The sequence below is a fragment of the Mustela putorius genome, unplaced genomic scaffold (assembly GCF_011764305.1).
Source record: "Mustela putorius furo isolate JIRA1106 unplaced genomic scaffold, ASM1176430v1.1 tig00003853_pilon_pilon_pilon, whole genome shotgun sequence".
Lineage (NCBI taxonomy): Eukaryota > Metazoa > Chordata > Mammalia > Carnivora > Mustelidae > Mustela > Mustela putorius.
The window spans coordinates 84,412,334-84,473,281 of NW_025422005.1; the positions used below are offsets into that span (position 1 = coordinate 84,412,334).

Consider the following 60,948-nt stretch of genomic DNA (forward strand, 5'->3'; position numbering starts at 1 on the left):
ATGAAGAAAATCTCAGAAATAAACAATTTACCAAAGCTCTGTGTAGTTCTGCCTGTTCAATATATTCTGTAAAATTAAAATGTCTGGGGGCAGAACTTGAACTAACCCCACCGAGAAGCCATCTAAACATGTGACTGTGACTACAGACTAAACTAATGAATATTTTACTCTCGCCAGCTGCTTCGCAATCCTTCCCCTGCCTAAAAGCCATGCGATCACAAAATCCAATCTCACCTTCTCTGGGGTTTTGTACCCCTGAATACACAAGAGCCAAAATGCCCTGCTATTTTACTTACAAAACAAAAGGCAGTAAAAGTGACTGTCATTGAAGTGACTGCTGCCAAGTCATTTGCTTTTCTGCTACATCAGACAGTTCGTTCAAAGCTGGATCTTCTCTGCTGTCCGCCCCGGTGCTGCAATAGCTCTTCGGACCAAGGATCTAAGTGGCCACAGATATAAAAATAGGTAATGCTAGGAAGCAACATCCCCTCACACTCGTTTTTCTTTTTTTTAAATATGCATTAAAAGATACATATATATATATATATATATATATATATAGTAATAATATTAGATAACAGGTATTGATTATATGATGGATCTTTTAATACATCATCCCACCTTATCTTCACAAGTGTATGAAGTAGATATTATTTCCATTTTACAGATGAGAAAAGTGAGAAAGAGCAGAAAATTGCAATGAAAATCACAGTATGCATACTGAAAAATCACATTAGGTAGTTAGCCCAGGCTTACTTGGTTCCAGATATCACAATTTTGACCACTACAACAAAATGGACTTCGTAGCCCTGATGTAGCTGTCTCTGTCCACAAACTAATCCTTGTTCAAAATGAATCAGATTTCTCTGTTAGCCATTATTGCCAAGCTTCTTTAAAATCTAGGAATTATCTCTATCTAAGGGACTGTCTTTAAGGTATTCAGTAATGTGCTCAGCAAATATTTGTTGACTGAATGAATACCACAGTACTTAGAGAAATTGCCAGTTATTTTAAACCACAAATCCTCTTCCTTTAACAAACAACTACCAACATTATCTTCAAGCCAGTGACTTAAATTTGCAGTTCGTCACAGATGAATTGTCACTAGCAGTAATTACAGAAACACTGTCTATAAATTATTTACGTTTTTTTAGAATGTGAAGATAGAAGGCAGTCCACCAGTAACCCTTACTTCTGACAATTACAAACTCATGGGTCCTTAAGACCATACTTAGTTTGAATAATTCACTAGAAAAACTCAGAACTCACTGGAAGCCCTTATCCTCATGGTTTAAGATATAGACTAGTTTTGGGATGCCTGGGTGGCTCGGTCGGTTAAGTGTCTGCCTTTGGCTCAGGTCGTGATCCCAGGGTCCTGGGATCGAGTCCCGCATCAGGCTCCCTGCTTAGTGGGGAATCTGCTTCTCCCTCTGCTTGCTACTCCCCCTGCTTCTGCTCTCTGTCTCTCTCTTTCTCTCTCTCTCTCACACACACACACACACACACATACAAATAAATAAATAAAATCTTAAAAAAAAATTAAAAGATAGAGATTAGGTTACATTACAAGATACAGATCAAAGTCAGCCAAGAGAAGTACATGGGGCAAAATCCAGGAAAGTTTCTAACACAAGGCTTCATGTTGTCCTCTCCACACTGAGCCATACGCAGCATTACTTTTCCAGCAGCAACATATGCTGACATGTATGGAAAATCGCCAACCAGGGGAGCTCGCCCAAGCCTTGGCATCCAGAGTCTTGAATCAGGTTCTGTGGTTGACTGGCCATGTGGCTGACCTCAGTTTCCAGGTAGTCTGGGATCCAGCTGACGCTGTGTGACTCAAAGTTCCTACAGTGAATAACATTATTAGTCTATCCAGACATTCTGTCAGAGTATCTGGAAGTTTTGGGGCTGTGAAACCTCTGATATCCCATAACCTCCAGTCCCACAAGACTCCTCTCAGGCATGGCATTGTAAGGGTGTAGAGATTACGTCCCAGAAGCTGAGGGCAGACACTTAACACTTACGTCCCAAAGCACGTCATAGGTGCTTTGAAGTATGTCATCTTCTAAAGAGCATTAAGTTTTTATCTGGCAGACAAGTAAGTCTCTAGAGGATCACCCTCATCCTGCCATTTGATGTTAGTCTATGTTGGGGTGGGTCTATTTCACTTTTGACCTTTCTCCTGGAGTCCAGCCCTTAATCCTACCATACTACTAATACTACATACTACATGCCTTTCTCTTGGGAAAGGGTTATTCTTCACTACAGAGAGAGTTCAAAGAAAATCCAAGGGTTTTGTTTGTTTGTTTGTTTGTTCATTTGTTTAAGAATACTAGTTTCACTTGCACTGATATATTTTTCCAGAAAAACCAGAGACCGAGTGATAGCTACAGGACCGGGATGTGGATGTGAACATCACCTTCCACGCATGTCGTTACTTCAGAAAATATGATTTACAAAGGAAATGGAGCTGAGGGGCCTGGGGGGCTCAGTCTGTTGAGCATCCCACTCTAGGTTTTGTCACAGGCATGATTTCAGGATGATAGGACTGAGTCCCACCTCGAGCCCCCGACCGGTCTCCATACTCAGTAAGAGAAGTCAGCTTGAGATTTTATCTCTCCCTCTCCCTTTGCCCTCCCCTCTGTCTCTCTGTCTACCTCTCTATCTCTCAGATAAATAACCTTTAAATTTCTCAGATAAATAACCTTAAAAAAAAAAAGGAAATAGAGCTGACTTACACGGCAGCTGAGAACTACCCGTATAAGCATCAATAGCATCAAATTACAATAGAAACCAACATGCAATAGTAATGCTTCCATGTGACATTAGAGAATCTACATATGGAGGTAGATCTTAGAGTGTCCTTAGTTTGGAATCCATTCCAATAACTAGACTCTGAAGTTAGGCCTCTCCTACATGATTGTAGGAGAAAAATCAATCTTCTTAATTCCACCCTTCTTTTCCTCCAGCTCATTTCAGATTCCTTGTTCTTCCTTCTTTTGCCTGCCAAGGAAACAGGTGGTTTGTCCATCTGGAACTCCAAGTTTTGCTCCATTCTGATCATTTCCATGTGTGCTGAAGTCTCAAAGGCTTATATCTTGTTCCAATTATTTCAATTATTGGGTTTTTAGGTTGAAAGCAACAGAAACTTAATGACAATTTGGGCAAAAATTTTGGACCTAGACACACACACCCAGGGAAAATGCCATGTGACTTCTGTTGCATAAGCCACCTCATGTGTGTTGCAGCAGCCTCAACAAACTAACGAACAGACTAAATATGTATTTCTGGTCATTTGAACATCATGTTTTATAGTTGCCTCATATCATTGGTCAAAATCTAGCACAGTTCACAAAAAAATTTTCTCCTTTGCCTGTGCAACCCCAGTCCCTTAGATTTCATTACCATTAATCAGCCTACACTTATTGGTTTCTCTATTCACAGATTTTAATCTATGTGGCAGATAAATGCAATTGCCTTGAGAATTTAGACTAATTAGTCATATGTCAGGCATTAAGACCTTAATTTCAAATACTGCACTGTGCAGATCCAGACATCTATCAGATTCTTTTAATAGATTCCAAATGTCTATTGAAATATTCCATCTTTGTATTAATTTTGACCATCTTTTTCTTTATTTTTCAACACCTTAATCATGGTTGTTTTGAACTCCTTGAAAATTATATTCCATATTTATATCTTATCTAGGTCTTTTTCCCCCGTCTTGTCTCTTATTTATTAGTCACTTTTCCTGCTTCTTTGCATGCCTAATACTTTTATATGATATGCTGGATGTTCTAAGTGATACGTCATAGGTGCTTTGAAGTATGTCATCTTCTAAAGAGCATTAAGTTTTTATCTGGCAGACAAGTAAGTCTCTAGAGGATCACCCTCATCCTGCCATTTGATGTTAGTCTATGTTGGGGTGGTTCTATTTCACTTTTGACCTTTCTCCTGGAGTCCAGCCCTTAATCCTACCATACTACTAATACTACATACTACATTCTCCTAACTTCTAGGATGTGGTGTTTCAATGACAACAGTAAGCCCAGGGCATTCACTAGCTGGACCCAAACATTAATGTCTCCTCAGAGTTGTGAAAACTAAAATTCCTGATTATATCTAAGCCTCCCTGCATTTTTTCTCTTGAAAATTTCCAGCTCTTGAAATTTCATTCTGTGCATGCATAGCTTTATGAGTGAGCCAAAGAGCCAATGTGAATTTTTGTGTAGATTTTTGAGGGTCCTCTGTAGCTCTCTTCTAAGACCCTACCCCTCAAATCCCAGTCACCATGGTAACTCCAAACACCAGCCTGTTTCCTCTGATAGCAACACTGCTGTTTTCAGCTTGGGCTCTATGCCCCCACAGAGGGGTTTAGAAATTGCACTTGGGGAGAAATCAGGGTGAATACAGGATGTAACTCATGTGTTTTCCTTAGCTCAGAGACCTTAACCTTGCATTGGTTGCTGCCCATTTCCTTCAAATCATTGTTTTATATATTTTTCCACATTGATATACATTTTGGTGGGAGGAAAACTCTGATACAGACTAATTAATCATGCCAAAACTTAAAGGCATAAAGTTCTTACATACAGAGTTAGATCCTCATGATTAATTTCAGTATTCTTTTATAGCCCCTTCTCTCCTCTCTTTCTATATCTTACTAATGATAATATAATAAAAGCATATTTCCAGGGGGACCTCGGTGCCTCAGTTGATTAAGCATCTGACTCTTGATTTCTGCTCAGTTCATGATCTCAGGCTCCTGGGATCAATTTCCACATCAGGCTCCATGTTCAGCAGGTATCTGCTTTTCTCCCTCTCTCTCTCTACCCTACCCTCCCTCAAATGAATAAAGTAAATTTTTTTTTAAAGGCATAATCAGAGGAAGCAAGATAGTGGAGGATTAGCAGACTGAAACAGCATTAGGTCCCAGGAATTCAGCTAGATAGTTATCATCTCATTCCAAACACCTACAGAATCAACAGGAGATAGAAGAGAAGAAGAGCAGCAATTCTAGGAACAGAAAATCGACTACTTTCTGGAAGGTCTCTTCTGATTTGAATAGTGTATATTTTTCTGGGGTCTTTGCTACCCTCTTATTATTTTATTCTCTCATTCATATATTCACATCTGAATAAAATGACAAGGTGGAAGAACTCGCCCCTCAAAAAAGAACAAGAGGCAGTAAGTACCAACATCTAGGGACATAATCCATATGGACATTGGCAATATGTCAGAACTAGAGTTCAGAATGACAATTATCAAGGTACTAACTGGCCTCAAAAAAAGGCCTGGAAGATATTAGAGAATCCCTTTCTGGAGAAATAAAATCCCTTTCTGGAGAAATAAAAGAACTAAAATCTAACCAAGTTGAAATATAAAAGCTTTTGATGAGGTGCAATAAAAAATGGAGGCTCTTACTGCTAGGATAAATGAGGCAGAAGAAAGAATTAGTGATATAGAAGACCAAATGACAGAGAATAAAGAAACTGAGCAAGAGAGACAAACAACTACTGAACCATGAAGGGAGAATGTGAGAGATAAGTGATACCATAAGACAAAACAATATTAGAATAATTGGAATCCCAGAAGAAGAGGAAAGAGGAGAGGGGCAGAAAGTATATTGGAGTAAATTATACTAGAGAATTTTCCTAATATGGAAAAGGGAACAAGCTTCAAAATCCAGGAGGCACAGGGAAGCCCCCTCAAAATCAATAAAAATGGGTCCACACCCCATCATCAAGTAGTAAAACTTACAAGTCTTAGCGACAAAGAAAAGATTCTGAAAGCAGCTCTGGACAAGAAGTCTGCAACATACAATGGTAGAAGTATTAGACTGGCAGCAGACTTAGCCACAGAGACCTGGCAGGCCAGAAAGAACTAGCATGATATACTCAGAGCACTAAGCGAGAAAAATATGCATCCAAGAATACTCTATCTAGCTAGGCTGTCACTGAAAAAAGGAGAGATAAAAAGCTTCCAGGACAAACAAAAATTAAAAGAATTTGCAAACACTAAACCAACCTGACAGGAAATACTGAAAGGGTCCTCTAGTAAAGAGAGAGACTAAAAGTAACACACCAGAAAGGAACAGAAACAATATACAGTAATAGTCATCTTACAGGCAATACAATGGCACTAAATTCATATCTTTCAATAGTTACCCTGAATGTAAATGGGCTAAATGCCCCTATCAAAGACACAGGGTATCAGAATGGATAAAAAACAAAACCCATCAATATGCTGTCTACAAGAAACTCATTTTAGATCCAAAGACACCTTTAGATTTAAAGTGAGGGGTGGAAAACAATTTACCATGCTAATGGACATCAAAAGAAAGCTGGGCTGGCAATCCTTGTATCAGATAAATTAGATTTTAAGCCGAAGACTATACTAAGAGATGAGGAAGGATGCTATCTCATACATAAAGGGTCTGTCCAACAAGAAGATCTAACAATTTTAAATATCTATGCCCCTAACACGGGAGAAGCCACTTATATAAACCAGTTAATAACAAATCAAAGAAATACATCAACAATAATACAATAATAGTAGGAGACTTTAACACCTCCTTCACTGAAATGGACAGATCATCTAAACAAAAGATCAACAAGGAAATAAAGGCCTTAAATGACATATTGGACCAGATGGACATCACAGATATATTCAGAACATTCCATCCCAAAGCAACAGAATACACCTTCTTCTCTAGTGTACATGGAACATTCTCCAGAATAGATACACCCAGGAAAACAAGTCAGGTCTCAACCAGTACCAAAAGATTGGGATCATTCCCTGCATATTTTCAGACCACAACGCTCTGAAGCTAGAACTCAATCACAAGAGGAAAAATGGAAAGAACTCAAATACATGGAGGTTAAAGAATATCTGACTAAAGAATAAATGGGTCAACCAGGAAATTAAAGAAGAATTGAAAAAATTCATGGAAACAAATGAAAATGAAAACACAATTGTTCAAAATCTTTGGGACACAGCAAATCCAGTTCTAAGAGGAAAGTTTATGGCGATACAAACCTTTCTGAAGAAACAAGAAAGGTCTCAAGTATACAACCTAACCCTACACCTAAAGGAGCTATAGAAAGAAGATGAAAGAAAGCCTAAACCCAGCAAAAGAAGAGAAATAATAAAGATCAGACCAGAAATCAATGAAATAGAAACCAAAAGAACAGTAGAACACATCAGTGAAACTAGGAGCTGGTTCTTTGGAAGAATTAATAAGATTGATAAACCTCTGGCCAGATTCATCAAAAAGAAAAGAGAAAGGACCCAAACAAATAAAATCATGAATGGAAGAGGAGATATCACAACCAACACCAAAGAAATATGAACAATTATAAGAACGTATTATGAACAACTATATGCCAGCAAATCTGACAATCTGGAAAAAATGAATGCATTCCTAGAGACTTATAAATTACCAAAACTGAACCAGGAATAAATAGAAAACCTGAACAGACCCACAACCAATAAGGAGACTGAAGTGGTCATCAAAAATCTCCCAACAGGGCGCCTGGGTGGCTCAGTGGGTTAAGCCGCTGCCTTTGGCTCAGGTCATGATCTCAGGGTCCTGGGATCGAGTCCCGCGTCGGGCTCTCTGCTCAGCGGGGAGTCTGCTTCCTCCTCTCTTTCTCTCTGCCTGCCTCTCTGCCTACTTGTGATCTCTGTCTGTCAAATAAACAAATAAAATCTTTAAAAAAATAAAATAAAATAAAATAAAAAATAAAAATAAAAAAAATCTCCCAACAAACAAGATCCCAGGGCCAGACGGGATCCCAGGGGAATCCTACCAAACATTAAAAGAAGAATTAATACCTATTCTCCTGAAACTATTCCAAAACTTAGAAATGGAAGGAAAACTTCCAAACTCATTTTATGAGGGCAGCATTACCTTGATCCCAAAACCAGACAAAGACCCCATCAAAAGGGATAATTACAACCCAATATCCTTGATGAACCCGGATGCAAAAATTCTCACCAAAATAGATTAAAAGGATTATCCACCATGACCAAGTGGGATTTATTCCAGCTGCAAGATTGGTTCAACATCCACAAATCAATCAATGTGATACAATACATTGATAAAAGAAAGAACAAGAACCATATGATACTCTCAATAGATGCTGAAAAAGCATTTGACAAAGTATAGCATCTTTCTTGATTCAAGATCAAACACAAATTTGATCAAAACTCTTCAAAGTGTAGGGATAGAGGATACATACCTCAATATCATCAAACCCATCTATGAAAAACCCACAGTGAATATCATTCTCAAAGGGGAAAAACTGAGAGCTTTTCCCCTAAGGTCAGGAACATGGCAGGGATGTCCACTATCACCACTGTTATTCAACATAGTACTAGATGTCCTAGCCTTGGCAATCAGACAAGAAAAAGAAATAAAAGTCATCTGAATCGGCATCTGGTTTCATTTACTTGTGGAGCATAAGAAATAACATGGAGGACATTGGGAGATGGAGAGGAGAAGTGAGATGGGGGAAATTGGAGGGGAAGATAAACCATGAGAGACTGTAGACTCTGAGAAACAAGCTAAGGGTTTTGGAGGGGAAGAGGGTGAGGAGATGGGTGAGCCTGGTGGTGGGTATTATGGAGGGCACGTATTGCATGGAGCACTAGGTGTGGTACATAAATAATGAATTTTGGAGCGCCAAAAAGAAATAAAATTAAATTTAAAAAAGAAAGAATAAAAAGGCATCTGAATTGGCAAAGAAGAAGTCAAACTCTCACTCTTTGCAGATGATATGATACTTTATGTGGAAAACCCAAAAGACTCCACTCAAAAACAGCTAGAACTCATACAGGAATCCAGCAAAGTGTCAGGATATAAAATCAATGCACAGAAATAAGTTGCTTTTCTATACACCAACAGCAAGACAGAAGAAAGAAAAATTAAACTGTTGATCCCATTTACAATTGCTCCCAAAACCATAAGATACCTAGGAATAAACCTAACCAAAGAGGGAAAGAATCTGTACTCAGAAAATCATAAAGTACTCATGAAAGAAATTGAGGAAGACACAAAGAAATGGAAAAACATGCCATGCTCACACATCGTAGAAACAAATATTGTGAAAATGTCCATGCTCCTTAAGAAATCTACACATTTAATGCAATCCCTATCAAAATACCATCAACTTTTTTCAAAGAAATGGAACAAATAATCCTAAAATTTATATGGAACAAGAAAAAACCCTGAATAGCAAGAGGAATGTTGAAAAATAAAGCCAAAGTTGGTAGCATCACAATTCCAGACTTCAAGCTCTATTACAAAGCTTTAATCATTAAGACAGTATAGTAATGGCACAAAAACAGACACATAGATCAGTGGAACAGAAGAGAGAGCCCAGAAATAGACCCGCAACTCTGGTCACCTAATCTTCGACGAAGCAAGAAAGAATGTCCTATGGAAAAAAGACAGTATCTTCAACAAATGGTGTTGGGAAAACTGGACAGCCACATGCAGAGGAATGAAACTGGACCGTTTCCTTACACCACAAACAAAAATAAACTCAAAATGCATGAAAGACCTCAGTGTGAGACCAGAATCCATCAAAATCTTTGAGAACGTAAGCCACAACCTCTTTGACTCAGCCACAGCAACTTCTTCCTAGAAACATCACCAAAAGCAAGGGAAGCAAGGGCAAAAATGAACTATTGGGACTTCATCAAGATCAAAAGCTTTTGCACAGCAAAGGAAACAGTCAACAAAACCAAAGACAACTGACAGAATGGGAGAAGATATTCGCAAATGACATACCAAAAAAAGGGCTAGTATTCAAAATCTATAAAGAACTTATCAAACTCAACACCAAAAGAACAAATAATCCAATCAAGAACTGGGCAGAGGACATGAACAGACATTTCTGCAAAGAAGACATCCAGATGCCCAAAAGACAATGAAAAAGTTCTCAACATCACTCAGCATCAGGGAAATACAAATAAAAACCACAATGAGATACCACCTCATACCAGCCAGAATGGCTAAAATTAACCAGTCAGGAAATGACAGGTGTTGGCAAGGATGTGGAGATAGGGGAACCCTCCCACACTGTTGGTGGGATTGCGAGTCAGTGAAGCCACTCTGGAAAACAGTGTGGAGGCTCCTCAAAAAGTTGAAAATAGAGCTACCCTGTGACCCAGCAATCACACTACTGGGTATTTACCCTAAAGATACAAATGTAGTGATCCAAAGGGTCATGTGCATCCAAATGTTTATAGCAGCAATGTCCGTAATAGCCAAACTATGGAAAGAACCTAGATGTCCATCAACAGATGAATGGATAAAGAAGATGTGTCACACACACACACACACACATACACACACACACACACAGGAATACTATGCAGTCATCAAAAGAAATGAAATTTTGACATTTGCAAAGATGTGGATGGAACTAGAGGGTATTATGCTCTCTCTGATCAAATCATATGATCAGATCATATGTTCTCTCTGATTTGAAAGGGAGGGGTTAGGAGATAAGGAAAGAAAAAAAATGAAACAAGATGGGAGCAGGAGGGAGACAAACCATAAGAAACACTTAATCTCACAAAACAAATGACAGTTGCCGGGGGGAGGAGGGTATGGAGAGGGTGGTTGGGTTATGGACATTGGGGAGGGTATGTGCTATGGTGACCACTGTGAAGTATGAAAGCCTGATGGTTCACAGACCTGTACCCCTGGGGCTAATAATATATATTAATAAAAATAATTTTTAAAAAGGCCTATTTCTAGTAGATAATTCTACACATAGCTATAATCCTACTGTAGGAAGAATCAAATGCTATTATTCTAGAGAAGAAAATCAACAATGCAAGGACAGTAGGAATTCAATTAATGAACAAATTGGTATCCAGACTTCTGTGAAGACTTATAGGAGAAACATGTACTCAAAATAGCTCTCATAATTGCCTACTTACTTAAATGCAACTTTATGGAAATAACCAGGCAAGGTCTCAAGATGAACACTACAAACAACACATAGTGGAGGCACAAAGCAGGCTTCTTAGGTTTAGGTACAGGTATGGGGCTAGCAGAATTCATGCAGTTTTCCAGACTTTTATATACCCCATGAAGAGGCACACTTTGGCCAGGCACAGTCAGGCATTCTTCAGCTTTGTTCCAGGAAAAGTACTCTGATTTCAGATCCCCCTCCCCCCATGTTTAGAAGGGTTGGGAGTAGGGACAAAACATACAAACTGCGAAGAAAAAATCCTGGTCTTTGCAATTGAAGTGACGGTCCTTTCATCCTCAGGCGCAATGGCCAGAGGAGCTTGCAAATCCACATGCTTACAGCCAGAGACCTTGAGTGTCTCCCGGACAATCCAGCTTGCAGACCTGATAGGGAAAATCTGATTCTCTCTTCACAGACAGTAAGTAATATCTTTGAGTTATTATTGCAAGGTTGTATCATGTAGGCTTTTTCCTAGCAGGACATATGGTTTTGGTTAAAATACAAAGGCAGCGAAGGGAGGTCTTACCAATTCATCAGCTATACCTCAGAATGATGCCTTTATAGACTCCTTTTCTGATAATGTGATTTTTCAAGTTTAGAAACAGCAGACCAGAGAGAGTCAATTATCATATGGTTTCGCTTATTTGTGGAGCATAAGGAATAACATGGAGGCCATGGGGAGAGGGAGAGAAGAAGGGAGTTGGGGGAAACTGGAGGGGGAGACGAACCATAAGAAACTATGGACTCTGGAAAATAATCTGAGTGTTTTGGAGGGGCGGGGGGGTGGGAGGTTGGGTGAGCCTGGTGGTAGGTATTGTGGAGGGCATGTATTGCATGGAGCACTGGGTGCGGTGCATAAGCAATGAATTCTGGAACACTGAAAAGAAATTTAAAAAAAATTAAAATTAAAAAAAGAAAACATTTTAAAACATCAAAAAAATGCAAAAGAAAGAAAGAAAGAAAGAAAGAATTCACATGACATGGCTGTGAAAGAAAGGCCAACAGAAAGATGAACAAAAGACTGCAGAATAAAGTTTGGAGGCTTGAGGACATCACCAGATTTAGCAGTCTGGGCTCCTACTGACATACCTTGGCTGCCCATATTGACATTTGCTATTGAGAGCATGACTGTTCATTAGTGCATGTGGTACTGTACATTTCATGGAACAAAAACAAATGGCTTTCAGTCTGGGGTTGAATGGAAGATCCCCTGGGGAAGTTTTAAAACTCTAGGTGTTCTAACCACACCCCAAACCAACTCCATTAGAGACTCTAGAGATGGAGCCCAGAAAAAAATTGTTTTTAAATCTCTGCAAGTGATGTCAATCGCAGTCAAGGTTGAGAATCACTGACTTGAATTCTCCAGGCTTCAGCTCTCTTCTGTAAAAATAAAACATCAGTTAGATGGTCCCTGAGCATCCTTGCCAGGCAAGTCCTCACCTCTGTAATTCTGCATGAGAGCATTTCCTTCAGCCCGTGTTCTCCTTTCACTGCTCCCAAAACAATGAGGAAAATCCAGGGAGGCCATTTCTGCCTCAGCTTTATGGCTTTGGTGAATACAAACGTCCTCCAAAGTTTACCTGGCTTCATAAGATGTTTGCCATCTCCACTGCCCTCATCATTCACCAGAGGAAAAGGAGAAACAACTGTGATCATCTGCAAAGAAACGCACAAGTCAAACATGAAAGATATCTTAAAAATAAACATTTTAGAAGTGGGATGAGCCTTTTTGCAAACACAAGGAAGCACCTGCTTGTTGACACCTTGCTATTGTGGAAATTACGTGCAAGTGTTTTCATAATTACAGATCCATATTCCCTGTATGTAGAGCAAAACTGTTTGCACGACCCATTTGCTGAAGACTTGGAAGCCTCTTGCTCGAGTCCTGACAGTGCTCAGGACCCTTCCTTCCTCTCTCCCATCCCCCCACCCCCACCACCTCGAGCAGATGTGGAATGAGAAATGTCATGATTGGCCACATGGGCTTTTTCAGGGAGGCTCTGGGAAGAAGGAAATTTGGAGCCAGGCCCATCTCCACAGCACAATCACCTGCTGTGGACCTTTCAGTTCATGTCAGGGATTTTTACCCAGAGCTCTTCCTACCTCACAGATGTGTCATAATAGAACGATGTAATGTGTAAGATGCTCCACGGTGCTATGAAGCAAAATAATAATAATAATAATAAATAAATATAGGATATTTGCTTTGCCAAAAACCAGCATCTCAGCATCCAAAAGGAAGGTGCCAAGCCGTCTGTTAAGGTCAAATGATTTGTGATCTGAAACACATTGCCTCTGTTCAAGATAAATGGTGTGACACCCGTGGCCCCCGCCAAAAAAACCTTCAGTATGGTCCCTTCATATTCTTCTTAAACCTATCTGCATATTTAGGCCTCCTCATCCTGGTTTATGCCTTTGCCTCACCGGCAAGGTCTTCTGCCTTTATTTTTCTGTCCTGTCTCTCCGATTTCCTCAATCCCAACCCCCACCACGGAATTACAACCTATCATTCAAGCTCCAATTCCGTTAATCACAGCTGCTTTTGTTCAGCACTTCCTGTGCAGCAGGAACTAAGCTGCATGCTTTACATACTTTGTTTTGTTGCATTTTTCCAACACATCTACAAAGTAAGTTTTATTCAGCCCCTTTAACAGAAAACAACCAGCATTCAGAGAAGTAAAATCACTTGCTCAAGATCACCATGTCAGAATTCAAACCCAAGCCTGTCTTGATCTAAAGTTGATGCTATTACTCACTGTGTTGCAGTCATTCTTACCAACTCTCTATCCAGATTTCCTTGGTGACTCCACAAGAAAGCAATTTCTCCCAATCGAAACTAAGCTCCCCTCCAGAACATATTTTGACATGTTTTATACTCCTTTGATTATTGTTTGGTTTATATTGCTATTTAAGTTTAGATTAGTACGTTTAGTTCCCTTCCCTAAGTATACTGTAAACCTAGGGAAGTCCCAGAACTGTTCAAAATGCTTAACCTGGGATGCCTGGGTGGTTCAGTTGGTTAAGTGGCTGCCTTCAGCTCAGGTCATGATCCCAGCGTCCTGGGATCGAGTCCCACATCGGGCTCCTTGCTCGGCAGGGAGCCTGCTTCTCCCTCTGCCTCTGCCTGCCTCTGCCTGCTTCTCTGTCTGCCTGTGCTCGCTCGCTCTCTCTCCCTCTATCCCTGACAAATAAACAAATAAATAAATAAATAAAGCTTAACTACTAATCTTACTTTATAGTCCCGAGTATGTTTTTGTTGCCCTTTTATCATCTACCATATTTTTATATACAGCACTCTAACCACATGAATAATTTGTTCTTAATTGTCAAGAGTCCAAATACAGGGGATTAAATGAGATGATATGAGATTGAGAGGGCCAGGGAAGATGTAACCAGAGATGAACATACTTCCTTCTGGGGCATTAGGTTATAATTTCTAAGTTGATAAGACCTATCATAACTTAAAAAAAAAAAAAAAAAAAGAACTAACAAAGCATTCCTTTTTGTAATGGTAAGAATATTTGCCAAAATTGGGTGCCTGGGTGGCTCAGTGGGTTAAGCCGCTGCCTTCAGCTCAGGTCATGATCTCAGGGTCCTGGGATCAAGTCCCGCATCGGGCTCTCTGCTCAGCAGGGAGCCTGCTTCCTCCTCTCTCTCTCTCTGCCTGCCTCTCCGCCTACTTGTGATCTCTGTCTGTCAAATAAATAAATAAAATCTTTAAAAAAAAAAAAGAATATTTGCCAAAATATACTGATATTAGGTACTATTCTAAATAGGTATGAGTCATAATATTTCCAAATCAACTATTAATAGTTACTAGTGTCTTCTTTGTGGAGAATGCTTTTCAATACGCCATAAGACAAAGGGTAGAATCAATAATATAGAATATAAAATAATATAGAATCAATAATAATATATTTTAGGAATAATGAACACTAGGTCTATCTAGGCAAAGTGATTTGATGGATTAAGAAAAATATTTAGAAAATTCAGAAGGCAAAGCACTCTAGCCAGACAAACAGAAAACTGAGAGAAGACTTAGAATTTGAATGAAATGGATAATTCTCTAAGAGGAAGGAACAACTTATACAAATGAGTACTTACTGATGAAATGAAATAAAAACATGATAAAACAAGATAAAAATAATTGGCACCCAGGAGATACCCCACAGGGACTTCCTGTACCAGCCATAGCATAGTTTTTTTGTTTTTTTTCAAACGAAGGAGGAGTAAAGGTTAAATGCTGTGGCTTTATGATAAGCATACAGTTATTCTAATGCTCATTTTTTTTTAAATTCCAGAATTCTTGGCTAAGAATGTTCAAGTTTTTATTTGAGAACACAAAATGGAATGCGAAGGGGAAAAAGCTAAAGTAGAAAGGTATGCATCTCAGGGAGCAGTACATTTGCTCATGCTCACCTATGAACAAGACTACCCTGTTTAGGGGGTAAGAATATGATCACACTTCATCACGCAGAAGCTGAGAATGTGAAATTTACCTTGCTTTTATTTACTGTGTGTGTGTGTGTGTGTGTGTGTGTGTGTGGTGCATTCTTCCCTTCTCTGAGTCTGTCTCCTTTTGTGTTGACCAAGATAATACCCATCTACCTTCCCTCAAAAGTCTCAGGGATGACTCATGAAAAAGGATCTTCAATTTAGCCAGTGTGCAAAGATATTGTGAATAATCAATAATTTCCGTTAACACTCCAGAAACTTTCATTTGCATTTACTACTTAGAATCTCAATCGACCTTTCCTATGTATTAGCAGCTGTGAAACTTTCAAGAATTATAACTAACTATAGGTTTTCACCATTTCCTGGCCTCCCTTTGGCTATAGATTTTCTAGCCACATGATCTTAAAGGGTCAATTTAGTTTAGTGAAATGAAAGTGGCTCCAGATATGGCATCAAATGACCCATGTTCAAATTTCAGCTCTGCCTTTTGACCTTGATTAAACCAAGCACCTCCCTAAGCCTCAGCACCTTTCTCTATGAAAGGGGAAAATAATACCTTCCTGCACTTACCCACAGGATTATAGTGAGGCTCAAGTTGAAAAGTATGCAAAAATGCTGCCTAAATCACATCTCTGTAATAGGTCTGTTCACATTATTTTTTCTTTTAGCCCCATCATTTCTATCAAACAGGAATAACATGCAGTTAAGGTTTTCATTTATTTCCTTCCAGTCTTTTTCTACACTAGACATATACGCATTTGTGTATATGGGTAGGCTTACTTTTTTAAATGTAGACAGTATTTTATTGTGATGTAATTATGTATTATCACGCTTACTTATATGATACTTACTTACTTACTTGTATGATAATACATAATTACATCACAATGAAATACTTATTTGTACGATAATACATACTTGTATATTATGAGATATGTATGTATATATCTCTAGGTTAGTAAAATTTCTTTCCAAATGTGGTTAATAACAGCTTGATATGTCTATGATATGTAATATGTGTAATATGCATGCATATATGTATATATATGTATTTTCTTATTATTAAAAATTATTTCCAAATAGGCTAATAATGGATACACTAAAAATAATTGGGGCTCCTGGGTGGCTCAATCCATTAAGCATCAGACTCTTGATTTCAGCTCAGGTCATGATCTCAGGGTCATAAGATCAAGCCCCAAGTGGGGGTCTGCGCTCAACAGGGAGTCTGCTTGAGATTTTCTCTCTCCCACTCCGTCTTCCCTTCCCTCTCAACATGGGCCTTCTTCTTTTTCTCTCTCTCCCAAATAAATAAATAAATCTTAAAAAAAAAAGTCTCTATTAAAAAAAAATACGGTGGGTAGTGCTCACTTTGGCAGTACATATACTAAAACTGGAACAATAGAGAGATGAACATGACCCCTGCATAAGGATGACACAGGGATTTGTGAAGTTTCCATATTTTTGCCCAGGTAGAAAGAAAGAGAAACACAAATACCATGTGACTTCACTCATATGTGGAATTTAATAAATAAAGCAAAAGAGCCAAGAAGTTAAAAGAAAAAAGAGAGAGAGAAAAAGAGAGAGGCAAACCAGGAAACACTGTTAACTCTAGAGAACAAACTGATGGTTACCAGAGGGGAGGAGGATGGGGGGATGCGTGAAACAGGGGTCTTTAGAAAGACCACTCAGATATGTCCTGCATATGGCTTTTAGCCTATGGTAAGCATCCAGAAATTCCAACACTTGGATGCGTGAAACAGGGGGTGGCGTTAAGGAGGGCACTTGTGATGAGCACTGGGTGATGTATGGAAGTTTTGAATTACTAAATTGCACACCTGAAATTAAGTCTACACTAGCTTGAATTTAAATAAAAACTTTAAAAATATAGGGTGGGTAATAATGCTGCCATATGAGTGAAACATAATTTGTGGAATCATTCTCCACCTTCAACTCATCAAAAATCCTCATTTTCAGGTTCTTTTGTTTTTGTTTTGTTCTGCTCCTTTGTAGTTGATGATGTTACTAGGTTTATTTCGAATCGTAACCAAAACTATATTAAACATCTTTGTACAAAAATCTTTTTATGAATCCCTAATTCTGTGCAGAAGATTTTGAGAACTGAAATCACTGGATCAAGGGTATGGATTCTTCTCAGGCCTTCGGTTAGCCCTAACATATTGTCAGCTTCTGTTCCTGCAGTATTGTACTATTTAGACAACACAAGAGACAATTTTTATGTTAGCTTTGTCCTAATTACCTATTTTAATCATTAATCGTTACCAATTTCACAGACAAAAAAGAGAATCCTTTTATTATTTCATGTTTATATGATCACTAGTGAAGTTGAAAATTTATCGTGTTTATTGATTTTAATTATTTCTGCCACAAGTCTCTTATGCTTGCTCCATTTCCAGTATTTTCCTTATTGATTTGTTGGCATTATTTGTACCTTAAGGAAATTCATTTCTCAGTGGTCATAACTCCTAAGGTTTTCCAAATTTGTCATTTACACTTTAATATTGCTTGTGATTTTTGACATTGCAAGGGTTTTTTTAAGTTCTTTTTTCTCCAACCTTATCAGTGTATAATTGACACATAGAACTGTGTAAGTTTCACTTAAGGCCTACAATACCGATGGTTAGATACATTTATATGTTGCAAAAGGATAACCACCATAGCATTAGCTTATACCTCCACCCACTGCATAATCATCATTTCTTTTCTGTGGTAATTTTTTAACTTTGGAAAAATCAAATTTACCAAGCAGTGTCTTCCATTGCTTCACTTTTTTATATTATATGAAGTAGAGGGAATCCCTACTTAATCCGTATAGCAATTCATGGTTTTAATAAAAACCAGACCCTAAGTTCAAAGACTTAGCAATCTAGAGTAAAGTTAGAGTGTGATGATACTGAGATTGCTCTTCTACTAAGAAGTTAGTTTGAAAGTACCTGCAAGTAGATTAATAAGAACCTGCAAGAAGAATTGGCGCCAACTCAAACACAGCTCTATTTTAGACCACTCAGATATGTCCTGCATATGGCTTTTAGCCTATGGTGAGCATCCAGAAATTCCAACACTTGGAAAGCAAAAGCTCTGTGCTGGCACATCTATAGGTCAGCTGGGGTCAGGCATAGGGCCTGGGAGAGAGCGGGGAACAGGCAACAGACGAGGCCAAAATCAGTTCTGCTCAAGAAGAGGGTTTGCGAATGTCTGAGATGCGGAAGCTGTAATTAACAAGGTGATTGTAAAAGGAACTGGACTTACCTCTTAGTTTTAAGTGTCTGTCTCACTGTTCTCTGGCTATATTTGCCTCAGTGCTTAGTAAGAACAAATTCCTTGCTTGCCTTACATTTAAATTCGATACTTCTGTCTTTAGAAAGGCCCAGGAGGAGGAACACTTGCCACCTTAGCAGCGTGAATAGTAATCATGGCTAATAAAATTAATAAAAATTAACATTAATTAGGCTCTTACTTTGGATCAGACTCTGTTCTGAGCCCTTTATATTTATATTTATATAAATGTATTTATTTTATATTTATATTTATAGAGGCCTTCAAAACACTTTTAACTGGTAGAAACATAATTTTCTCCATTTTGTAGTTGAAGGAGGAGAATCATCGAGAAGGTAGACAACTTATCCAGGGTCACACAGCCCACACGAAGTTGAGCCAGGATTTGAAACCAGACTACTGGCTCCAGAATTGGCACCTTTTCAATATTCTATGATATTCTGTATTTATTATTAGAAACTTTGAGAGCCAGTATTAATTTCAAGTTATATATGTGGAAAGATGTATGCATATATATTTATACATATGGAAAGATCTATAAATATTATATCTTAAATATCTGTCTTTATTGGTTATTGTCAATGGAAGGGGGGATTAGGAATTAATTAAAGAATTTTTGGCTTATCTCTTTTTCTCACCTTCTGATACTTCTACCAGAAAACAAAGAACAGAACAAAGGCATAACACAAGTATGACAATTTTTCTATAAGTTTGATCTATGTTACTTCTCCTGGGGATTGGTTTAAAGAGAAGCCAGACTGAATGTAGTGACCAAAGTAAGATCAAGTTTGTACACCCACATATTATATTCCTAGTTTCTCCAGGGCTTCGCTGGGTACCAGCTTAGTGTAGGACAGTGGAAAGGGTAGAATGTGTGTGGATCCCCAGGAACAAGACAACTTAGGCTGTCTCTGAGTGAGGCTTGCCACATAACTGATGGGCTCATGACCCAACCATCCCTTTCTCTTCGCACCCTAGTACCCATGCAGACCCGGGGGTCTCCCATTGCTGCAGTTTCAGGACTACTCATGGCCTAAGGTCTCAGATGGCAACTAGGAGAGAGATTACCCCACTGCCAACAATTTTGTCTCTTGTCTCATTCCCTCCACTCCATCCTCCACAACGCTGCTAAACAAATTATAGTTTTAGTATAGTTTTAGTCTCTTCCTTCTCCTTAAAAATTTTCCCTGGATTCCCACCTCCTATGGGATAAAATCTGACCTCTCTAACATGGTATCCAAGACCTTTGATGATATAGTCCTTCTTCTGTCTCCAGCTTATACTGTGAGCTCTGTACAGGAAAGGAACCCTACTCTTCACCCTTGTGAATGTCATTTAATAAATATTTAATGGATGAATGGCTAGGTGGATGAATGAATGGGTGGCTCAATAAAAGAATGGATGAATAAGTCTTTTACACAGTGATAATTTTTTATTTATACCATTCTTTACAATTAGCAGAGAACCCCCAAATCTCTCATTTTGTATTTCATTTAGATGTGACCACAAATCTCTGAGATAGATATTGCCAACAATTTACACATGAGGGTAGGTTCCCAGACCTCACAGCTTGGCCACACCAAAACCTGTAGCCTTTCTAATGCCACAGCTCTTTCTCATAATGCATGAGGTGATTTAAATGTAGTTATTCGATGGTGCAGAAATTTATAGTTTTATTGCCAGGAGGCTCCCCTAGTCAACCTTTTTAATTGGAAACATAAAAAACTGAGACCCAGAGATATAAAATTGCTTGAATTTGCACCACTCATTAGCAACAAACTGAAAATAGCTTCCTGGCTCCTAATTCCAACTTTCCAGGTTCTTAAATCCATCCTCTGCCACTCTCTGCACAACTGTATAACTTTATCCTTTCTGTGCCTCAGTTTCCTATACAGATAAATCAGGGTAATGATAGTACCTACAGCATAGAGTCATTTTAAGGATTTAAAAGAGATAATACACGGGAAAATCTTACAAGAGAAAGTACTTTTAAAATATTAGCTATTAACCACCATCATTTCACTTGGATGGGTTCTTTCTCACAAATCAATAACATTGAATACATGCTAGTGTGGTGGTAACAGTCACACTCAAATAATACAAGCTCAAAGACAGAAAAGAAATATGATACATGTTCAAATGGAAATATTGATTTATAGGACTGGAGGATACTATGAGTGAATGATAGAAACCCTCTACCTCAAGGTCACAGGCAAGCAAATTGTTAGGCTTTTTATCCCTGAAATCGCCTACTTTCTGAGAGGAGGTAACTTGTATTGCAATGGGTGGTTAAAAAATAATTCAGTAATAAGCAGTTTTTATTACTTATTTCCCCCATAAAATAATTAATTTTATTCCTCTCTCTCCTAACTGAAATAGATACATGCACAAACAGGCACATAAAACAAAACCAGTAGTGAATACACTGTCCTACCTACAGAAGGACCATTCAAACCATAATCATTGACTCTCCTATTGAGTTCCAGCCACTGGTTTTCTCTAGAGGGAAGGATTCTCCAACTTCTCACTAATCAGCCCCATGAGAATTTGCATTTACTCATTGATATCTTACTATCCTAGCTTTCAGTAGCAGTCAGATTAGGCAGAGCTATGCCATAGTCACCAACAAAATTGCATTAGCTTACAGAAGCAGAGTTCCATTTCTCACTCCTGGTTCATGTTATAATGCACTGACCACAGCTCTGAACCACTTCTCACTGTGGGACTAGGAGTAGTGAAGGAGTAGTCAATGTCTGTGGACATTGTGAACACTGTGACATTAGAACACTGTGGACATTACAGCAAAGAAACAGTTTGACGAAATATGAATTTCTCTCAAAGCTTCTACCTGAGTGTGACACATATCACTTCCATTCATCTTCACAAACCAAAGCAAGTCACCTGGCCAAGCCAATCTTCAGTAAGGTGGGGAAGTGGATACTGAACAATAGCAATGTAATCTATCACACATTCCTATTGCAACCACTATTAATTCTTTTTTGTTTTCCTCCTGAATTAGAGCAAATTCTGGCTTTCTAAGGTTCAGGTAAATTGTCTTTATCATCTTTCCTCCTTATTTCCATGTGACTCCTGATTAGTTTTGTGACGTTTAGTACTGGACACGTATTATTATTATTCCAAAGAAGACACACATTATAAAAAGGCTAAAGGGTTTATTTATTTATTTATTTATTTACCAAAGTTGGGTCATCAGATATCTACATGAATTGATTCTAACATAAATTCTCATGAGTTTCTATATTGTTTCTCCAACTCTCTATTTGACCAGTAAATGTGGCTTCTCATCTTCTAAGCCTTTTGCCCCTGGGGGGCCTGGCACATATAATAATTATACATTTTATGTTTTCATAAATACTTGCTAATAAAATGATTAGAATAGACTGACAGCATCTCCTAGGATAAATATAATAACTTTCAATCTTAGACCTACCACCAAACTGGTCTGCAATCTGACAAAGGGCAGGTCTACGTCTTTGAGTTCGGAAAGTGATGATGTCACTCTTAATGGAATTGGTGAGACTGAAGAATGTTCATTATTTAATAACTGTAATGGGCTCTGAAAGCATCCTGCAATTCATGTGCTTTATAATGCCAAGTCACTGAAATCCAGGAGAAGGGTAAAATTACTTTGGAAGTCATTCTTTCCATGAGTCAGGGAAAAAACAACTTTTGCATAATTTACCTCGCTTATAGTTTCCAAAATCACATTAACCAATTTGAGTTTGTAGAGTAACTTTACCCAAATTATCTACATTCACCTTAATTCAATGTCCTGTCCCCATCAAATGGATCAGAACCAGAACTCAGGTAAGGCAAGTTACTCTCTTCTGGGAGCTTCATTCACTGTTTTGCCAAAAATCTATCCACAGCAGTGTTTCTCAACTTAGGGAGCCTTCTTGGATAATCTTTTTCTAATCACCACACACAATTTAATACCACAGATATACTGTATGCCTGATTATTTATTATATGTATATCTGTACTTTGTACGTTAAAAAGTAAGAGCTAGGGCAACTGGGTGGAACAGTCTGTTTAGTGTTAGACTCTTGACTTCAGCTCAGGTTATGATCTCAAGGTCATGAAATCAAGCTCTATGTTGGGCTCCATGCTCTGTGCAGAGTCTGCTTAAGATTCTTTCTCCCTCTCCTTCTGCCCCTCCCCCACATGTGTGTGCGCTCTCTATCTCTCTCTCTCTCAAATAAATAAATAAATCTTAAAAAAATAAGAACCATTTTTTTTTCCTCCCTTGGAAATAATACTGCCCCACATGATCTTTAGGACAGATGCTTTCCTCGGCCACATACTTTCACCTCTTTTATGCTTACATTGGAATTTTCTGCTCTTCTCAACCTTGCCCTTCTGCATTTTCTTATCTCAGGATCTTTGCTCATGGGATACCTTCTTTCTGGAATAATCTCTTCATTTCCGTGGAGTCCATCTATTTTTCAAAAACCAGATCAAGCTCTAATCCCTCCAAGCAGTTTTCCAAAATACTAAATCAACCTCCCTCCCCCTAGAACATTTGCCTGTAATAGAAGACATTTCTTCTGCCATAATAAAATATCTCAGTCTACTTTAGACTAACATTATTTAAGTCCATGACCCCCTCCTAGATTATAAGCTTATAGATGGCAAGGACTATATATCTATGGATCTTCCATTGTTCAGAAAGAGTGCTCAATAAATATTTGTTGTATTGAGTTTATTAATTTATGACTTAATTTTTTCCAGGTAGTGCTTCATAGTAAAATGACTTCAGCTGCCTAAGAGTTCATGTTGTTACTTAGATGGGTATATAGACATAGATGGGCATATACACAAGTGTCATCTAGCTGGAAAAATGGGTTATTCCTTCAACTATTCATCCTCTGCACATCAAAAGTTGAAAAGTTCCCTGGATCTATCAACAGCATCACTGTTCTTTATATTGCACACGCTCAAAATTTCAGAGATATTTTAATGCCTCCCTCTCCTTCATCCCCTGTATCTAGGTGGTTGCCCAAACTTGTTGATTCTTAATTTTTCATGAATCTTTGATTTTTTGCTTTTCTCCAGGATCCCACTGCCAGCACCTTATTCTAAATCTATGACATCTTATTTATAGTCAGCTTCTCTATCCATAGCTCATATCTATCCACATCACTAGTCATAACAATTCTTCAATCCTTCTTTCTCCGGATTATCCTCCTGAAACATAGACTTTGATCTTACTCTGTTGCTCAGTGGCTTAAAAGTAAGTCCAAACAACTCAACATAAATGCCACAGACTGAGTTACATCCTGCCAAAATGCCTTTATTGAAGTCCTAACCCCCAATGTGATGCTATTTGGAGATGGAACCTTTGCAAGGTAATTAGGTTCAGATGAGGTCATAAGGATGGGACCTTTATGATGAGATTAGTTCCCTTGTAAGAGGAGACACCAAAGAGCTTGCTCTGCTCTGCTCTGTGAGGATATTGCAAGAAGGTGCCATCCGCAAACCAGAAAGAGCTCTCACTGGAATCCAACCAAGCCAACGTCCTGATCTTGGACTTCTGGCCTGCACAACTGTGATAAAATACACTTCTCTTGTTTAAGTCATCCTGCCTATGGTATTCTGTTATGGCAGCCTGAACAGACCAATACAATCTTTGTAATCCTGCTTCAACTGGCCTTATCTAATCAGCCCCAGCAGGTGAGGCTCCCCACAAGGAACATTCAGATCCAGCAGGCCTACATCCTTTCACACACATGCTAATACGAAATTATCTCTACTTAAATTAGTTAAAATGTTTTTCAGATTAATTGGTTACAATAAAGACTGTTATTGTTTAGATAAACGTTCTAAGGAATGTTTTTGCTAAAGTGGTCTATAAGGCTCAACAATTGTAAAATGAATAGATTGCAGGGTCTGCCCTAAACTAAAAGAAGCACATTCGTATTTAAATTCAAAATACTTTAGCTTCTTATACCAAAAGTAACATAAAGAGGGAGAAATTTGATCGCTCATATTTATGCATTTAACAAATATTATAGTTCATCTCTGATCAGCCAGACCCTAAGCTAGATGTTATCAATATGATAGTCAAAATGGACAGTTTGGACCTTCCTGAAAACTGCAGTGTAGTCTGATGGATGAACCCAGCTCTTTTCTATAAACTAGTGTGGAAAATTACTTCATTTGCTTGAGAATAGATCTGCATGTGGTTTCACACTGGGGCCACAGAGAAGCTGTTAAGTGGTTTGCTCTGAGGGCCTCCCTTTTATTTCCATTCTCTGAGGCTGCCTATCCTCTTTCTCTCTGATTCCTTCACTACCTTCTTATGTAGAGATAAATGGAAAAGTTCTCCCCTCACTGAATTTTTTCTTATTCACCTATAGAGGACAAGACTGAAGAGACATCTCTCCACTGTGCTTTCTCAAGAATATCCTGAGATGCTGTGGGCTTTCTGGGAAACTCATTAATAGAAACTATGACATTCTGCTAAAGGACATATTCATGCCTGAGGATTTACTCCCTATGGACCTTTTAAATAAACTAAGGAGAACAGTAGAGATTTAAGAAATTAAGCTTTGCTTCATGTTTTGTTTTGTTAAAGATTTTATTAATTTTTTTTAAATTTATTTGACAGACAGAGATCACAAGTAGGCAGAGAGGCAGGCAGAGAGAGAGGAAGGGAAGCAGGCTCCCCATGGAGCAGAGAGCCCAGGAATTCGGGACTCAATCCCAGGACCTGGGATCATGACCTGAGCTGAAGGCAGAGGTTTAACCCACTGAGCTGAAGGCAGAGGTTTAACCCAGGTGCCCCTGCCTCATGTTTTAGAGGATAATTTTTTCTTTCTGAAGTTAAAACCTGTGCCTACAAAAGACTTAAATTTAAAGAAAATAATTTTAAATTCAAATCTATGTTTCTTTTTGGGGTTCATGTAACCTCAGAGAGATGGAATGTGCTTTATTTCCTTTTGTGAGAATGAGTTTGCATATTTTACGTGTCCTCCAATGTCACAAAGCATTCCATTCATTTTGATGACATAATCTTCTACTTAGCCAATTTTTATCCAAAGATCAAATGCTAAACTATCTTAGCATCACCTACAGCCAAACCCAGCTCCATATAGAACCTCAGTGTCTAACACAGGCCTTTTTATTTTTACTCATAGCTGAAACAGGGTGTGTCGTTCACTAACTACCTTACTGTCTTTTAGGAATTTAAAGAATGTCTACCTCTGTGAGCTCCCCTTCGCACCCCATGCATGTCTTGTGCATGTTTGCAGAGCCCATTACCCTTCACCATTGTGCCTGTAGTCCCCAACATGGGAGGGGCCTCACTATGCAGCAGTCTTACCATTGTAAAATCACAGACTAGGTAGAAAATGCATGAATTACACAGGTCTTCTAGTGGTATGGAATTCAAGGTAAAAAACATTTTGGGGAGAAGAAACAAAAGGTTGAAATCTTGTTTTTCACACAAACAGAGAATGAACAGAGAGGCAAGAAATCTTGTTTCTAAAGACCAAATTCTTAGACAGTCTTATCAGGTTTCTGGCAGTTTTTTCACATCATTTTCTTCTTCTCTAAAATAGAAATAACAAAAGTTTCTCATTTCAAATGTCCTACAAAGAGCAAAACCTTGGTCTTTCCAGAAAGAAGCTCAAACTTGAATATTTTCAGTGTATTATATCTTAAAATATATTTAGTTCAAAAAAATAATAGCTATAAATTATTGAATGCTTCCTGAGTGTCACATATTTTGTTAAATTCTATTTCACCTTCCCTACAATCTTTAGTGGGTATCATTATTATCCTTATTTTACAGGTTAGAAAATTAAGGCTTATGCCTTTCTTATAATATGAAAGAGCACACACAGCTAAATATTGAAGCCATGACTTTAACCAATGTTCTTTATCCCACACAATATTGCACCTCTATAATTTCATTAGAAGCTTCATTACCGGGGCGCCTGGGTGGCCCAGTGGGTTAAAGCCTCTGCCTTCAGCTCAGGTCATGATCCCAGAGTCCTGGGATCCAGCCCCACATCGGGCTCTCTGCTCGGCAGGGAGCCCGCTTCCTCCTCTCTCTCTGCCTGCCTCTCTGCCTACTTGTGATCTCTGTCTGTCAAATAAATAAATAAACAAAATCTTAAAAAAAAAAAAAAAAGAAGCTTCATTACCATCACCAGCCCCAACTCCTACCACAGTACTAATGCACTAACTCAACAGCAGAAGCAGACAGAAGTTATTCAATACATCAGGCAGAACCAAGTAGATGAAGGAAGTTGCATACCATATTGGTTAAAAATAAGACTACCACATTTTTGGATGGCTCAGGTGGTTAAGTGTCTGACCCTTGATCATAGCTCAGGTCTTGATCTCGGAGTCATGAGTTCAAGCCCCATGGTGGGCTGCATGCTGGGTTTAGGAGCCTGCTTGGGGAAAAAAAAAAAAAAAAAATGAGACTTCCAGACCCATCCTACTCTTAGGGGAGCTGAACAATTTATTTAGCCTTCTTGTGTTTTGTTTTGTCATCTGTAAAATGGAAATGAGAATAACAACATCTAGCTCATGGTTGTTATAAGTATTAAATGACATAATTCCCCTAAAGCACTTAGTGACTGTATGTACATCAGTTATTGTGTTAATATATGAAGACTATATCCTTTTAAGTTTTGTATTCTCAGTGCCTACCTAATGCCTGACTTATAGTAGATTCTCAATAATTGGTAAGTTAATAAAAAATAAAATAGGTAAGGACACTTGGGTGGCTCAGTCAGGTAAGCATCTGCCTAAGGCTCAGGTCATGATCCCAGGGTCCTGGGATAGAGCCCCGCATCAGGTTCCCTGCTCAGCGGGGAGCCTGCTTCTCCCTCCCCCTCTGCCTGCCACTCTGCCTACTTGTGCTCCCTCTCTACCTCTCTGTCAAATAAATACATAAAAATATTTTTAGGGGTGCCTGGGTGGCTCAGTGGGTTGAAGCCTCTGCCTTCGGCTCAGGTCATGATCTCTTGGATCTCTTGGATCGAGCCCCACTTCGGGCTCTCTGCTCAGCGGGGAGCCTGCTTCCTCCTCTCTGCCTGCCTCTCTGCCTACTTGTCATCTCTGTCTGTCAAATAAATAAATAAAATCTTAAAAAATATATATTTTTAAAAAATAAAATAAGTCAAGATTCATCATCAAAGTAGTGAAAACTTACCCCAAAACCAGGTTTTATAGCAAATGTGAACTTGCAGAGATAGATGACCAAATTCAGAGCTTCAGTTAGTCAAAGGAAAGACAGCATTTACAAGCAGAGTAAACATGACCATTGGGACTAAGAGCAAGATCAAGGGCAAAGCTGGCAGAAGCTAAAGGGGGGAAAGCAGGGCATTGGCATATGGGTACATTTATCAGATTATAATAGGTGACTTGTCTGCCTTTCCTCTTTTTGTCTTCTGCAAACAAACATTTGCTAGGTACTTTTTTGTATCTAGAATCATATTAGACTCTGAGATTATAATTAATAAAACCATTAGAATTACTTAATTTGATTATTTCCTTGTCACGCTTATTTGAACTGCAAAGCAGGTCATTACTAACATAGTTAAAGGAGGACTACTCCTGACTTGATTTCTACTGAGCCATAAGTATGATCTGTATCAGATGCCAAACAGGGTGAGACAGCTCACCATATGCAGAGTTTCTCCCCATCGAGAAGTTACAGTAGTTTCCCAAGTTATAGATCCACCTCACTCACCTTGAAAATATAAAAAGGATAAAGGGAGAGAGAGAATGAAAGTGGGAAAATATTTGGAAGGAGACTTCTTCAGAGGAAGTTATGCTTTGAGCTTTCTCCCACCTATTCAGGATAGAGAAGTGTCTGCCTCATGTCTCTCCAGCAGAGTAAATGGACTTCCCATGGCACCTTCTTCACAACTAGATTTTCCCTTGCAATTGATAGGCACAGAAGACTGAAACTTGACTCAATCCTCAGACAGAATGACCTGTGGCAGGGTGGCCCTGCTGACGTGGAGCTCTTGTCTCAAACTTTTGTGGGATAAGGGATGTATGAATGTTTCTGGTGGATAAGAGTCAAGTCCCTTGGTAGACAGAGCTACCATGGCATCAGAGTGGGCCCAGCAAGGTAGGGACACCTGGACAAGAAAAGAAATTCCAGGAACAAGAAGCTAAAAGACACTTGAAGGGAGTTGAAGTGAACATGCACTGTAGAGATAGCTCTGAGAGGGTCAACAAATCTAAATGTGAGAGGTCTCCATGAATGAGAAGCTCAGAGGAACCCACAAAAATGCCCAGCAGAGAGAGAATCACATTTGAAAAGTACTCAGCCCAGAAGAGCCAGTTTATGATCTTTTCTGTCCTCTTCCACCTGCCTTCCCAAACCTTAATAGGGTCAAGAACAAGCTCAAAAACTGGAATGAGAAAAGTGTTAAAGAGGAGGAAAGCACAAAGCATAGGAAGAGAGAAGCCAACAATGTCTCTTCCATCATGTCTGTCAACTAGAAGAAAGCCTGAGTTGGAAAAGGGGGAAAACATCTGATATTGAATCAAGCTCATTGTGTATTAACATCTTAGACTTGGCAACTCTGATTTATTTACTGAGACTTGGTTTGTTTCTTAAGAGTTGGTAGGATATGTTAATAAGAGCAGAAAAGTTAATGGAACCTACCCAAGTTCTGATTCACCAGCAAGAGATAATTATGCTCATTGAATGTCTGAAATAAACCTGAGGGAGACAATAATGAAGTTGTGTTTTTGTTATGTGTCATGAGTCATGTTTCCCCACAAAGTCCTGAATCTCACAACTAATCTGTCTCAATCTCCTCCATCTTCTCTCTCTTTCCCCCACTCCACCTCCTCCTCCTCCTTCTTGTCTCTCGGTGTCTGCCCCCTCTAATCCTTCTCTCTCTCTTATCTGTGCGTCCATCTCTCTCTTTTTCTTTTTCAAGGATCTTTGGAATTATCATTAAAATAATGAGAAATAATTGACATGATAACATACCAAGATAGGTAAGTGACATTTCCAACACAATCCAGTTTGCATCCTCTGTTAGTCTGTGTTCTGTGGCAGACGGCAGAACATGCACATAAAGCGGTTACTCCGAATAGAGCCTTGCACATAATAAGCACTCAATGAAAAGTTATTTCTACTTTAAATACCACCTCTTGAGCTTACTAAGGGACAAATCGTCTTGAGAATCACTCACTTTTTCTTTTCAGATGCTGTTCTGCCAGCTTATAAAGAATGTGTTCTGCACTAATAAAGAAATGCATTGTATTATGCATTCTCTTTCAACTCATACCTTTTGTTTGCAGATACCAAGCCTCTTTCCAATCATTAGAAATAATAAATCATATTTGTACATTCCAACCTCTGAAGGAAGTTAAATATTTACAAAGTTCCGCATGGCAAATAAAGAACAATTCATTGAGACAGACTCTTAAGAATGATTCTTTATACATTTTTGGAAAACTCTATCAGAAATTTGGCCTGAACACTATAGTAATAATTCATCTGACCTTTAATGTTATCACTGCTTTTAACTTCCTCAGATCCATGCTAGAATAAGGTGCAGCAAGAGAAACAGAAGCTGCTAGTAAACTAGCGTTTTTCTATAGTGTAAACTTTTGATGGTGCCCCCTGCAATCACCTAAAAGATAGTAGGGCGAATCAGAATTTTTTTCCATTTTCCTTCTGCCTTTGCCTGCTCCAAAGTCAAATGGTATAAAGTGCTCAACTTTCCCGCCATCTAATTTTACGAGAAATTGCTAAATTTTCTGGATTTTTATGAAAGCATGCATCCTTAAAATAAAAAATCCAAGTAACTATAACAATTTTGTGAATCTTTGTGGCCTACAGAACACTTCCACTATTCATCATTCTTGCAATGCTCTCCCACGAGCTAGGCTTCATCATCTTACTTTATACATTAGGCAACTACAGGACAAAGCCAATCAGCCAGCAAGGGCTGGGTTATAACTCAACTAATTAGACTTCGGAACTTTGTTCATGTCAGTATTTCATGCTTTCTTAGCCTCTTCAAAAAAATAGTATCTGCTCTTTACTGAAAGTTGGTCACCGATAAGGAGAAGTGATTCCGCATTTAGGAGTTGTGAGGAGGACAGAGGAAACTCCAGTTCTTCTTTGACAGTTATTGAATGATCAGAAGATGCAGCAAATACTCTCTGGGCTTTAAGATTTCTTCCAGTGAAGTAGACATTCTCGCCGCCTTGCAGGGAGGCAATGAGAGCAGGAAGGGGACCAAGGAGGATGGGGAAGCGTATCACATGCTCGCTGATCTTAGAAGTAGAGCTGACTGCAACCTTTCCAAGTGTGCATTTTACCATAGACCTGGGCAGGTGGCAAGAGCAAATTCAGAGAGGCTATGAAAAAATGATGAGGGAGATCCCAACAGAACACCCAAAAGCACCTCCTGCTAGCTCCAAACCCAGCATTTGGCAGGGCTGGGCAGCTTCGTACACTGAGTCTGTCCGTCCACAACTTCCTTGTGAGCTGAGGAGGTGGAGATGCAGTGTGGGCTTGTCTGGAAGCATGAGAGATCTAAAGAAAGAGAGAAAGTGTCTGTGAAGTGTTGTGAGCTCTTTCAAGATAAACACTGTTACTCAAAATTGGATCATTCATGACTGGTTGTGGCAGTAGAAGGGAGATGTTAATTGTGTATTACAAGTGGGCTTGTTTTGCTTACACCTACAAGGATAGTCCCTGATAAACCTGACTCACCAGATAGACACAGTAATCTCACACTCCCTAGTACACAACAGAAAAGGTTTTGTCTTAACAGTGTTGTTTGCTCTCTTTCTTAAAGATTGCTCACCTTCATCAGGTGCATTGTGAGTTCTGCTTTTCCTTTTTCCCAAACACCTACAATGAAGAATTCTGCTTCCAGATAGGGTTTTACTTTCTTCCCCCGTTAGCCATCTTCTTATCTTTCTTTTACCTAATATTTCCTTCCCATCTACCCTCACTTCAAGAGGCAGATATGTCCAAATTTAAGTTTAAGAAATAGAAAAGACTTGAACTTACAAATATAGTAAGCATGAGTCTGAAATATTTAATTTACAAAATATTAACAGAGTCTTATAAATAAATATTTTCCAAAGTGCATTTAAAATGTATTTAATATATTTTTGAAGTACATTATCAAGTACTTTTCTAAATGCATAAAATGAGGTATCCACTTCTATTATCTTCTTTTACAGAATCATTAGGCAGCCAAATAAAGAAGTGAATAGAATCAAAATTCCTTCTCAATATTGCATTATCATATTCTTACAGCTTACTGGCTTCAGCAATGAAAGGGACAATACTACATCAACCAATGAATTTCATGAAAATTATAGCTAAATTTTAATTTGGGCTTCACTACAAAAATCACTTCAGTCCCTAATTACTTTTGGGCATGGGATAATTTTGTCATTCCTCAACATACTGATGAGCTTGGTGATCTATTAAACAGAGGGGCTGGACTATTTCAATTCTCCAGTCTACAAAAAGGTCACTCGACTGTAGTCATCTTTCAAAATTACAGATCGTTGTGAAAAATATACTGGTAAAAAGCTTTGAACAGTTATTTCCTAACTCTTTTCAAGGCGTAATTTCTTGCTCTTAGAATTCTTTCAACATACAAACTAAAAGCCAATTTTAAATTTGTCAAATCCCTTCTGTGTGCCTCTTTTCCTAAGCCCCATCCAGCCACAGAGATAAATTGCTATGCTCATGATAGCAGGTTTAAAATTCCAACCACAGGGACACTGTAGGTGAGTTCTATTGCAAGAATTAAGCTTGGAATATACATGAAAGTTAAATTCCCTATTAGGTTAGCAAAAGAGAAAGTTATCCTCCTTACAAAAAACAAAAACAGGGGCACGTGGGTGGCTCAGTCAGTTAAACACCTGACTCTTACTTTCAGCTCAGGTCATGATCTTGGGATCATGACACTGAGCCCTGCGTCTGGCTCCATGCTCAGTAGGGAGTCTGTCTGAGATTCTCTCTCCCTCTCCCTTTTCCCCTTCCCTGAACACAAATAAATCTTTTTTTTTTTTAAGGCAAAAACAAAGACAAAACCAGTTTTATATCTTCACTTTTCTTTCCCTAAAAGGCTTTAAAAATAATGATCAAGGTGTTTCAATAAATTGAGTGCCAGGTCACAATGAGGTCATAGTCTGCTAGGAAGGAGATACTTTGCAGTATTAGCATCACCTGGTCAAGAAAGTTACAAAGAAAAACTACACATTCTTCCAGTTTTCAGATCTGATAGATTTGTGGGAAAATAGGTAGGTGATTAGATAGATAGATAGATAGATAGATAGATGGATAGATGTATTAAAGAAATCCCTCTTAACCTGCTGAAAAGCTATAAAATTTTGTGTATGTTTACAGACCATAGCTGGACCCACTTCAAACATATAGTTTATTTCCTTAACATAAGACAAAAGAGGAGAGTATACAACAAGCTATACCCTTTTTTTCACTTCTATCTAGTTCTGACCCAGTATTTAAATGTCAAAAATTTATAGTTTTTTTTTCCATTTCTAGGTCACTCTGAGATTATTAAACATTCAGCAACACTCAATCTATTTCAGATAGTCTAGAAAAAGCTTGCTTGAGAGAAACCAGTCATCCTGTATTTCAATCTTCTGAAATCTACCCAAGTCAAAGAAATCTGTCACCACCAGCAGGCTTAGTACCACCCTCTTTAGTTGTAACCACAGTACTTACCATCTTTTGTTGTTGCTTGCCACCCACTAATTCAACATAGCCTAACAGACAGACTTAGGTCAAAACTACCTAGTATGTTAAGAAAAAAATTTGCTATTGAAGTTCTCTCCATTTGCTCTCTCCTGATCACATTAATCAACTTTTATTTTTCTTCCATGACTTCTCCAAATGTTCCAATAACAGTAGACAAGACCTTCCACACAGCATTTTTCTTTTTAGATAGCAGTAAACAGGGTAATTGCTGGCATCAGGATGGTAAAGGTCAAGCAGGCAAAAACAATGACTTGCTTATGATGCTTCTTCTAGAAATACATCACCAGCCTCATGTCTTTAGGAATATCGGTCCTGAATTAAAAGAAAGGAAAACACTTTAAATTACTCTCTGGAAAAGTCATCTTGGAAAATATCCTTCACTGAATCCTTATCCCCTTCCTATTGATCCTCAGTGTGAATCTCTTCCTATTGATCCTCAGTGTGAATCTCTTCTCTCTTTTCAAGTTCTATGGCAGCCACTTCCAACCTCATTGCTGAGTTGTTGCCAGAAATAGTAACAGGTTCATGAAAAGAGCATCAGCAGAAATCACTTGGAAATATTTCCTTTCAAGGAATGCTCTGACCTTCAAATAACCTTCAATCTCTGTTCTCACCAGTGTCCTGCAATGAATGTAACATCACTCTTAGAATTGTGTTCTGAAGACCTAGAACAGACATCATGATTATTTACTCCACAGAATCCTGGAACCACCCCAAAAGCAAAGGCAGGGCAAATCTGCACCTGCTGTAACCAGGACACACACACACACACACACACACTAAACACAATGTCACATCCAATTTAGCTGTGGTTTTTTGGGTTTGTTTGTTTTTCTAATTTTGACTTTCTATGTAAGTTTCCCTTGGGAAAAAAAGGATTATACTGTGAGGAAAAATTTTGACTCGAGTTTATTCTCTATATTTTATAAATGAGAAAACTGAAGAGAGTAAGTGATTTTCCCAAGGTGACATAAATAATGAGTAACCAAGCAAGTTCTTGAATCCAGAGTCTACGAATCTCTATCTAGCCTCTTTTTAGCACTTTGTTATTTTTCTTCATGTCAAAAAGTCAAAAGTTTACCAAATATGTCCACTTCTGTGACATACATTAGTTTATCCAATACAAGGCAAATTGACGATCAAATTATTAATGCCACCAATTATGTAGACTGAATAAATAAAAATCAATAAAACCAAACTTTCTTCTCTCACAAATTTTTTAAAATATTCCTATCCCTTGGCAGAAACTTCCTTCAAGTATTTATTCTGATAAATATCAATAAAATCAAGAAAGGGTCCATGTATAGATTCTGTACATCTGCTGAGGCAAGGTAATTATGTGGTCAAAGAATGACACAGACCCAAAATGGATTTTTAAGGTTTCATCATAAGTTTCTTGAGGAGGAGGGATGTGGAATAATATGACTAAGGCTTAAGAAGATACAATTTGATTTTTAGTTCATCAACATTGTCTATAAATACAAACTGATCATGGAAGAGAACGGAACCCAGAGAAGAAATCCCTGCATTCAAGGCCACTTTTTCTGAAGACTTCTGCTTCTTTTAGAAAAGACACTGAGATGCTGAACTGACATTCTGGAAACTTTATATGATAGGGGAACAAACTTTCTCTGGTGAAACACTCTATACTTTGGGTTATAATCCCAAAGGGTTGAGTCTAGGAAGAAGGATAAACCAGAAATAGTTCAACCTTTGCAGGGACTAAAACACAACTTCATATCATATTAATTTCTATAATTAGAATGAGTTGTTCTGGGATAGCTAATGCTCCTACACTCTTGACAAGAAAAAAAAAATACAGTTAGTAAGGCCAGAGATAACACTCCCATATGCTTCAAATTAATTTTATAGTTTTCATAATACATTGTTCAGCACATCAAAAGTAACAAGACAATGTAATTAAAAACCAAAAGAAATAAGAGAAAACAGATTTGGGAGATTCAGATGATGAAAATTGATACACAGACTTTAAGCCTTTATTAATATGTCAAAAAAGACAAAAAATATGAAGAAATATGACAAAAAATATAGGCTATAAAATAAAATCAAATGGAAATTCTGGACATGAAGAATACAACTGATATTAGAAAGTCAATGGATGACTCTAAAATTAAATTATGCACAGCTGAGGACAGAAATAGTGAACTAAAAGCAAAATTTGAATAAAATCATCAAAGTGAAGCATGGAGAGATAAAAGTAAAGAAAATACAGAAAAGGTGGTAAGTAGTATAGGAGATATTATAGTGAGAAAGTCTTAACTACTTTTAACTGAAATCCCAAAAGAACAGAGTGCTAATGAGGCAGAAAATAGGAATTCCAAAGTTTCTGAGAAAGTGTCTTTCAAAACAGTTAAAATCAGGTAGTTTCAGCAGTACTTTTTGCAACAGTGAATGCTAAAATAAAATGATAGAATTGTCAGTCAAGGCCTAAAATTTTTATGACTAGCCTATTGTTTCTCTAAAATCAGAAGTCAACTGTGAAAGTTATTCTCCTTACTTATTTTAACTGAAATAAATAGGTATTGAGGTATATGACAATTATATTAATGTCTTACCTTTTTAGTGATAAAAATGTTTTAATGTATTTATTTTTTATATATTTTTCTGTTTTAGTGCTTATAAATCTGATGCTTACAAGCCTACAAAAATCCAAAGCAAAAAGTATCTTACAATTATTTTAATTATTTTAATATAACCTAAGTTTTAAGGAACAAGGCATGGCAAATATTTGGTACACTCCTCAGTTAAATATTCTTATCAAACTAAATGTGACCAAGAGGTAACTGAACTCTGGGGAATTTTTGCCTAGTGATGTAGCACCAAGTAATCAATTGGGAATAAAAAGTCTGTCCCTGGGGAAATCTGTAGTTGTAAAAGCAGACTCTTAATATTAAAATGTGTTCCAATTTCACAACATTCCTCTCTTAAGAGTGGCTGATAAAAATTTCTCAATTCTGAGTCATTATAGAAAGGTATCTCCTGTGGAAGCCAACTGACTGAAGGCTAACTTGGATTCTATTCAATATTGCATGAAATGAGCTTGATCGGACAGTTATCTAGCACTTGCAACTTTTGAAGTTGAGGGAAATCTGATCATAAATTGCCTAACTCATGTAAGAGTGAACATCTCTGGCATACTGTTTGGTGCTGAAGTTACCTGAAAGGATCCATTTGCTTCTAAAAGCTGAGTCCCTTACTACCCACTCACTAGTCAGATGATGTCAATATTGGTAAATTTTTTACAGTTTCGTCTTAGTAATATTCATTTTCCAGACTTAACTGAGAGAAAGGAAAATTGATTTGAGGAAAGGAAATCCACAGTGCTTCTGCATATTTGTACTTTATTTTATCAACCTTGATGAACTGTGCTCAATAAAATAACACAAAAATAAAAGTTCGTTACAATTATGACACATTGTAAAAGGTCACAAGATTCCACAACAATACTGGGTTGACCAGATGACAATAACAAGGGGCCCCTTTACATCATGTGGTAATTCTACTGTTGTACAGAGAATGAAATTTAATGCCAAAATAATTATAGAGGCAACTCCATGATAACAGTGATTTTAAAAAGGGTTCTCTTTGGAAAGTTGAAAAGAAATTTTCAAGGCCCATCAGAGATTGAAGAGGAAAGAAAGTATAATTCTAAACAGAGACAAAGCAAATATTTAAACCTAGCCACAGAGCATAGTTCATGTCAGGGCCAGCAGATGAGAGGTCAACAACACTAGAATCCAAAACAGGGTTCACAAGTCAGAACAAAAGTCAAACTAAGAAAGATAAGGAGCCCAGTGCAGTTTCTTTCTATAAATAAATGATATTGGGCACCCTGTCTCCTTTATGAAAGGAGAACTGACTGATAATGTTGGCCCTTGGATAATGCCAATGTGGGTCAATAGGTCATTCTGCTCCCATCAATCAAGGGGCTACATCGGCACTTAGGTATTGACAGGACAATGTTTTCAATGTTAGTTCTGTGATTTTAGGTGTAGCAGAATCTCTCCTTTAATGCAAAGCCTTCTTAGTTGACAACCGTGATCTAGCCAATATAAAAAGTAGACAAAGCATGCAATTAGAAGCAGTAATTGTTGGATTTCACTACATAAACAAACTCACTGTAGCATGTGCTTAGTGTATATTTCATGAATAAAGCCTGGGAGAATAGAGAATCCACTCAAATTTCAGGAATCATACCACAGGGACAATAGAGGCCATCAAATTCTGCTTTTCATTCATGGAAGGAATAGCTCTCTACAACTTCCCTGGTTAATGGGCAGGCACTCTCAACCCAAACACTCCTGGAAAAGGGTATGGGTAAATTCTTAAGAATGCCAATTCTACCTTTTTTGTTCTTTTATAAAATTAGATAATCAATATATTCACAGGGATCAGATTTTTTAAACTATAAAATAGTATAAGCAAAAGTCTCCCTCCAACCCATCTGCCCAGTTCAACAACAAAGCTAAGCTAGACCAGCAGCCCCACTGTACCCCACTCTGCAACAAAGAACCAACATTATAAATGTCCTGTTTATTCTTCCAGGGGTTTAATGCATACAAAAGTGAATGTGAGTATTTTTTTCCAGTTCCACTTTAAGGTGTTCAAATTATTAGAAAATACTCATTTGCTATGTTTCTAATTTGACTTCCTTTCATTGAACAGAAAAGTTATAAGCAATTATGTTCAGGATATTAAGTAGTATTAAATTTGAACATATAAGAGTATTTGTACACTACCTTAAATGCTTTACAGTTTTTTCCTGCATTCTCCTTACAAAAATCCTAACAAAAAATAATGTAGGTATTCTTTTTTTTATAAAGAAAATAAATCCTTGGCACAGAAAAATCAGCAAATGGCAATACAGATTAGCAAAAATATCCTCTGACTTTTTTTCTTCTTCTCCATCTTCCCTAAAGCTCATATCTATACCAACATCATCTTTTTCTTCTTTTTTTTTTTAATTTTTAATTTTTTATAAACATATATTTTTATCCCCAGGGGTACAGGTCTGTGAATCACCGGGTTTACACACTTCACAGCACTCACCAAAGCACATACCCTCCCCAACTCCACCCCCCTTCTCCCAACCCCCCTCCCCCCAGCAACCCTCAGTTGGTTTTGTGAGATTAAGAGTCACTTATGGTTTGTCTCCCTCCCAATCCCATCTTGTTTCATTTACTTTTCTTTTTTTTTTTTTTAAGATTTTATTTATTTATTTGACAGAGAGAGATCACAAGTAGGCAGAGAGGCAGGCAGAGTAAGAGGGGAGAAGCAGGCTCACCACTGAGCAGAGAGCCTGATGTGGGGCTGGATCCCAGGACCCTGGGATCATGACCTTAGCCGAAGGCAGAGGCTTTAACCCACTGAGCCTCCCAGGTGCCCCTTATTCTTAAATTCTGCCATGTTCACCTCTAAGGGAGCCATGTAATTAATACCAAACTCTCAGTTCCTTAACCTATGTAAGCTTTAGAATAAACTTTGGAGACAGATCTAAGTTTGAATAAACTTTCACCATTCATGAGCTATGTGAATCTGGATTTTGTCCTTGCCTCTCTGAAGGTAAGAAATTGTGGGTGGGGTGGGGTGAGTGTGAGGGAGCACAAGGGGATAAACTCTACAGATTTTTGTAACCAAAAATTTATGATTTGGAACCATAAGAGGGTACCCAGCTTTCTTTTATTTTTCCCTTTTTAATGTATTCTATGGTGCTTAACCCAAACTATCATCATTTTCTTTTTTCCTCCTTACCTCATATCTATAACCTTCATTATCAGCATATGAACTTCAGATAACACCATATAGGCAAGTGTGATATTACAGGAAATACATATTTAGTCTCTGCCCCTTGTTCCTGTCACAGAGCTCCTAAAAACCTTGTAATTTCCTAAGAGATATGGATGTTAGGAGCAACATTTTTTCTTAATACTTCAATTTTTACTTCAGTTCCTGACACAGAGCTCCTAAATCTTTTGGAATTTCCTGGGTGATTTAAAAAAAAAAAAAAAAAAAAGGAGATGCATTCTTTTATAGTAAGTCTATTAATGACAAATAATTCTCTCAGTTTTCTTTATCTGAGAATGTCTTGATTTCCCCTTCATTTCTATTGTTCAAATGAGGCAACTCTTAATGGGCTCCTGGATAGTTTTAGGATGGGGGCTGATAACCAGAAGACCAAGCCATGATTAGGAGCTTGGAAATTTCTGGGGTCCCTGGGTGGTTCAGTCATTTGAGCAGCCAAATCTTGATTTCTGCTCAGGTCATAATTTTGGGGTTGTGGAATGAGCCCACATTGGGCCCTGCATCAAGCTCTTCACTCAGCAAGGAGCCTTCCTGAGATTCTGTCCCTCTCCTTTTCCCTCTGCCCCTCCCCCCATTCACTCGCATGCTCGCTTGCTCACTCTCTCCCTCCCTCTGTCTCTCTAATAATAATAATAATAATAATAATAGTAATAATAATACATCCTTTAGGAGAAAAAAAGAATTTGAAACTTTCAGCCCCACCCACATTCTTTAGAGAAGGACGAAGGTCTAGAGATTGAGTTAGTATTTAATCATGCCTACATGATGTAATTTCCACAAAAATTCCTAAATGCAGGATACAGGAAGTTTCTAGGTTGCTGAAAACATCTATATGCCAAAAAGCTGGTACACCTCAACTTCCTGGAGACAGAAGAGTCTCTGCTCAGGATCCTTCTGGACATTGCTGTTTATGCCTCTTCATCTGGCGATTGATTTGTATATAATAAACTAATAAGCACAAGTAAATGTTTTCCTGAGTTTTCAAGCTGTTTCAGCAAATTATCAAATTTGAGGGAGGTTTGTGGCAAACCTCAACTTTGTAGCCAGGTTGAACCAAACCATGGAGACCCATTACTTGCAACTAGTGTCTGAAGCAAGGACAGTCTTATGGAACTGAGTCCTTAAGTCTATGACTAGTTAGTGGCAGAACTAAATTAAATTATAAGATACCCAGTTGATGTCTAGAAAGCTGTAAATTGTTTGGTGTTTTTTGGGGTTGGTGGGTACAAGGAACACAACATTATGAGTGTTGGTATGAGAAACATCAAAAAAAAAAATCTCAACAAATTTTTAAAAATTGAAGTTATTCAGAGTACATATTCCAACCACATCAAATTAGAAATCTATAAGAGAAACATAACAGGAAAATATACAAAAATGGAAACTAAACAACACAATAATACATAGATGAAAGAGGAAATCTTCAACTAAAAGAAAATTTCACTGAACTAAATGAAAAAAGAAATATATCAAAATTTGTGGATTGTAACTAAAAGAGTGCTGAGTGGGACCTTTATAGTATGAAAGGCATATGTTAGAAAATAAGAAGTTTCACATCAATAATCTAATCTCCCATTTCAAGAATCTAGAAAAAGAAGAACAGAAGAGCAAACTGAACTCAAAGTAAGCAAAAGGAAAGGAAAAATAAAGAGCAGAAATCATTGAATTTAAAAACAGGAAAACAGAGGGAAAAAAATCAATGAAGTAAAGAGCTATTTTTCTAAAGATCAATAAAATTGACAAGCTGCTAGCAAGTCTCACTGACAAAGTGCAAAGAGAAAAGACATGAATCACCAATACCAGTAATGATATGGAGGATCTTACTACAGACCCTGCAGACACCAAAAGGAAAATGGGGGAAACTGAATAATCCTACATACACAAGTTTGACAAAGTAGGAGAAATGAGCCAATTTCTCAAGCTACCACAATTAAACTAATATGAAGTAGATAATTTGAATATACCTCTAACTATTAAGGAAATTGAATTCACCAAGTAAAACCTACCAAATAAGAAATCTTGAAATAGAGGTGGTTTCATTGGAGAATTCTACCCAACTTTAAAAAACAAATACCAATTCTGCACAATGTCTCCCAAATAACAGAATAGGGGAAAGCTAGCACTTTGGTAAAGTTAACATTATCTGACAAAGACATGAGAAAAATGAAAACTGCAGATCAACATTCTTCTTGAGCATAGATACACAAATCCTTAATAAAATATTACCCAATAGAATTCAATAAAATACAAAAGGAATTATACACTATGACCAAGTGAGGTTTATTCTGGCTGGTTTAATGTTTAAAAATCAATCAATATAACCCATCATGTTAACAGGCTAAAGAAGAGAAAACATTTTGTTATATCAATTGGTGTAGAAAAAGCATTAGAAAATAATCATTATTCATTCATGGTTTTTAAAAACTCCCAGAAAACTAGACATGGAGTGGAACTCCCTCAGTTTGATTATTAAAATTTACCAAAAACTACAGATAATGACAAAAGACTGACTGTACACACATCTATCCCCACCACCCAGACCAGAAACAAGGCAGTGATAGCCCTCTCTCCACTATAGTTCTGGAAGTTCTAGCTAGTAAATAAGGACAAGGAAAGAAAGGGAGGGGAAAGGCAAAGAGATTGGAGAGGAAAAAATGAATCAGCTTCTATTTTCAGATGATATGATTGTTTATGTAGAAAGTCCTAAGGAATCTACAAAGGAGCCTGTAGTACTTCCCAAACTAATAAATGAATTCAGCCAGGGCACAGGACATTAACATACAAAAATCAATTATATTTCTATATATTCTCAATGAACAAATAAATGCTGAAATTGAAAATGCAATACCATTTAAAATTGCTCAAAAAAAAAAAAAAAAAACAGGTGTAAATCTACCAAAACAAGGACAGGACTTATATGTTGAGAAGTAAAAAACACTTATGAAAGAAATCAAAGAAGATCTACTAAATTAAGAGACATAACAGATTCATAGATTGGAGCAGTAGGCACAAAATGCTGTTACTTCTCCCCAAATCTATATACAAGATTTAATACAATTCTCATCAAAATTCAGTAAGATGTCTTATAGATATAGACAAGACTGTTCTAAAATTTATATGGAAAGACAAAGGAACTGGAATAGTTAAAACAATTCATAAAAAATAAATAGGGAGGAGGTGGGTGGAGAAAGATGGCAGAGGAGTAGGAAACCTAAATTTTATCCGGTCCCAGGAATTCAACTAGATAGTTATCAAACCATTCTGAACACCTACAAACTCAACAAGAAATCGAAGAGAATAGCAACAATCCTATGAACAGAAAAGCTACCACTTTCTGGAAGGTAGGACATGTGAAGAAGTGAATCCAAGCTGATATTTGGAAAGATAGACTGCAGGGGGAGGGAGCCTCCGTCAGCCACTTACCACCAAGTGAGAGAGCAGTGGAGCACAAAATTGGAGCTTTTAGAAGTCTAGTCCACGGAGGGACATCACTCCAGTGGCTCAGCGAGGGATTCAGCCCTCACTGGGTCAGTGTGCCCTCAGAAACCTTGGGGTCACAGAAAGACTGGGGGTGCCTGAGTGTGGCAGAGCTCCCAAGTGTCAGAGCGGGGAAGCCGACTACAGAGATGGAGCTGAGGAGTGGCCTCTCACCTCGGGGCTGCCATCAACCGTGATCCAAGCCACTTCTCTTCAAGCAGGGACCCCACAAGTGGCAGATCTAGGGAGACTCTCTCCTTCCTCCACCAGGAAGAGTGGCGCGGGAGTGTACAACAGAAATCTGCTGGGTTTGGAGACTCCAAACAGACCATGTGCCAGAGATAGAAATGCTCAGTCACAGGCTGGGTGTGATGGGAGTGCGGCTGGAGGCCAGGGAGACAGGAGGGATTGGCTGCTTTTCTCTGACGGTGCACTGAGGAGTGAGGTCCCAAGTTCTCAGCTCCTCTGGGCCAGAGTCTAGGAGGCCACCATTTTTATTCCTGCCCTTCAAAGCTTTACGGAAAGCAATCAGGAGCGAAACTGAGCAGATTACTCAGCCTGGCCCCTGACAAGGGTGGTGCAATTCCACCTCAGGCAAAGACACTTGAGAATCACTGCAACAGGCCCCTTCCCCAGAAGATTAGGAAGAACATCCAGCCGAGACCAAGTTTACTGATCAAAGAGAACTGCAGAATAGCAATGCTAGGGGAATATAGCACATAGGATTCATGGCTTTTCCCCCATGATTCTTTAGTCTTTCAAAGTTAAATTATTTTTAACTTTCTTTTTCTACTTTTTAAATTTGTCCTCTTTCCCATTTTAACCTATTATAACTACTTTATCTTATGAATTTTTAAAAATCTTTTTTAATTCTCATTTTTATAGTTATATTCTATCCCTTCATTGTATTTTACCTAATTTTTTTGTATTCATACAAGTTTTTATTTCTTTAAAATTTTGGGATACAGTTTCTTCTAACAGACCAAAATATGTTCTCAATCTAGCGTATGGCTTTGTTTTAGGCTCCAGCCTGATCACATTTCCTCCTTTTTTTTTTTCACTTTTTCCACCAACTTCTTATCAATTCTTTTTTAAAATCTTTTTCATTTTCATCTTTACACTCATATTCCATCCCTTCATCATGTTTACCCTTATTAGTGTGTGTGTGTGTGTGTGTGTGTGTGTGTATCGCCAAAGGTAAGGGAAGCAAGGCAAAAATAAACTATTGGGGGGGGGGGGCCTGGGTGGCTCAGTGGGTTGAAGCCTCTGCCTTCAGCTAGGGTCGTGATCCCAGGGTCCTGGGATCAAGCCCCACATCGGGCTCTCTGCTCAGCAGGGAGTCTGCTTCCCTTCCTCTCTATCTGCCTGCCTCTCTGCCTGCTTATGATCTCTATCTGTCAAATAAATAAATAAAAATTTTTTTAAAAAAATGAACTATTGGGACTTCATCAAGATCAAAAGCTTTTGCATAGCAAAGGAAACAGTCAACAAAACCAAAAGACAATTGACAGAATGGGAGAAAATATTTGCAAATGACATATCAGATAAAGCGTTAGTATCCAAAATCTATAAAGAGCTTATCAAACTCAACATCCAAAGAACAAACAATCTAATCAAGAAATGGGCAGAAGACATGAACAGACATTTCTGCAAAGAAGACATCCAGATGGCCAACAGACACATGAAAAAGTTCTCAACATCACTCGGCATCAGGGAAATACAAATCAAAACCACGGTGAGATATCACACCAGTCTGAATGGCTCAAATAAACCAGTCAAGAAAGGACAGATGAACAAAACCAAAAGACAACTGACAGAATGGGAGAAGATATTTGCAAATGACATATCAGATAAAGGGCTAGTGTCCAAAATCTATAAAGAACTTAGCAAACTCAACACCCAAAGAACAAATAATCCAATCAAGAAATGGGCAGAGGACATGAACAGACATTTCTGCAAAGAAGACATCTAGATGGCCAACAGACACATGAAAAAGTGCTCCATATCACTCGGCATCAGGGAAATACAAATCAAAACCACAATGAGATATCACCTCACACCAGTCAGAATGGCTAAAATCAACAAGTCAGGAAATGACAGATGCTGGCGAGGATGTGGAGAAAGGGGAACCCTCCTACACTGTTGGTGGGAATGCAAGCTGGTGCAGCCACTCTGGAAAACAGTATGAAGGTTCCTCAAAGTGTTGAAAATAGAACTGCCCTATGACCCAGCAATTGCACTACTGGGTATTTACCCTAAAGATACAAACGTAGTGATCCAAAGGGGCACGTGCACCCGAATGTTTATAGCAGCAATGTCCACAATAGCCAAACTATGGAAAGAACCTAGATGTCCATCAACAGATGAATGGTAAAGGAGATGTGGTATATATACACAATGGAATACTATGCAGCCATCAAAAGAAATGAAATCTTGCCATTTGCAACAATGTGGATGGAACTAGAGCGTATCATGCTTAGTGAAATAAGTCAAGCGGAGAAAGACAACTATCATATGATCTCCCTGATATGAGGAAGTGGTGATGCTGCATGGGGGCTTAAGGGGGTAGGAGAAGAATAAACGAAACAAGATGGGATTGGGAGGGAGACAAACCATAAGTGACTCTTAATCTCATAAAACAAACTGAGGGTTGCTGGGGGGAGGGGGGTTGGGAGAAGGGAGTTGGGGTTATGGACATTGGGGAAGGTATGTGCTTTGGTGAGTGCTGTGAAGTGTGCAAACCTAGCGATTCACAGACCTGTACCCCTGGGGATAAAAATATATGTTTATAAAAAATAAAAAATTAATAAAAAAAACCAAATAAAAAATTTAAAAAAAAAAAGGACAGATGTTGGAGAGGATGCAGAGAAACTACACTGTTGGTGGGAATGAAAGCTGGGGCTGCCACTCTGGAAAACAGTATGGAGGTTCTTCAAAAAAGTTGAAAATAGAGCTTTCCTATGACCCAGCAATTGCACTACTGGGTAATTACCCCAAAGATACAAATGTAGTGATCTGAAGGGTCACATGCATCCAAATATTTATAGCAGCAATGTCCACAATAGCCAAACTATGGAACCTAGAACCTAGATGCCCATCAACAGATGAATGGATAAAGAAGCTGTGATACACACACACACACACACACACACACACACACACACAAAATGGAATACTATGAAGCCATCAAAAAGTAATGAAATTTTGCCATTTGCAATGACATGGATGAAACTAGAGAGTATTGTGCTAGCAAAAAAGTCAATCAGAGAATGACAATTATCATATGATCTCACTGGTATGACAAATTTGTAAACATTACAGAGGGTCATAGGGGAAGGGAGGGAAAAATGAAAGAAGATGACACCAGAGAGGGAGACTAACCATAAGAGACTCTTAATCTCAGGAAACAAACTGAGGGTGGGTAGGAGGGATGGGTGGCTGGATGATGGACATTGGTAAGAGTATGTGCTATAGTGAGTGCTTTGAATTCTGTAAGACTGGTGAATCGCAGACCTACACCCCTGAAACAAATAATACATTATTATATGTTAATTTAAAAATAAATAATTAAATAATAAAAATAAAAATAAAAACCTTAAAAAGATAAATAAAGAAAGAAGGAGAGGGGTGGCTGGTTGGCTCAGTCAGTTGAGCATCTGACACTTTGTTTCGGCTCAGTCATGATCTTTGGGTTATGGGATGGAGTCCCAAGTCCATCTGGCTCCACACTCAGGGGGGAGTGTGCTTCTCTTCCCCTCCCCTGCCCTTCCCCCCACACAGATGTGCTCTCTCTTTCTTTCCCTCTCAAATAAATAAATAAATATTTAAATAAATAAATAAATAATAAAGTGGGAGCAATCAGTCTATCTGCATTCAAGACTTATACTATAACTGAAGTAATCAAGACTGTGTGGTAATGTTGGAGGGATAGGCACACAGATCAATGAAACATAATAGAGAACCAATTACTGAAGCAATTGGGCATCCATAGGTGAAAGAAAATAAAAATAAAGGGGAAAAAAAGAACAACAAATAAATGAAACTTGACCTAAACTTTACCTTATATGAAAATCAACACAAAATAGATCATGGACTTAAATGAGAAACATAAAACTATAAAACTTTTAGATGAGCATGTACAAGAAAATCCTCACAACCAAGGACTAGACACAGTTCTTAGACTTAGTACCAAACAAAAAATTGATAGTTTAGACTTTATCAAAATTAAACCTTTTGCTGTATGAAAGATCTTATTACTTCAAGCTAAGGACCAGAAGAAAATATATGCAAGCCACATATCCAATAGAGGACTGGTATCTAGTAATCTATAAAGAATTCTCAAAACTCAACAGGAAAAAAATTTGGTTGGTAAGTAAGCAAAAGATGAAGAGACATGTCAACAAAGAGGATCTACAGATGACAAATAAGCACATCCAAAGACGCTGAACACCATTCACCATTGGAAAAATGCAAATGAAACCTGCAAGGATGTATCACCGCACACCGATCACAATGACTAAAACAAAAAAATGTGACAATCCCCAAAGGCAGCAACGATGCAGAGAAGCTGGATCTTTCACACTTTGCCTCTAGGAATGTATAATGATACAACTGCCCTTGAAAACACTTTACCAGTTTCTTCAAAAACTAAACACAGCTACCATGCCATCCGAGAAGAGTTGCACTCAGGCATTTAACCCAGAAAAGCAGACTTTTGTGCACTTAGAACCCTGAACATGAATGTTTATAGCAGTTTTATTCAAAATAACCTAAAACTGGAAATAACACATGGCACTTTACATACTAGAATTATACTCTTGGAGCATTTTAGTTATTTGTTTCCATGTCCTTCTACCCAACTAAAAAATAACGTGTTTTAGGTCAGAAGTCTTATTTACCTGTGGGACATTGTGTGGAGGACTAAGGGATGAAACTCCAGGGCCAGACAATGTGGATCAAGCCCTGAGTGGTAGCTCTCTGGCCTTGGATAAGTTTTTGATTTCTCCATGTTTTTATTTTCTCATCTGTAGTAGTGATAATAATAAGACACAGCACTTGGAATAGCTCCTGGCACATAGTAAGTTCATACCACATACAGCTGGCTTTTGGCACGTAGCCCAGAGCCTGGCAAAGAGTACTTTAAGAAATGTTTGTTGAATGAATAAGTGAGTGAATGAATGCATGAACTATTAAGGTTCCAAAGTACTTTCTTCACACTATATAAATTGTTGCCCCTTTCTATCCCTATCACTAAAAATCTAATCAGGTCCCTTATGACATCTCATCATACGAGTATAATAAATTCTGACCTAATAAATGAGATAATGTTTAACATAGTCAGCCCAATGCCTGACCCCAAGTATTCAATGATTATAGACATGATTACATGGCTATAGCCTTGTAAACTCCTTCACAGTTCTATCACAGGGAATCACTCTTCTCTTACTCCAATCAAAAAGTATAAGTCTCTTAGCATAACACTGAAGGCATGGCAATCTGACATTAACCCAGTTTTACAAGAAAGTGTTCAGTAAATAAAAGCCAAAATTATATTTACTTTTCCACTAGATTCCTTTCCAAGTCCTGTATTTAAATCCTACCATATTACCCACTATTTCCTGAACAATGGCCCTATCTGAAATATTCTTCCCCTCTTCCTTATCTGTCATATATTTTCTCTTCAACAAAGCCCCATGCCAACAACTGTCTCTACCCAAGCCCTACCCACACACCTACCCATCTGAATCATTCTTCAAGTGTTCATTTATTATTTATCTTCTTATGCCCAGGGGCCAGCACAGTGCCTGGCACATAATAATATTCACTAATGTTTGTTGCATTGAATTGAGGAAGAGAGAGAGAATCTCTAAAGTCACCAATTTTCTAAACTCTTGAAACCTACATTGGTTTCTTGGAAATGTAATCATTATAATTGAGTGCTATGTGCAGTGTTTGGTAAAGTGCTTGAGTTTCTAAGAAGTAGGACACTAACTGTCAAGATATTATTTTAAAGGTTGCCTCATGAATCTCCTAGGAAACCCTGAGTGTGTCTCTAAGGTGTGTGTCCAAGTTGGGTATTAAAGAAGGCGCCATCACTGTCACCCGCCTCTCCCTGGCCCCCCACCGCCAGAGCACTCCTCTCAGCCACCTCATCTCCTGCTGCCCAAAGTTCCCAAACACACATATCTAGTCCACATTCCCACCATGTCCTTTCTACTTCTTCTAGCAGCCTCTTTCTCTTTCCCATCAAATCCAACTCCTAGGGTCCTATTCACAACTATTTAAAATAACACTGATAACTTGATGACTAATACAACTTACAATATTTCTTCTACCCCTGTCAGATCATTTGAGCACTTGAGCGTTTTGAAGTAATTCCCGTTTTGGCTTCATAAATCCCAGCCAGGAATTTTACCTCATCCTTCAAATTACTGCCACTGTATGGATAGTGCCAATGATGAGAATATAAGCTTTACAGAACATTGAGTCTAATTTTGTATAAACCTGACTTCATTTTCAAAAATTAAAAATGTCTAATTAAAAAGGCATAAATTTACATTCATTATATAATTGAGTCAAATAATTCTTAGAGCAAAGGTATCATTCTCAAGGTACATGAAGATACTAAAAGCTTTCATTTATTTAATTTTTGGTAAAATTTTCTGACAAGATTTCAACAAATGTTTCTAAATAGATTTTTCTTTCAGAATTTTTTCTACATCTTTAACGAGCTAGTTTTTTTTTTTTCCATTCATAAATCAGTCCCTGACCAAAATTGATCCACAGAGAAGGAGGGTGCTCTTTCCCCAGCTGTTTTAATTCCTTTTTTTAAAAGATTTTATTTATTTTTTTGACACACAGAGATCACAAGTAGGCAGAGAGGCAGGCAGAGAGAGAGGGGGAAGCAGGCTCCCTGCTGAGCAGAGAGCCCAATGCAGAACTCGATCCCAGGACCCCGAGATCATGACCTGAGCCAAAGGCAGAGGCTTGACCCACTGAGCCACCCAGGTTTTCGGTGTTTTAGTTCTTAATCATGGTCTCCCCAAGTCTTTCTTTCCCTGCCACTCAGGGAATAGAAATATAATTGAATTTAAAAATCTAAGCCTTTGTTTTATTTTTTCTTATACATATGATATCAACTCTGATCATATACATACATTTTCCATCTGCAACCTGAGCAGATCTCACAAGGTTCTCCCACCTCTTAACATAGAAATTCCAGCCCCCAGACAAAGTCCATGAATGTCTCACCCAGCCAAGGCCACTGATCCACAGACAACCAGGGCTTTCAAGGTGATCTGTGAACCGAAGAGGGTAATGCCTCTCTCCTACTTGGGTTAATCTCTAAAGATGGGGATCCTCACAAGGTGTTTCTCAAGCTTAACCAGTTATATTCTTGGTGAAAGGAATTTTTCTATTTTTACTTACTCTCTTTCCCTGTCAAAAGACCAACTCTACAATTTTGTGTTCAAAGTCATTTTTCCTCTTCAATGTCTAAGACTTTATGACTCAGCCAAGCATGGGGTCTGGCTCTTTTTGCTTTTAGGATGAAGTTTCCACCCAGACATGCTCAGCTTGTATAAACAGTCCTGTGAACTGCCCGGGCATCTCACCAGACATATCCAGCATACTTCAGTCCTGGAAGGAGTAAAGCTCGGGTTCAAGTTGATTCACCTACTAGGACTAAGTAAAGGAACAGGACAAAAATCCGTTGCCTTAAAACCTCTTGCAGATTCTTCCATTTCAAAAGAGAACATCTGAAAATGATAATACCTTCACTGGAAGAAAAAAATTCCTGACAGCAAAACTTGCAAGAACAGGACAGCAGGTGAGGAAGTATTTTTAGAGATTTTTTTTTTTTTTTTTTTTTTTTATCAAATCACACTCTAACCAGGATTATATTGGCAGTCTTCTCAAAACATCCAGGGCTTTCTTAACTCACAGGCAGGATCACTCTTGCTGGGCATTAAGGGTTCATCAGCCCACCTCAAGCCCTGTGTCTTAAGTAGCCCAGGTGGTGTCACATCCTGTCTCTAGGACACGTAAATATCTGCACTCGGAGCTGGCCAGCTGCCACCCACAGGGAGAAACTTCACACAGGTTTATTGTGGTAACGTGGGGATCCAAAAACAACCTGACATTGAAGTTTTGCCACTAATTACTCTAACAATCAGCCCACTGTTCTTTCGGTACCTCCTTGAGTTTCCTTCATTTCCATCCAAGCTCTTTTTGAAATAAAAGTCATTCCCCACCTGACTTCTTTTGCTTTCTCTCTGTACAGATTTGTGAAAATCTTTCCTCTGGCTTTCTTTTATTTTTAAATCTATCTAGGGATTTTCAAAGTGTGTAGACCATTGTCCATGCAGTAGTTAGATGGAGCATTTGCCCCATGTGGGGAAGGGAAAATAGAGCACTGACATTTATAGAGCATTTCTCTGCTCTCTTTACACAGATGTGGAAGCCGCACAACTTCCTTCGAGGATGAGTTGTGATACCTTCATTTTACAGACTTGGAAACACAGAGGCGCCAAGAGACAAAGTAAGATGCTCAGGGCATACAGCTCCTAAAGCTCGGAGATCAGGTTTGAGCCCTGGTCTGTCAGAATCCAGATCCCATTCTTTTCTATCAGTCAGAAAACAAATTCCGTAAATAATTCTTTCCACACTAGGCAGGCCTTGAATTTAAGTCTAGCAGTTCACTTCCCAATCTACATTTTAATGTATGTTCCTACAGTCACCATGTTACAAGAGTATTTCCACCTTGTATTTGTCTCTAAGTAGATCTCTCTATTATTTGTGTATTTTTTGTATCTCGGAAGGGCAGTTTAAGAATTATTCTATAGTTTCTTACAAAGTCCTAGATGCTAAATATACTTTCTCTCTCCTGGAGACTACTCATTTGGATGAAATTACCAAGGGCTATTTAGCTAAATTACAGCTATTATTGAAGTATGAAATAAAACTGAAAGATTTAAACTTGCAATCTGAAAAGACATTTCTTCTGGATGGTAGGGTTAGTTGTTACCTGGAAAAGGTTCCTTTTTTTTTTTTTTTTTTTAAGATTTATTTATTTATTTGACAGAGAGAAATCACAAGAAGGCAGAGAGGCAGGCAGAGAGAGAGAGAGAGGAGGAAGCAGGCTCCCTGTTGAGCAGAGAGCCCGATGCGGGACTCGATCCCAGAACCCTGAGATCATGACCTGAGCTGAAGGCAGCAGCTTAACCCACTGAGCACCCAGGCACCCTGGAAAAGGTTCTGATGATAAGATGGTTTGGGCAAAACTGACTGGGTAAACAGTAAACCTTAAAGTCTATAACAGTTTGATAAACTGCAATGAAATAGAAAATAAATTTTAATATAATTTTTAAATACCAATCAGACATATTAGGTGAAGATTACATAGAGTCAATTATTTGTATAGAACATGCCTAAAATTCTGGGTATTTAACTTTCCACTGTAAACTCTTCTGAATTTTGATTTGTGTGGGTAGATATTCAAGAATTCTACAAAGAAATACTCAACCAGTGATGTCAGCCTTAGTTAAGTATCTGCAAAAAAAAAAAAAAGTGTATATATAAGAATATAAATTATTGAGTCAACACCACCTAGGGAAAACACAGCAGCTCTGTAGAAATGCAACCAGACAATTTCGAAATCCCAGAGTAATTTACAGCATATTATCTAGTTATAGTAGCCTAAAACAGCATCTTGTATTATGAAGAACTAAGTGGTCAAGGTCTTGATTGGGACAAAATTCATGTCACTTGCCTTGGGGGGAATCCTCATTTAAACAATTTAAGTTCTGTAAGCAAATAACATTTTTACTTAATTTTTGAAATGTCTTCTCTCTTTTCCTTAAGTTGGCAGATCTGTGGTACATCAGCTTACCCATTCTCAGTAAAAACACTCCCCACTTGGGTGCGTGGGTGACTCAGTGGGTTAAGCCTCTGCCTTCAGCTCAGGTCTTGGTCTCAGGGTCCTGGGATCGAGCCCCATGTCGGGCTCTCTGCTCAGTGAGGAGCCTGCTTCCTCCTCTCTCTTTCTCTTTCTTCCTGCCTCTCTGCCTACTTGTGATCTCTCTCTCTCTGTGTCAAATAAATAAATAAAATCCTTAAAAAAAAACAAACACTCCCCAATTTTTCTACAAAATTTCCTTCCTCTAGAAAATGTTCTATTATCTTCACAACACAAAAAACCATCTGCTGCTCCTAGTACAATGCTTGTTAGCAGCATCTTCCACTTACCACTCATTATATATTATCTTATATTATTATTTATCTTTCACAACTGATTATTTTTATCTTACACGTATGCAATCTGTACACCAATCATAGACTGTGTGGTCCTAGAAAAAGGAACTGTTATGCAACTTTGTAGTCTCCCCAATGTGTACTGTGCTGTTGTATATGTACTGGGTGCTCAACACAAAGCTGATTTACCTAGCACTGATTTTTTTTAATAATTACCAGGGCTATCTTCTTTAATAAATATGAAATATTTTTGCCAAAATATTCTGCTAATCAGAACAGATTATTTTTTTAATTCATATATAGATATCTTCATTGCAACTGATATGGATATAATGTCTGGTGCTGAAACAGTCACTAATAAAATTTACCAAAAATATAAATATAATATGTAAGAGTTCTAGAAATAAAATACCAGACTAGGACTTGAGAGGTTGTCAAATGATCATTCTGTCTCAGCATTAAATAATCTTTTAATCATTTATTTAAAAACATAGTATAAATGCTATATCTAAAATGACTTTTTATCATAGCATTGATGTATTTTATATGTAATTCATTAGTAACTTTAGTATATTGCTTCAATTGAATTGTTTTGATACATATTTACTCTTTAACTGATAGATAACATTGCAGTGTATATCTTTGTAAAGTTTTGAATCTTCCAGGAATTGATTCATTTGCTACTTTGGCAGATGTAACAAACATTCAATAATTTTATTATTTCATTTCCTTTTCAGTGATCCAATACCTTTTATATCTTTTCATTTTGATATTTTGGTAGAGAAATTGAACTGAAATTCATCATGTACTTTATTCTAACCTTGAATAAACCATAAAGTAAATACATGATGACACTGACAAGAATCTCTGGACCTTCCACAAATTCTGACATTCTTTGGAAGACAGGAGAGAGTATATATATCATAACAGTATGAGAGAATCATGACAAATGATCTGATAAAGATTGAAATGACAATTTTCCAGTTTCTTACCTTAATCAGCCCTTAAAAACCTAAGATTATAATGAGCTTTGAATAAAAGCTAAATGTCTTCCCCTACTCTGTGTCCATTTTAAACGTATATCCAGTCTGTGGGACTTGACCCTTATGTTAACTTAAAACCTAATCTCTGGAAGCCAATCCTGAAACTAACATGGGAGACTCATAACAATGAGCAGGAAATCTGCCATTCACCTGGTACCTGAACCTCTGTTAAAACTTTAGTATTCATTAACCATGAGTCCAAATACCATCGCTGAGAGAGATTTATGAAACTTCTGCCCCACTGGAACATTTTGAAGTAAACCAGATCTAAAGAGAACATTATTGTTTGTCAGAGAACCTAACAGACAACTCTGAAGAAGGAAATCTCAGTTCACAATTGAATTATCAGTCCCCAGAGGAACTGAGACAAGTGACATCTTTGACAGAGGAGAAATCTCAAGAGAAAGTCCCTGTGAGAAGAGGAGCATAGCACGGACACAGAAACAGAAAGAAAGTGGAAATGGGGATTAAGAAGCTAGGGAAAGAGAGAAGGGAGGAGACCAAGACCAAACCTGGGGAGTTTGCAGAGGACAAGTCATCCAGCCTCCCAATTTCTGAAAGCACCCTCCTCCTCAACTCTCTCACACACATACACACTCTATGAAAAGAAAAGAACATTGGTTGTATTAATCCATACTGAGGTGATTTACCAAGCAAGAGAGAGACGTAAAAGAACAATCCCTGCCCTGCCCACCTGGGAGGGGACGGTTAGCAGAGATGAGGAGATCAAGACAAAGGAGCTGAACTCTGAAGGGGAGCTTGGAAGGACACCAGAAGGCCTGTCAGCATCTTCTTATCTAGCATCTGCCTCCCTGACAGACTGGAACAGTCCCAGAGCACAGTGGTTTTGCTTAGTGGTGGTTGGCCATGACCGTATGAGGGAAAGCTGTTCCACAGGTGAAGACGTCTGTCTGAGGGGGTACTCTTTCCCTCCCCGCCTCAGAACAGGAAAGACAGATTAATACGGATTTCTCTTTCTAAAATCTGACTCAGACTTTTTTTTTAAGACAAATCTGCCAAAGACATTATTATTGCTACTTTTCGAAACATAAAAGCTAGAATTGAGATATTCCTGATTGAATTTAAGTGATTTAAATTTTTGTATTTCAGCACCCTCCTACCTGAGAAAAAGTCATAGCTGAACTATAGTGATAATATCCACCTCCGAGGGGCACCTGGGTGGCTCAGTGGGTTAAAGCCTCTGCCTTCAGCTTGGGTCATGATCTCAGGGTCCTGGGATCGAGTCCCGCATCAGGCTCTGCTCGGTGGCGCGCCTACTTGTGATCTCTGTCTGTCAAATAAATAAATAAAATCTTTAAAAAAAGAAATTCCCCTCCTAAATGCAGGTTTTAATGCAAATGAGGGAGAAACTTCCTTAGAGAACACTATCAAAAATAGAATGGGCTGCCTTTAGAGGGATGCAAAGGGATGGAAGTCCCTCTAATCAGATCAGGCAGGATCTGGGTCCCAATAAATGATTAGAGAACATTCATGGATCAAGGTTGTGTGTGTGTGTGTGTGTGTGTGTGTGTGTGTTCAGAGAAAGAGAGAAATAAGTACGGCAAAATGTTAGCCCTTATTGAATCTAGGTGGAAACTATACGTGTGTTTCTTGCTCTTTCACTTCTCTGTATCTTCGAAATTTTCTTAATAAAATGCTGGGAAAAAAATCATATTTAAATTTGTGTGCATAACTTGAGTATCATTATAAGTGTTTCTTTGTATTCTTTTATCACCAAATACATCACAGATATGTCTTAATATGAGTAAATTTATGTTTACATTATAGTTTAAAGTTGCCCATTGTTTTGCCTTAGCTTTTTTAAACTCACCATTAGTCTGTGAAATATTAGGTAGTTTCCATTTGTTGTCATGTTAAATAAAATAGCAATGAGCATCTTATATACATACTTTTGCTTCTTGGTGATTCCATCCTTAAATAATTTTTAAAATTAGAAATACAGGGCCACAAAGTACACGTATTTTACATTTTGAAACAATGGTTGCAAGATTGTTCTTCATATAATTTGTGCCATTGTTTAATTCTCTCCCATAGTGTATTGAGATGGCCCCTAGCCTGTTATACTAAACCTTGGTTATTATCAATTCTTAAATATTTTCCATGATAAAACGGTAAGCATTCTTTTAATTTACATTTATTTCAACATTGATGAGTTTAAGCTTTATTTCATATGTTTAATGGCCCTGTATATTGTTTCTTGTTTTTCTCCAGAAGTGTCCACTACTTCCTTATTGATTTTATGCCTCTTTTGTCATACCTCTTATATAAGAAAGCTTAGTACTTTTTATCTGTTGTTCAAATTTGTTTATAGTACTTATTTTAAAGATTTATTCATTTGTTTATTTGAAAGAGAGAGAGAAAATGGGGGGAGGGCAGAGCTTCTCAAGCAGACTCTATACTTAGCACAGAGCCCGGCCTAGGGCTCAATCTCAGGACCCTGAGATCATGACTGAGCTGAAACTGAGAGTCAGATGCAAAACCAACTATGCCACCCAGGTCCCCTGTTCACAGTGCTGTCATAGAAATATTTTCATGCAACCAACCTGCAAATTGTTTCTTTAGATGTTGGCTCCAGATGTCATTTTTATTTAATTTTTTTAATATTTTATTTATTTATTTGATAGACAGAGATCACAAGTAGGCAGAGAGGCAGGCAGAGAGAGAGGAAGGGAAGCAGGCTCCCCGCTGAGCAGAGAGCCTCACGTGGGACCATGACCTGAGCCAAAGGCAGAGGCTTTAACCCACTGAGCCACCCAGGCTCCTTCAGATGTCATTTTTAGAAAGCCTTCCCTATTCCTAGATTATGAAACTCCTGCATAAACTTCAACTATCATTATGGGGTTTTTTTACATTTAAATTGTAATTGCTCTGAAATTTAATTTGACATAAGTAACTGATTGTTTTGTTTTGTTCTGGTTTTCTCCAGCTGCGGAGAATAAGTCTCTTTCCTTCAGGGTTCCATGTCTCACCCAAATGTCATTCACCGATACTTCAGGCTTATTAATTCTGTGTCCTAATCCTATCTGCTCTCTGCTCCTGCACTGACTTTACTCTCTACTCCTGAATTACTTGCCAATATGGCCGTTTGAATTCAGAAATACTCCTGACACAAATATTCACACAATGATATTCTAGGACATTCATACAAATTTCTCAAGTTGTGAAAAATCATTTCAAAACCATCCGAGTCTTCCTGAAGTGTCAGCTTTCCTGCCACCCCACTGGCAGGAAATGGTCTAAGTGTCTCAGCTCATTTAAGAAGTGACTTAAGTAGAAGGTAACACTTCTTACCGTCTCAGAGTGTGAACAAAGTCTCCTGTTCACAGAAAAGGACTGAATTTTCTCCCAGGCCACTGCCACTTCCCTTGATCTACACATGTGACAAGTCAGAGTGTAGCATTTTCCTTACAAAGACTTTTCAGGTGTCCTCTGATCACAGGCCTGACATTAGAAAGCAGGGATACTTAAAGCCAAAGGTGAAGAAAAGGAACCTGTCCCACTGGATTATCAAAAATTGGTGTCCTTTTCTCATTCAGGTGTATCCATAAAGATTTCCTAATCACTCAGTGAAAGCTCTGTGTCTGGGGCCTCTCTGTATGTTTGACGGAACTGAAGTGAGAGAAGGCACATTTCTGTTTCTACAGAAGGTCCTTCCCCGCTCCCCCAAATGGTCAGTGAGGTACTATGAGAGATTGACTTTCATGAATCAAACAGAAGAAACTTACTGTGTTGGCTATTTTCAAATCACAATGGCTCATTTTCTCTCTCATCTGATAGCCAATAATCTCTGTTTGGCATACCTGAATTTGTTTTCCTTTGAACCGACTACTTTAGGCCTCAGGTTAAAAAATTACTCTGAGTTTTTAGTCACAATTTTATTTTATGTCTTCCAAGCAGGTCATAACCTATCCCTCCAACAGTATTATCCCCCATCTCTTCCCCAGAAATTCCTTCAGGGAAAACTGGCATCATTCTTGCATTTGTTAGTCTTTTGTTGTATTTTCTCCCAGGAAGAAGGATTAAGTCATCTGGTTAAACAGGTTTCTTTCTTCCCAATCAAGAAGAAACAGGCCAGCCCTTTCCATAAGATCGCCACTGTGGTCATTTACAGATCTGCCACTGAGCATGTCATCTATGAAACTAAAGCAGAAGCCTCTAGAAATGTTGCCACAATCCACTCACCTGTTCAGTCACAGAAGCAAGTAGAAGGACTGTGAAACTTTAAGTGCTTAACTTCAACAATCCATTTGCATTCCTGGAGTTCACCATTGGCACCCGGGTCCACTGAGGATAGGAAAAGTTAGCATAAAGCAGGATACCCATGATATATTTTTTGAAGGGAAAGCTGCAAGCCATCCATTACAACTTGTGCACCTGAATTGTTTTACTCTCCTTGGTCTCTGCCTACCTGGTATCAATCTAGACCATACTGAAAGATTGGCAGTGATACAGAAGATAGTTAGGAGGTACCATACCTTTCGAAAAGCTATGATTTAGCATGCGGGATCCACCCTGTCTCTGATAGGGAGCTTGCAAGCTTTGGCATGTCTTCCTGTGCTGGCCTGCCAGGCTCCACGCATTCTATTTTGAAAGCATTTCCTCCAACGGCCGCTGAATTGGCAGGGTGGACCTCCTGTGGATCAGTTTTTCCATTCTCTCAGTCCTGCTTAGGCACAGTGTTCTGTTGTCTGTCAACTTTCTATTCTAGACCAGGCCCTGCCCTTGGCCTGCTAGAAGCCTGGGAGCTGTTGGAAAAGAGAGAGCACTTTTGATGGTGCATACCGTATGGTCAGACAACCGAGTCTTCCCCACCTCTCCAGCCACACACTGCTGGCTTTACACCAACAATACCCAGGGTCGAGCAGAGGGTATATGATCATTTGGTTTGTTTAAACCAGATTCTTTTACTGAATGTTCACTGGTCCCCTACATATCCTGTGCACATGTGATGTGTGGCCAGAATCCCTTTGGTCCTCATTAAGCCCAGGGATCATCTCTCTAGACCCAGTCCAGAGCTATCAGTGACATCTCGTGAGCTGTCCTTTGATACATTCGAGCAGAAGAACATTATTTTAATCACCCTCCAAATAAAAAGTAAAATCAACAGTTGTTTACTGAGCATAGGCTCTTTGCCAGCACCACATAGAATACTCGAGATGGCACAAATGTGGTATATAGCACAATCCTTGCTCTTAAGGTACTTAAAAATTCTAGTGAGAAGAAAAGAGCCATGAAAGAAAAACAAGTAGTAATGAATTAAATACCATGGTATATTTCTTAGTAATATGGATGATAGGAATGCCAAGATGGTTGAGATGAAAATGGAAATGAGATGGAAGGTTGGGGACATGCTTCATGAAGGAGGTTGACCTCAAAAGATGAATCGGTAATACTTTGTTTGTAGACAAAGTCAGGAAGTAGGAAAACTGAATGCATCATAATGAAAGGCTTTGATGTTTTCAAAGGACAATTGGATAGGAAGTGTCTTTTGCCAAAGAATACATTTATAATAATAAAATTAAAGAGTTACCATTTGATGAGAGTTTACTACATGGCAGATACATTGTATCATGTCATATATGACATAACATATAAGGGCGTTCAATCTACACAATAAACCCTCATACCATTATTAGTCTCATTTGAAGGATAAGGGAACTGAAGTTTAAAGTAGCTAAGTAGTTTGTTCAACATCACAGTAAGCACTAGTGCCAAGAACACAGGTCTGACTCCAGAACGAAGACCTTGACCAGCTTCACTCAGACCTCACGCTGTATTATTATCACCCACAAAGGATAATGCTTTAACTTTGGTCATGAAAGTCCAGTCAGAGCCCATATTGTTCAAGGTTCCTAAAACTTCCATCCTTAAATAATATAAGTTTAGACAAACTCTAATATTACAGAACTAAATAATATTAGAACTAATTAGAACTAAATAATATTAGTTTAGAGAATATTAGTTTTGATAACAGAATCTACCTGAGGAGAACACCAAGCTCATTTGGTCATGTGATTTTCATAGTAAATGGGCTATAGGGCCCTGCTGGTGAAGAACATGGATGCTGGGCCCTGTAGGATTATAATCTTCTCACTATAGTCCAGAGCAGTCCCACAATTTACAACCTAGCTTTATGTAATTGGCAATGAAGAAAGTCTGATGAGTTGGATAGGAACAACACCTACTTAAGACCTTATAAATTCCTTAGTCTGCCTTAGAACAGATGCAAATATTTCAGGCACACCTATGAAAGGTCCCCCAATAATGGGTCTATGATTAAAGGAGCGAGACTGATACAAAGCCAAGGTCAAGCAAAGCTTTATTTTGCGCCAAGCATCAAGAATCAAACCAAACGTTTGGGGCTACCCCTCTTACAGAGAGGGCAATCTCTCTCTGCTTCACAGACTAGCTTTTAAGGGCAAAGGCCATGTGGTTGGGCCTGGCCATGCACAGGTGGCCAATAAGATTGTAACACAGAGAAAGCTGCACAGTCATGCTAGGCCACACATATGTGACCAATTGAATTACAATTTACCCTATAGTAGACATTTGAACTAGCCTATCACATCAGTCAGAATTGGCGCCCAAAAGGCAGGGCCCATACTCCTTGGTAGCTAGGGAGACAGTATGCGCCCCCACTGATTGGATACCTCCACCTGGCCTAAGCACCCTTGTATTTGGGCTTTGTTACCTGGGACTGGTTTCCCGGGCTTGTTTTTTAGTAAGTCCTGGGGTGGGGGGGCAGGGACAGTTTAAATTTTATGGTATAAACAACAAAATGACTGTTGAATCCAAGATGGAATCACTCTGGATAAGTAGGCCCTTA

General features: G+C 38.3%; 2 long non-coding RNA genes and 1 other non-coding gene across 4 annotated transcripts; 1 reads left to right on the top strand and 2 right to left on the bottom strand.

The window, feature by feature from the left end:
- The first annotated feature begins 16,809 nt into the window (after nucleotides 1–16,809).
- Nucleotides 16,810–16,912, top strand: LOC123387397. The gene has a single exon (XR_006601856.1). It is a non-coding gene; the product is annotated as a U6 spliceosomal RNA (small nuclear RNA).
- Nucleotides 16,913–25,512: 8,600 nt separating this feature from the next.
- On the bottom strand, nucleotides 25,513–29,600 carry LOC123387368. The gene is made up of 3 exons (XR_006601832.1): nucleotides 27,934–29,600; nucleotides 27,028–27,166; nucleotides 25,513–26,317 (listed from the first exon to the last, which is right to left on the bottom strand). It is a non-coding gene; the product is annotated as an uncharacterized LOC123387368 (long non-coding RNA).
- A 629-nt stretch (nucleotides 29,601–30,229) lies between these two features.
- On the bottom strand, nucleotides 30,230–58,806 carry LOC101688846. Of its 2 annotated transcripts, XR_201008.3 has the most exons (4): nucleotides 58,598–58,806; nucleotides 58,305–58,406; nucleotides 33,475–33,819; nucleotides 30,230–31,296 (listed from the first exon to the last, which is right to left on the bottom strand). It is a non-coding gene; the product is annotated as an uncharacterized LOC101688846 (long non-coding RNA). The 2 variants fall into 2 exon arrangements; XR_006601833.1 differs by lacking the exon at nucleotides 30,230–31,296 and having other exon boundaries at nucleotides 33,150–33,819.
- Between the last annotated feature and the right edge of the window lie 2,142 nt (nucleotides 58,807–60,948).